This window comes from Strix uralensis, chromosome 23 (genome assembly GCF_047716275.1).
Source record: "Strix uralensis isolate ZFMK-TIS-50842 chromosome 23, bStrUra1, whole genome shotgun sequence".
In the NCBI taxonomy this organism is placed as follows: Eukaryota; Metazoa; Chordata; class Aves; order Strigiformes; family Strigidae; genus Strix; species Strix uralensis.
In genome coordinates, this window is record NC_133994.1 from 2917071 (window position 1) to 2988237 (window position 71167).

Genomic DNA, 71167 nt, shown 5'->3' on the forward strand with positions numbered 1-71167 from the left:
GCGCTACACCGGAGGGGCCTAAAAGCTGTCACACATGGAGCACTTAGCACTTCAGCACCGAGGAGTCACGCTCCAGAGCTTCTGGTCCCTTGCAGCGTACCACTGCGGGCTGGCTCTTCCACCAAGCACAGAAAAGATAAGAGGCAGCAGCCAGGCAATAGCAGGTGTAGCCACATCACAAGGAAAGTCCCAATGCATATCAGCCAACCCAGTGCACAGCTGTAGTTTCTCCTCAGGTTAACCGGGTGCAGCTGTGAACCACACCAAATACACCTCTGTAACACAAAGTCTACCCTGAGTCTGTGACAAGGTGACAACAAGAGCAAGGAGTGGTGCCAGAGAGGTGAGCAAGGAGGTATGTCATGCACAGGATCTGTGGAAAAAAAGATGAGAAGTACCTCTGTGGGAGCATAAACCCTACAAAGTTAAATATATGGGAGTAGCAGGCTTGGACAGGCCCTGGGTTCCCAGAGGCCCGTGTCACTGGGACACCCCAGAACAGCGTCAAATGGCTGAAAAGGATTTGGAGTTTGGGCCTCTCCAGCAGGACAGGCCATACAGACTAACACAGTCAACGGTATTTCAGCAAGGGGGTCCTTTAATACAGTTGCTTCTGCCTTATTTAAAACATTTCGTTTTCTGGTGCACTTTAAAAACATGAAATCAAAGGCAGACTGAGGCAGTACCCCCTCCCTTGCACCAATGGACACATTTCTCTCAACACAATTCCACCAAACATTTGCCCAAAAGACCCTCCCAGCTTTCTCCCACACCCGCTTCCCCACATGCTGGTCTGAAGCCTGCAGACTTCTCACACTGCTGTTCCTTTGGGGAAAGGCAGGAGGGGGTTTCTGCCAGTCCCTTTGCTTGCTTCAGCACCCTCCGTTTTCAGCCACTCCATCTTCTGTTTGTGTTGCTGCACAGCATCAGCTACCCGGGCATCGATCATGGCCTCTGTAAGAACACCGTCTTCTGACGCATAAGCTGCAGCCTGGAGAGGCAAAGGCAGAGGAGACAGAAGTTAGTGATGACAATTCCTGGGATCAGCGAAGATCTGAGACTGGGCCCTCTCTTTTGTTTTCTTCTCCACGCATGTTTGCCCCCACACTACCTAGCACAACATCTAGTCTTGTTCTAAGCCAGCGGCGGTACCCAGAACAATCTGGAGTATCGCTGTTGGAAAGGTTTTCCTTGAGGACTGAAATACATCAACTGCCCAAGCACAGAGAAACGTTCACAGCTACACTAAAGTCTTTGTCTCTGAGCTACTTTGCCTACCTGCCCCTGGATTTCCTGGGAGGCAAGATCTCTGCATTCGGAAGAGCCAAGGCCACAGGTTCCTAACGCTGAACATAGCCAGTATGGTTAGGCTGCAGTCACACTGGGCTTGTTTAAATTTCCTCTCCTGCTTTAAAAGCCCTGCACATATGAAGCCAATAAAGAGTAATAGGTGCACATGGTGATTGAATGACTCCATCCAAGACAACAGAAAATGTTTTAAACACTTACACAGGAGAACTAACATCAGTGCTACAGCGAATATGGGCAATGTGGCACCTCTAAAATGATGCTTAATGTGCACTAATCCTGTTTTCCTCGTGCGTTCTGCTAGGAATCTCCCCTGCATCGCTTCTGTGCTGTGTCAGCTCCCACCCCATACTCATCTGCCCGTGGGACCATCCCTCTCCTCTCCCTTTCATTCATATCCTGAATTCCTGTCTCCAATTCTGCTTGGTAAATTAACACTTGGTCCTGTTGCTACTTCAACAGGCAGTACAAATTTGATCACAGTTCCTTGCAGAAAGGGCTGAAAACTCCTGACATCCTTGCCAAACAGCCCACAGTATTTCCCGTGGCAGCTAAGGGGAAAGAGGACTGTGTGCTATTTCTCTTCAGCTGCAGCACAGGGATTGTCACTTCTGTCCAGACATGCAGGACAGCTAGGGCTCCGCCGATGGACATTCTGCAGATGCCAACACAAGCAGCCGTACCCTCCAAGGAAGGGAAGGCTGCTTAGGCTGTTAGCTGTACCCATCTCCAAGGTAACAAAGCAACTCCAAGCTACAGATTTCTAAATCTGGTTACTCCCTCTGCAAGTGCTCCCGCAAGCGATCCAGTACAGCAGTTCCTTGCACAGCTACGCTAGCGAGGGAGCCTGACACTCACCAGGCTGGGGCCGCTCCCAGCTTCTCACATCCGTGCTGCCTGCCCCAAATAGCCCCAAACTTCTGTCCACACCTCTTTCCTTCCACAGAGCTATCACGTCATGGATTGACACATGCCAACCCTTCTGTCTCCAGGGCGTTCCCCAAGATCCCAGTTAGAAAGATAAACTCTGACTTTCATGACAGGCTGAAGCGTGTTTCTAAGGTATTACATACAGGCTCCGTAAGTCATTAACAGTGCAAAACACCAATTATATCAAGCAATGAGGTTTATTGCAAAAGCACCACAGAAAGAAATTATAGTGTGACCATCTTACGCACCCACTGTCCAGTGATGTAGATGGGAGAGAAGACAAACCCCAGTACAGTAGATTATACCTGCCTACTAGATTACTGCTGCCTCACTGCAGGAGGAATATTATTTCAAGAAATGAGCAAAAGGTTACCCAAGCCTCCCCTAGCCTACTTCCCAGCCCTCACTTGGTAGCCCTTTTTGGGGAACTGGTGAGATCACAAAAGGTCTCACTGCACAAACCTCATGGAACCACAGAGCTGGCAGGCGCTGGTTTTTACTGCAAGAAGCATCAAAACAGATCCTTCCCTGTGCAAAACCCTTGTAATCCTTCCTTAAGGCAGAAGCGACAAGTTTGGCTAATGCTCATACTTCAGGTTAGGAGTAAACACTGGCTGCAGGCAAGGAGTGCAGAGAAATAGAAGGTCTGCAAATAGAAAATTCACTTTGCATAAAGGCACTTGTCCTCTGTATTCAACGAGAGCAGGAGGCATCCCAGACACAGCGAGGCAGTCACCTCCCACAGGCACCACAAGAGCACCGCTTCCAGAACCCACCCGCTGCCACAAATATTTATACAACACGTATCACAACATGACCTGTCTTCTCTCCCCACTGTAACACGGGCATGGTGGAAATGTTCTGTTCAGCTGAAGTACCCTGACTCACCCCCATAACCCCTCTACCCCCCTTTTTATTTTTTTTAAATTTTTTTATTGCAGGACATGACTGGGGACTTAAAGCTAAAAGGAGCCAGCACCCTTTTGTCAATGCAGCCCTCCAGCCAGGAGGGTTTGGTGTTTTCAAATGGAGTAAGTGCTTTCCTGGGATGTGTGTTATATGCCTCCACAGAACAGAGAGGATGTCTTCCCTTCCTCCCTGCCACTGCATAGACCATAAACTCAACTGTGGAAACTCCTGCAAAGCTGTGCAGTTCACGCTCTGTTGATTTTCTCAATGACTTTCTATTTATAGAAAGCCTCAGGCCCTAGCTGTCAAGAAAGCAAATGGGAGAAGCAGCTGTCCCTTCTGGGAGTAGCTTGCACACACACAAAAATGGTACTGAGCTTCATTTGTATTCATACCTCTGCCTTCTGCATGGACAAATTTTAACCCATTTTCTCCAGTGCAACTATTCATTTTCTATAACTGAAATCCAATTATGATATAATCTGAAAACAAAGTATTTGGGGGAGAAGTAGAAGGATGGAGCACAGGTGACAAGTCCAGCCTAGATGACCTAATGTTTCATTTCAGCCAAGAAACATGGTTTATTTTAACTTGGCCAAACTAATCTGTATCCTTTGAATTACATTTATAACACAGCCTGCTCAAAAAAACCCCAAAACACAGCCACCACCATGCCTCCCCGCTTGCTTACAATGTCCTTCAGCTCAGACCACTACAGAAACATTAAATTCTTCCCATAACTTGGTCAGGCAGATGATTTTTTTTTTTTAATATAAACACGGTTCAGGGAGCAAAAAGGCATTTATATCAGTGGCACAAAAGCAAGAGAAATGATAGGAAGCTCACCTTTATCCTTAACACTGGGACATAAAGCTCCTAGGAATTCTCTTGAAGTGTTGCCAAACAATTTTCCAGGGATTATGGCTTGGAATAGCGAAAGGTTGCTTTTTTGACATTTTATCTAAAGCATACCAATAGGTTTAAGTACAGGGTGCAGAACTAGAAAGTCTGCACATTACTATAAACAGATCTGAAGGGAATTTTTAAGTGTACAAATGCATCTAATCCATGCTATAGTCATAAAGGATTAGATATGGGGAATGGAAAAGCACAAGGACAAAAGGGAATGCTCAGTCTTCTGCAGAAGAGATTAAAATGGATTTCTAGCATGCAGACTATTAGCTGTGCCAGACAGCAATATTTTTCCCAGCGCTAGAGGTTACACCCTCTGCTTTTCTGCATCTTATTTTTTCTGTTTGGTAAATTCAGGACAAACTGAGGCAGACTGAAACAACGGTGAACTAGAACTTCATGTAAATGACAGTCAACCGATTTCAAGTCCAGCTTATAGTGGAATTAAGCCTATGAAAGCTGCACCTATTGCTCAGGCTTGTAGTTTAACTGACATGTTTTTGTTAAAAGCAATATTGGCAGAGCACTCCAAAAACATCTTCATGGGAAACGACTGTGAGGCCACGGGACAGCAGTGGCCACATGCTGCCGTTCTAGGTTACTCTCCGTAAGAGCCGACAGATACAATTGTTTCTCCTCCTGCTGCTTCAGAACTTCACTCTTCCCCAAACCATCTCTCAGGTTCAGTCTGGCCATGAGAGATGACCCCAGGCAAGCTAAGTAGAGCTGATGAGGATTGCAGCACCTCAAAACTCCATCAAGTCCATGATAAATACCTTCCTGGGCTCCCCATCCATTTTCTCCAGCACTTCGGCAGACTCAGGAATGGAAGCAGGAGTAGCAATGCAGATTCCTCACTGCCTTCCCTAGTACTACCTGTGCTTCACGGGTGATTTGATTAGGTTTCATCACATAGAGGTTAGGATTAGAATTGCAAGCAACAAGGCTTCAGTCAGCTTGAGGTAGCAGGACAGACCCTGTGGAACAGAGCAACACCTCACCATCGATTAAGCCTGCCACTCTGCTCCCTCTGCATTTTTATCTGTTGTCTGAACTCTGGTTGAAGTTTTGTTCCAAGACATGTCTACAGAGGTATAATGCACACAGGCAGCAACACTGCAAATGAGTGCTCCGCTGAATTAAGTGACAGGCATGTTGCAATTAGGCCTACACTTTGAGGATTAGCTCCAAGTCACATCAGGGCACTATGTAAAACAGCTGAAAACAAAAGCTCCAGCATTCACAATGGGCAGTTTTCACTAGCGCTTTGTGCTATAATCTTCCCCAAAATGGGTCAATTGAATTTATTTATTAAACAGAGACCTTTGGCATATTGCATGTCAGCGGCTGTTGTGATGAGCCTATCTAGAAGAGAATTGGAAGCATAAATGTCTTGAGACAAAGTTGTTTCACATCTGCTTTGAGGACTTCTGACGAGCACTAGGCTCACGACATCCGCTGCTTACCAGCTCTGTAAGGTGTTCCTAAGATCAGAAGCAGAACTGTTAAGAGAAATACCTTGGTTTTCCCTTTTCCTGGCTCTTCCTGCCCTTCATCTTCTCAACTTGCACATCATCTCAAACTCTTCCTGCCTGTGCCGTTCACTTGACATAATGCTCAGATACACCAGGACAACAGCGTAGCTATGCAGTTAACTTGTCTTGCCAAGCTATTTTTAATTCTGATCAGCTCCCTGACCCAGTTCATAGCACAGCCACACAAGGAGGTGTACCAGCACAATGGAAAGGGTAGCAGAATGGCAGGAATACGAGGCAGGACCAACACTTCCAGAAATGCTTGTCAAAATGCAGCTGTAATCCTTCCCTGACAGGAGAGAGAACTGATTCAGGTACAGAGCTACCTATAACAAGGTTATAGGTAGGAAGATATTTGTTAGCACTGACCCAGGCCCCCAAATACTGATATAATTCAAGAGATAACTTGGTTAAGAGTATCTAAAACACCTGCTTACTGAGAGGCTTCTAACCACAGCCACTGGAGTGCCATACCCTTAATACTTTACATAGGCAAAACCAAAGGCAGGTGTTAACAAGTCCTGCCACGGTCAAAAGTCAGCGGGCCAAACCCAGCGTAAACGCAGCCTTCTGTAAAGCTCTACTCAAGCTCCAGTCAGTTCCAGCTCCAAATTCCTTGGCCCAGTGACTGAATGAGAACCCTGTGGTAGCTCTTAGGATCAGCAGCTCTGGCAGGCAGCTCCCAGGGCAGTGTTCAATATGGAAATCTTACCCCTTTTTGGATGCCCTCACAAACCCGCTAGTGGACAGGATCCACCCAGTCATCTCGTGAGGAAAAGAAGTCCTCACATCTAGCTACTAGCTGCAAAAAGCCTCTGCCATTTTAACACTGACCCCTGACACATCATACCGCCTTTCTTGATCAACAAGGGATAAGATATGAAGTCCCTTGTTCCAGAACACCAGCAACTTTGATTTTGACACAGGTGAAGCTTCTTGCAGCTTCTACATCAAAACAATTCATATCTTTCTGCCCACCCTCTCCTGCATTTTTTTTTTTTAAAGCCCTTTGACTGTTTTATGACAGCAGAGAGGAACATAACCTCCTCCTGCAATTTTACTTAGAACCCTGTTAATAGTTCTGGTGCTGTGAGGTACATTTTAAAAAGTGATCAGGGCCACAACTCTAAGGAATTGGTCACCCCCACCTTTCCCTTCCTTCATCACTTAAAGGATAAAGGATAAAACCTGAGGTCATTCCTGGGGAGTAATGACAAGCTAGGGGATAAGGGGTGATAAAAAGTGAAGCTGATAAAAAGCAAAGGATCATTTATCACAACATTTTATTACAGGAGATTCCGGGCAGCAAAGCCTTTTACATACATGGGTAAGGGGGTTCTCTTCTAAATGAAGAGAAATAAAGAAATTCTACAACAATTAGTAGTCTGCTTTCTCTCCTGCATCACTGTCATTCAGTTTAAGACAAACACCCTAGGTCGTTATCCTGGGTCTCAAAATCAGAAGCCCACTAAAAGCATAGCTGTACTTGGAAAAAGCGAAGCCATGACCTACAGGCTCTGTGAAAGGCAGAACGGCCTGAGATTCTTCTGGTCTTTCCTTCAACCTGTCAGTTCCCCAGAACGGTGTCTGAACGCACACTAATTGGACAGCATGCAGCCCACCTAGCACCCATCAATATGCACCACTTCTCTCAGAATCTCAAACACTTGTCGAGCATCTTGTTAAGCTTCTTGACTGAACTGGTAACAACACTAATCTGGTATGTTTTCAGGCAGTGAGAAACAAATTAAAAATATTTTTATATGTTTTCAGATGAGAGCACACATTTTAAAGTATGTTTCAATAATACAAAACTCACATAGTAAAAATTAACCAGCTGTGTGCTAACTCACGAGGAATAAAATAAGGACTAACAGCACTCAAATGGCTGCTTTGGACCTCAGCTCATGACTACTGCAGTTAAACAGATTAGAAAGGATAAATACTTTCTGTACCTTAAAAGATGGAAAAACAGTAGTAGGAGGAATGAAATGCACAAACTTTGTAAAATGTTTGTGAACTGCTAAACTAAATTTAAAGAAAACCTTTGTTTTTATAATACCTGAAAGGAAACTGACATTAGCATGTTCCATGACATAGTTTGAAACATATTCCTTAAACTGGTATTACAAGGTTAGTTTATAAAAATACACAATCCAGTAAAACTGGCAGCTGTGACAAAACAAGGTGAAAGCCTGATTAAAAAAAGTGCTTAAGGTTGTTGAGCATGTGAACAATTGCACTCAAAGTGACTGCATTTCTTACTTCTATATAGGTTCCACACATGTAGAAGTACCTAGTCTTTTCAGCTCCATTTTCCAGTTAGTTTTGTTCCTTCGATTACTTAAGTTGCACTAAAAATGTGTTTAGAACAACGCAGGGCAGGAGGATGTTTTAGCGTCCCAATGCTTTAGGCACCTATTCTGCTGAGCTTCTTGAGCTGGAACATGAGCAATAGCCAGCGTGATTTACCCAACCCGTGCCTAACTCACTTGCTTTACTTATATTCAGTAAGGGATTTCCCATCAGTGTTTATAAAAACTGTGCCTATTTATGAGATGAAAAATTATGCTGATATTCTGATACCCTCCCCAGAGACAGCAGCATTCTAGTACTACTGTATGGACATAATGAAACTTCCAAGGTGAGACAAGATCTGAGACTCCCATATCAAACACTCAAACCTTCCACAAAGGGAAAACAAAACAAGCAGCCCAGTGGTAAAAGCCCTACTTACCTGCCATGCCACAGCAAGCTGAGAGATCTCTCGGCCAGACATGCCCTCTGTCAACCTGGCAATCTCCGAGCACTTTTTCCCGTAGTCAAACTGGGCCAGCTTCAAACGTCTAAAAAGCAGAAGAACAAGGAGTAGTTTGCACGTAGTCACAGGACAGGACGGGAGGGTGAGGGAGTCAGAGGTAGGCTTTGTAAAGAGCAACACTTACAATGAAATCAAAGATCAGATCAATCTTTCTACAAAGATCCAGCCTGAGTACAGAAGTTGGTCTCCTGGGCCCAGAAAGCCCGATTTTGTGGCACAAAGAAACATGCGTACCTGGATTAAGACCAAAAAAGTGCAAGACTGCACAGCACACAAGGAAACGAGACGCTCGGTCCAATTTGTCTCTGCTAAGCCAAAGACAAGTGCTTGGATATGAGGAGTTCCAACAGTGTTCCTACTTGCATTATTGCCTCCACTGCAGTTACTGGTCTCCTAAATTTTAAGGGCACAACAAACCATGGCATGGAGTTCTAGGACGGCATCTCATCAGGATAGCAAGAGGCATCTCTCCAACTCTTTCTGTACTACTTGTTTAAAGTGGGTTTATAGATAGTGTGACAGAATACACAGCAAAGGAGATGACAAAAAACAACAAAAGAAAGGGAATCCTACAGGATGGGAGAGTTCTGCAGGGATACTCACTGTTTACCCTCTGTAGCTGGTTTCAAGACATGCCTATCAAAATACATTCTCACAAGCCGCTCCCGTTCTTCCAGCTGGGGCAGATCAAAGTTCACCATTTCATCTATTCGGTCATTGATAGCCCAATCAAATTGCTCAGGCTGGTTGCTTGCTAAAACAAGCATAAACCTGGAAGCATGAAGTGAGAGAGGAAAGACTGAAAACCCCATAAAAGTAAAAATTAATGAACCAGTCTGAACGTTGGGAACTGTCATGGCCAGTATCAAAGACATTTCATCACCTGACACGTCCGAAGATTCCTTAAAACCAGCTTTGTAACAGCATCTCAAGCAACATACTAAAACGCAGTGCAGTTTAAGCTATTTGGAACCAATATGAGCCTTCCCCAGTCTGCCTTTGCCATAGGAGCCTAATTTATCACCTTACCTGCAATCTCCCTCAAGTTAGGAATATCACAAACATTTATCCAGAGTAACAGCCTCCCAGGGACCTCTAAGTCTGAAACCTTGGAACAAGGCTGGACAACACGGAGCGATGTTCTCTGGCACGTACGTATCTCCAGTTTAAATCCCAGTTTGGGGAACTGACTTCAAGCTAACTGTGCAGCACCCTACAATCGTGAGGGGCTGTCTTAGTCCTGCTCTGAAGGGATGAACAGCTGCCAAACTGAAAGCCAACAGCACTACTGAAGCCTCAGCCAGCTCAGCGAGCTGCAGAATGGACTCATCCTGGCCTGAGGGGAGCGTACCACTGCTGGGTCTGTGTGTGGGCAGCTGGTAAAAGCTGACTTATTGCTTGAAGCAAGTCTGACAACACACTCCTGCTACCAAGTCCAATGCGTGCAGAGAGGCATTCACAATGGGTACCATAAAACAAAGGTGGTTTGGTTTTACCAAGCTTTGCTCCACAGTACAGATGTGCCAGCTTCCAGGTCCTGCTCTTTCCTCATGCATTTTGAAGCCAGAGGCCCTTTCTTTTGCTCTGTGATGATATTTCTTCCCCATGCCAATTCTACTTTAATGCTTTAATTGACGTTACCAGCTTAACAGTGCATTATAATTTGAAACGGGCTTTTAACCACAGCTATTGGAATATTGATGTTCTTGCAGTCTATTTAAATCTTAGTCTACAGGGGGCTGTGTTCTCTGCTGTCATTTCTGACGATAACTTCACCAACCCAAGAGCCACACAGGCATGAAACCTTTCCTTTTCTACCAACAAGGAGTTCCCCCAAGCCCCTGCAGAAACACAGCTTGGATAGAGGATTGACATGCAACCTGATATTCAGGCCCTGCTCATTTCTGTGGTGAAAGAGCAAGAGATGCAGGCACTGTCAGCTATTCAGCAAGGAGATGCGGGAAGTTCTTTCGGAAATTTAAGCCAGCAATTCACAATACTTAGTTACGCTGGTGACAAATCACTGGTAAAGTAACAATACTCCTCAGGGTCCCACCAAAACAGCTAGATTTACATGCACTATTAGACTTATTCAAGTGAACTCCCATTCATGGATACAGGACTCCTCGTTGCCCAAAGCAGCAATAAGGCTGTTCAGAAGTAAAAAGCAGCGCATGAATCACAAGGACATGTTCAGTCTCCTAGAATGGCTCACAGTTTATTGAATTCAACATCTGACAAAATGACAGCCCAACTGTTTTGAGCGGAGGCACAGCACCCACCAGCACCAAACAAGCACGCCCAGAGCTCTGCTAAGGCAATTCAACATCAGGAGAAAGAATTGTCCCCTTACCACCCCCTGCCAGTCACTGGCTTGCAGTGCAATTATAAATCTGGGCAAAAAGATCACTTTGCTGGATCCACAGCAATTAGACATCACAAGTCTGAAAAGGACTATTTCCTAGGAAAAGGGGGAACTATCTGAAGCTAAAACATACACACTACTATTCTTAAAAGTTCTGCAGTTCCATCTAAACATCTTTATCACCTCTGCAGGTACAGGGCAGAAGACATTTCTAGAGATCACCTAGGAGCTCAGGATATCTACAGTTTTCACCTTGGAAAACTGTGTTTCTATCTTAAGCACCATTTGCTCTTGGCCCCGTGGAACATACATATTTTGCCAATATATATTTATTACATTTTTTCTTGCAAACAGCAAGTACATTGTTTAATAATAATTACACTCAAGTCAGCATTTACAGAGCAATTCTATATATCATTTCAAAAGAGACACGCTATTCTCCCAGAGAAGAAACCAAGGATCTTGCAGAGTTCTTGCAGGCTCAACACCTTCCCTTCTAGCAATCTACTCATTTTGGAAAGGCACACCTTCCAAGGACCGCACTGTGACAGAGAAGGGTACAGAGGACCTACATACAAGCAACTATCAGTTAAAGCTGCATTGATTTTAACAAGTTCAAGAGACACCCCAAGGACAGAAAATGCCCTGCTGTTGTCCTGAAACAATGACCTTCTAAAATATTTATTTCAGTGTCAGGAGGTTACTATAACAGGTGTTTCACTACAACCTTACTAAGGGAGCAGTTCACTGAGAAACTCACCTTCCCACAGAGACAACTTTTCTTGTTGGTTCAATTTCTTTGTAAGAGAAGCTTAACAACTACATAAAGTTCACACACACAAAAAAAAAAAATTCACAAAGATTATTTGAAAAAGGTCAAGGAAAGATGATCTCTCATGACAGCCAGGAAATGGCTCTTGTTAAAGTAAGCAGTGCTCTGCAGGAAGTTAGCATTAATGTGACAAAGCGAGCATGGATGGATCAGCAATAAAATTCACACACATGCATACATCTGTTAAGTCAGCCCTGCAATCATCTGTGTTTAGCAAATCTATTAGCAGCCATGAAGGAAACCGCTCTGGGATTCCTACATTTATGTGCAACGCTGCACACAGGCATACTGAGCACACAGCTCAAGCAAAAGAACCGGGGTCAGATTTAAGCTCGTTTGCCTCGAAGTTTCAAGCCCACCCCTGGAGCACACACGTGCGTAGCATGGAAAGAGGCCACCAAAGCACTGGAGAGGAACAGCAGGTCAAAGAAGCACAAGCTGAAGCGTTTCTGGAGAGATTATGAAACATCCAGCCGGTATCAAACCCTGCATTCTCTTTTATGGTATTGATATTCCTGGGCTCAATACTGTCCTTGTTTAAACAGCAGGAACTGATCAAGAAAGAGAATGTACTCATTAAGACAATCAAGACGTTCAAATACCACCCCTGTTTCAGGAAAGGATTTCCCTGCAGTGTTGGGAGCCACACACAGTATGGACAACACACAAAAGGGAACTGCTCACCACTACATACCATATGCAGGGGAAGTGTTGCCCTGAAAGGCAGTTCAAAATCCCTTTTGCACATCTGGTACCCTCTTTTTTGTGCTGATCTCTACCCTGTGTACAGCCCTTCTGAGTTCTAATTTCCAAGTCCGAGGGATAAAGGAAGAGCAAGTTACATTCAGTATATAAGCTGAAAAGGGGATATTCTATGCAGATTTTCCCAAGTCCTTTGTAGCACAGATCATACGTCTCCAACTTTCATTTGCACACCACAGATTCTTTCCAGAATTTCATCAATTCAGGGAAATACAAACTGCTGTAAGTGCTGAAACTGGATACTTACTTGTTGCTGTGCTGCCCTGTTCTGTGCAGGAATGCATTTAAAGTTGCTCTGAGATCTTCACTGATTTTCTCCTGCAAAGATGAAATCCAAAGAAAGATCAACTGCCTGGGGACCCAAGACAGGTCACAGCTTTAAACAGCATTATTGACAAAGTGAGTTCTGTCATTGTCAGGATTTGCATTACAGTAGAATCCAAAGCACTGTAATACCTTAGAAAAAAAGGATCAATTTATATACCCAGGAAAAAGGTTAGGAGTTAAAGCTTCCAGCAGAGAGATTAAATATTTACCCACAGTCATTCAGTGATTCTCTTGACTTCAAACCCAAGGCTCTAATCATTGGCCCAGGTGCCTTTCCCCACTGAACACTATTTTAACTGGGAAGTCCAATAAGGTACTTACAGGAAAATAAGCCATTGCAAAGAATTCACTTACACATTCTAAGTAATCTTCTAGGGATAGCTCTTTTAAATAGACTGCTGGGGTTCAAGTAGCAGGTCCAGATTCATTGTACAATATGGTGACTTACTTTGAAAACATAAATCATTTGTGCAGGGGAAGATGCTAGTGTAGCTTTGTTAATGTAGGGAAAAGCAGTGCTGTTATGAAAACCTCCCAAGATAAATATCTGTTGGGACAAAACCCAAACTCTGCAGGGTACCAGCTCTGCAGTATGAATAATCTTCTCTTGTTTTCAAGATACACCTCTTCCTTTCCTACTGCCCAGTCACCTGCAAAACCCCCAAAAAGATGATGTCACCCATCTGTTGCAGAGAGGAATTCTCAAGTCAGTCTTCAGATGCACATTCCATTCAGCTGCCAGACACTAATTTCTTCTCTCTGCATCATTTAATTAGGTGAGTAGCAAGGCACCTGCCAGTTTTAATCTTTTGCCTGTTGAAGCTAGCTAATCAGGTTAAACAAGGCGGCTGTTGGCTGACTAACTCTGCAGCATCACAGATAACAGAGAAAGTACTTACTGTTGCCCTCTTCCGCAGAAACGCGTCCGCTTCATCCACAAATAGCAAGAGGCTGCAAAAGGAAAGCACTACACAGTAATAGGAGACAGGTAAGTGAGGCTCAAAAGGCTCCAGGATTCTCCTCTCCCACTACCAGGCACCCATAACTGACCAGCTGTAAGCCCAAGGGATTACACAAGCAAATTCACTTCTGAAGGCAACATTTCTCAGTGAAGCTACGGCAACATTTCCATTGCGTACGCTTGGCCCATCACAACAGTTAAGAAAGGAGCATTGGCTTAAGATGCCTTCGGCCACAAATCTGACTCCAGGCCTTGCGTTTTGTTTCCTACTGTTCAGAAGCAGACTGAACAGAAGAAATTCTAGGGCTCACAACCTTAACCTCCTGCAAATTTTTAAATATAGATGGGAGTTTTCATGGGCATGGTTTGGCAATGGGCTTGTAACTAGCAGTGCTGGTATGTTACTGCCACGTTGGAGTAGATCTTTGTTTTGAGTGCTTATTTCAGCATTCCCTCCTATTCAGAGAAAAGTGTGCAAGGGTACAAGACAGGTACACGAGCATACAAGAAACCCTGGGTGCCAATGGCATCTTCCTGCCATTTTTCTTCCTTATACCATTCTGAAAACCTGAAACCAGTCCTCCCCTACAACTTGCTTTGTTATTTTATGGACTTGTTCCTTTCCAAACCACACTAGCAATAATATAATGGTTTTACTACCTATGGAGAAGTGAATTAATAAAGTCAATGAATAATTCACAAAAATAAATTCACTTATAACCCAAGGGTAGTGCTCTTCCCAAGAGACAAAGTGCATAAAGATGTTTATCAATAACAGAGCCAAGCTGCTCATAAAGCTGTCACAGCTTGTATTACCTTCTTGCCTAGCTTCAAAACCAGCTTTCTTTCAAGGGATTTCAGGGCCTATTAACATCTTTTACTCCACTCCAGTTTTTCTGAAAATATTCTCAGCTACAGTCTCTGCAGAGGAGTGTCTTCTATCACAATGGCTTTCAGCTAACAACAGGCAAGACAATACTAACAGCTGCCATTGTTGGATATCCGGAATAAAATCTGCTTAAATACTTGAATGTTACAGGACACACGTAACCTTTGATCACAACTGTCAGAAGATGGCGTCTGAAGTGTATGAAGTTCAAATGCAGAGAAGTTTTTATCAGGACAGACAAACTCAGACCCAAGCCATTCTGTGAAAGAGAATTCTTTAGCAAAAGCATCCATCAGTCTTCATCCAGTTGAGTATCCTCACATCTCCTCCAAATTCTTTTCCTAATTTCACTTGAATTCTTACACCTTTCCTTTTATAGCTCCTCAGAGTAGGAGAAGCTTAAAGAGTTTACATCCTCAGGACATTTACTCTGCAAGTTTTGGGGTTTTTTTTAAGGGGAAATAGAAACATTTAGATGATGAATGCAGTAAGGATTAAAACAGACACTGGAAGATAATGTCCAGCTAAAGCAATCAGAGAACATATAAATCACTGGTTAGCCACATCTACGGAAGACCTGCAATCAAAGCAGCACAAAAACCCCCCTAAACTGACACCCACTGCAAGTTTTCTACTGAATTTTAATATCCTGGCTGGACAGGGAACTTCTTAGCTACCTCTGGACTGCAAAAATCCATTTACACTAGTATGAACAAATTAACTACATACTCTTACAAAATCAGGGAGTCAAGATTTAGCCTCGACATGAATGCTTTTCTGCAGATAAAAGTTTTCTTTCAAAGGTGACCAAAAAAGCACAGCAGCTTGTGACTTTTACACCTAACATCAATGCCTTTAGCATCTGCCTCCCCCTTATCCTCTTTTATTTCTTATAATTTGCTACTTCTGCTTGAGACTCAAAAGTAAATAAGAAGCCAGATCCAAACACTATCAGAGTCTAAAATCTGAGGAATTGCAGCAGGGAACGTAATATCCAGAGAGTGTAAACACCTGGTTACACCTCCATTTGTGCTAAGACTTCTAACTACTGTCAGGGAACTAAACCCTCTGAAAGACATGTGTCCCAGCCTTCAAGTGGGCAGTATCTTTCCACCTGCCTCGTGAGATCAGCAGATATGACTGATCTGGAAAATCTGAAGTAAACAAGAAGGGTTTGAGGGAGCAGAAGAGCAAAAGCTTTCAGCCTTTTAAATACTACTAAGCAGCAAAAATTCACTCATTCTAGGAAAACTTTAGGAGATGTTATACCTGGTCAGTGTTACCTCATCTGTGCAAGAGCAGCATTCAACAACAAAGCAGGATTAGGGGTCTGAACTACATCGCTGCAGTGAGTTTCTTTGAACAAGAAACCAAATTCACGATTCAGAGGAACCTCTACTTACCCTCTCCTACTGGTGTTTGCCCAGTCAAAGAGTTTATGCATGGCAGTAACTCCTTCCCGCCCCATGGGGGCAACATCGCCACCGGTCATGATGGCATAATCCATGCCTGAGTGCACAGCTAATTTCTGGAAGGGAACAAAACCAGTGAGTTAAGCACTCTCCTTCACTGCAAGTCCATGGAAGATGAGGAGGGAAATAAAAGTAGTTTAGTCCTATCAGCATGCTTATTCGCAGAGGGTAAGCATGCTCTTAGAGAAGAGAGTACTACTTTAGTCACTTAGGGGCAGCTTTTAGCATTGCTCTGAATGGGAATGAAAGATTAGTCTTATGTCAACGCACAAAATTTTAATGCTAGAAGGCACTGCTGAGAGTTCTTAGACCTCCATCTTTACCTTGTGCATTGTTTATTTCTTCATGGTCTAGTTTATAACTTCCTCTGTGCAGCAGAACAGGATTCTGTTCTCTACTAGATGCTTAACTGATACAACTCAAATAAAATTTTAGCCATTTAAAAAAATTTAAAAGCCTGGAATTAAATGGTCAGTGAACCCAACAAGTATTTAGGCAAAATAACAGAATTTTCCCTTGGGTTTTAAAGCCTGACAGAACTCATTGTTCTGGTGGCTACTAAGTAAAGGGTTTTGATATCTCCCTTAAGCCTGCAGGTAAAAAAAAAAAATCCTCTGATTTTTTGCTAGGACAGAAAATGCAAGTCTATCCATGAAACAAGTTTGACAGGATGGAGCCAACATTAACCAAGCACATCAGAAGAGCCTATGGCTTGCACTGACCAAAGCTTGCTTAGGCTGTCACGTCACTGCAGGGCAGAATTACAGCCATGGCAAAGCCTCCCTCTCCTTCAGCCCAGACAGGTCTACCAAGAGCTATGTGACACTGTAACTAAGCTCCAGCTTAAACCTGCTCTCCATCTCACTGCAACATCTCAGTGGTGAATTAGCCCACAAATGCCTGTGTCTGAAAGAACAGACTTCCCTAGGATTTGAAGACAGTAAATGGGAAGATCTCTCCCTCCCCTCCATTTCAGAAAGCAGTTCACAAAGCAGCCCCCAGTCGAGACCTGCCAGGGTGACAGACAGCAGGCTGAGTTAACACACCATGAGCTGACCCAGACCTGGCTACCCAGTTCTGCTGAGTCAAGGAAAGTCATCTGAAGGTTAAAATGAACAAGTCAACCCAAGTACATCAGCAACAGCCCCAGCAAAAACATGCTTAGCTGAATCCAACCAATTATCTGCTGTGCAGCAGGAGGCTGGGCAAAAAAAAAAAAAAAAGCTTTGCTCTGCCCATTAAAATCACCCAGCTCCTGCTATTAACGTTTAGTATTTTGTATCAGTCCAAAGCTGGAAGCTTTGACAGTTGCATTGAAGTGTGTTTACATCTGTCTCAAGAATCCTGTCACACAGCATTACTACTTACCACCACAGACCCACACATGTCTTTGCCCTGCAGGAGTCAGAGAAGGCCAGCACACTACGACACGCTGTTATTGCTGTTCCAAAAAGGCAACAATCTCTATTGTCACTGACATTAACCCAAGTGCAAAAGTCACAGCTCAGGAAACAGTCAGCTTCCCAGCACTGTATTCTCTCCTCTCTAGAGCACAGAGGTCTCACTCTTACATCCATCTTCCTTCTGATCAACTCCAATCTTTTTACAGCTACCACCACCACCCCCTTGCAGTTTCTATGCTATTGGGGAAAAGTGTTAAGAATAAACTACTACTTCATCCACTGCCAATCTCTTCTCAGCTCTTACACTTCTCCCTTCCTCTCCTTACGCTGCTGCTGCCATTTCCTAGACCTGTCCCTCTCTATTGGCTTTAGAAATCTGAACTAGGTGGCATACTGTCAGAGCAGGCAGCAAAAAACTACTGGGATATGGGTTTAACGTATTGACAGAGAAAAAAATTCAACTTGCATCAGCACGTCAAATCTGCCACTGTTAAACAAGTACATGAAACCTCAGATCTAGTGGACAAGCACTGAAGAGCAAGTCAAAAATCAAATCCTGACTCAAATCCGTGCAAAAACCATGCTGGTAGCACATATACAGAGTGAAGCCATACCTATCTCTGCTCTGGGATTGGTAAGCGACAACAGGAAAGACCCTATTTAGACAAGTACACAAAATTAACAGAGGTGGAAACGAGACAGCAGGCTGGTGTTGTGATTTCACAAGTCACAGTTGCCAAGTGCATTTTCCAGATGGAAGGGCTCTTCTGCCTACGCTTAGCACTAGAAAACAAGTGACTGTACTAATTTAGAGTTGGAGCAGGCTGGATGCCCTTTCCTCTCTTCCCAACAGAGACACAAGAACCCAATGTTTATGCAATACTACAGCAATAGATTTCAGACAAGGGAAGGTGCTTAGATCCTGAAGTTTTCAGAGCATCCGGCAACATGCAGGTTGTGAGCAGCTTGGCAGAGTTTTACCTTGGCAAAGAGCGTCTTTCCAGTGCCAGGGGGACCATACATAAGAATATTCCTGTATAGGCTTTTGTTCTTTTTCGTATTTCTTGTTGCTATGGCAATGTCTCTCACACGTGCTTCTAACTGTGGCTGCAAGAAAAGGGTTAAACTTAAGGAACAGAAAGTACCAAGAGACCTGCATCTATCAGCTTCACAGAATAGTACCAGCAAGAAGTAGGCAGCACTCCTACAGTCTCAAGCTTTTAAGCCTTAACTTCAGCTGCTTATTACTCAGGACCCAGGTCTCTTCCCCTTCTATGTCAGGATTTACTCAATTTAATGTTCTGTCCACTTGGCTACAAGTCTTTTATAAGAAAAAGCAGCAGTGCAGGAAGCACGCGGTAACTACTGTAAGAACTGATAACACCTAAGTATTAACTTCCTATTGGGTGCTCTGGGAGGGGTATGTCAAAACATAAGCAACTCTCTGCAGCACTAATTCTTTCATGTAAGTCATAAACATGTTCATACTTATTACCGTGTTTGTAGAGATGCTGGGAGAAAGCTACTCCTGCAGGAGCATTTTCTCTCAGCAGCTTCAAGCAGCACTTAAATTTGCCTGATACCCAGGAATCACATTCAGAAGCAAATATACAGAAGCAGCCCTAATTAGCAAGTTAATCATTCACAAGATGGGCAAATGCACACGCTTCTTCGGCTTTTTGGTCTACAAGCAGATCTAGGTTCAGTAATTCTTAACAGATTAGATGAGACAAGTAGAACTCTGCATATTAACATGCTGACTACAGAGAAAAACTGCAGCAGGGCAAGGACTGAACTGAGACTTCCAACTGCTTTGCACAGAGGAAAAAAGGTTAACAGAGTGCTTAATGCCTGTCACACTGAACACAGGAGCTTATTTACGGTCTCAGTGCCCCAAGGGTGCTATGTCTCCAGAATTACTGGAATTACAGCTTTTGAAGTGAGTGGAAGGAAACAGCCGTTCTTATTTAGATTCCAAAATCATCCTTCACAGACCAAGACAGCAAAATAGAGTACTCACGCTGAGAACAACTCCTTCAAGGGCATCCTGAGCCTTGCTGGTAAGACGCTTACCAACCTAGAGAGGGCAAATTCAATTACTGACGTGTAGAAATCAACCGCAGTTTTCACAACTCACCTGGACAAAAAGGTCACGTGAAATGACAATTGAGCTCAGCCCCCCCTACGCCATCTCGAACAGTACATTTATTCACAAACCCATTGACAGCTCCCTGCCTGACACAAAGAGCTGCAAAAGGAGTTCTGTATCCTCATGGCTGAGTGCAACACAAAAACAAAGCTAAACTTTACCTTGATCGGATGCTTCAGTGCCTCCAGCACCGTAATGCGTGAGGTTTCTCTCACCAGGGAAGGTTTGCCCAAACGTGCTTCTATGTATCGCCCTGCTACTGCCGTGGCGTTCTTGGCAGAGTAAACACCCACTGCCAGCAGGGTTAGGCCGGCCACCTGCAAGGAAAAGGAGGAAGGATTAGGAAAAACACTTGGCAAGGCAGTGTTATTTTGTATGTAGCATGCCCTGTGGTGGGGAATTAAGATTCAGGACAAATTTTGACCAAGAGGAATTTATTTGTGGTGAGATGTTTTATCCCTGTTCAAACAGTCAAGGCCTCACACTCCCTATTCATAAGGCATTTAGGGCTCTTACACCTCACAGTGTGAAAGGCAGAGGAAGCACAAGTAATGCATATAGTCATGTATCCAGAAGTATGTACTCCCTGCTCAAAACGTGGGTGGCTTTTCAGACTATGTATTAAGACAAATAGTCACAAGGCTTTGCTACAAACCAGAGGTATAAACCTCCTGTGAGAAAACACCATCTCCCATAACGCTGAAGCTTTAAGCTTCTGGTGTTATGAACAAAAGTGCATAGGGAAAGTGGTGTGGTTTGGGTTTTTTTCCAGGTACTCTGTGCAGGCAGTTAAGAAATGATCCATGTCAACCAGGTGCTGTCTGACAGAGTACCCCCCATCACCATACAAGAAGACATATGCCGAATTAAAGATGCCAAGCCAAACATCTGAACTGTGGCTGCCACCAAGGCAGTATGCAGTAGGGAACAGAAAGGACTAGCCAGGGCACACTTGCTAAAGGTGATCAGTCATGCCAGACCCAACACAACAGGAAAATAAGTACTCAAGAGGAGCTTCAAAGGCAAAACCACCATGGGAATTACCCTCACCGCATTAGAGACTGTTCTTTCAGAAATCCCAGAACACAAAACATTCCCATCAATTTGCCAGTGAAGCAGAAAGACTCCAGATTTCTGTGGTTTATGGCTGCTGCTCGGCTCAGCACTGCGTTGGCTCATATTAAACCAAGAGCCCTGCAGGCAGCTTCTTCCACCATAGCTAGCTGTCACAGTGGACAACGAGCTGTGCTGACAGTGCTAAAGACACTCCAGGAGGCTGCTAAGAATAAAATTTCAGGACAGGATTTGAAATCAAGACTTTACAGAAATCTTTAGCATGTATAGGATTGTTTTCATAATTCTCAGCAACTGATAGCACAGATAATTTTTGTAAAAGTTTTATAAAAATTTACTTAAGGTGCACAAACATAAGTCTCTCGTTCCATCTGTTTGTATGTATGCAAGCGAGTCAGTTGATTTAACAGAAGTCCTATTCACCTGAAAATACGAGGGAACAAAGGGCACTACCTTTAAACTGAGAGGTGTTTGGGAAGAGGCCAACTGTTCCACGCAGCCCTGAGTGCAAGTAACCAGTTGTGTTCAGCTTACAGCTAGATGCCAATAATCCACATCAGAGCAAGATCAGATAGACAAAAGAGCAAGCTGCAGCAACAGCTTGTAAAGCAAGCAGACTTTTACTACAAGTGCAGAACAAGGTCAAAAGCCTCAAGGCCAACAAGGATGTCATTGTTCAAGAAGCCACGAGACACCATCTGTTCCGTTTCACTCCGTTTACATTTATGACATCACCTTTGCTTTGGATGGAAACATGAACGGTCCAGAACTGTGAGTTCCAAGATGCAAAGAGTAAGATGACCTGATTCATCTCAGTTTACAGGGACTTAAGAACACAAAAGAGATTTCACCTTTTTAGCAGCCTCCCTCTAAAAACAAGGTACCATGACAAAATGACCTCACGCACTCTCACACCACCTGCTTTAGCAACAGCCGGTACTAAGCAAAGTTACAGGTTGATACATCAGATCCATACAGGCAGAGAAATATTTCAGGCTTTTGGACTTCACTGACATTCATGTTACAAGACAGAGCAATACAGCTTTAAGACTGACAGCTGTGTATCAAAACGGGAGAATTACTCCAGCCTCACATTCACAGAACCCCATTACTATGCCAACTCCACAAATCAGTCTGATTATAGTGCCTATCTGTTTATCATGAAGTAGCTGGCAACTGAATGAATCTCTGACTGAAAAGCAAAGTGAATTCCACTAAAAAACCCAACAAACCCCCCAAAAAAACTTTGAGCAGAACCTTTGGGGTTCTGTTTGAATAGGAAGAGGTAGAAAAAGAGCAGCCTTTACAGTAGGCAGGAAGAGCTGAAAGTCCAGGGCTGATTTAGAGGAACCCTAAAATAACTGGCTAATTCTTACCTTATAGTCATTTTTCAAAGCAACAGAAAATATGAGTTCCAGCTGTGTTATTTCCTTTCCAAAAATACTTTTTTTTTTTTAAAGCTAAATGTCCCAAATTCACAAGACAAGAGCTTGTCAGAAGCAAAAATGACCATAATGCAGGAAAACAGTATCTGGGTCAAGAGAATATGCAGCTAAAAGCACCAAGGACTAATCTGTAAAAGGCTCTGAATACTGCAGGCATTCCAGGCAGAGCCTACAGATCACAAAAGGATCCACTAAAAGCATGTCTTGTTCTCCCCAGGGCACTCAGGCAAAGTGTCTTTTGTATCAGGCTGTGTGTATGAAACCAGAGGGTGGAGCAGGTGGTGGTGACTGACTTAAAGCAAAATGTCCATTTTAACAAGCCATGCTCCTAAAAATATATTTTCACTGTAAAGTTTTTTTTATAAGTAGTACACTGAGAAACAACTTTATGTCCATAAGAAGTCACTGCCAGTCCTGTGAAAAACATTGGTCCAGCTTTAGCACGTGTAACAGTTCTCCAAGTGCTTTCTAGGCTACATCAAAATTAGATAAAGTTGTGAGATAAGTGGCAAAATGACTTTTAGATAATGTCCTGCAAGGTCTTGAAGTTCCACAGACTAGGAGTGCTCCTTTAAAGATGAAAATGGTACCCTCAGACTCCCTGATCGCAGAGAGTTGACCGTCTGCTGTCCACCTGGGATGAGAGTAGCAGGCGAGATCTTGGCAGCTGACTTGGTGGGAAGAAATTGCAGCTCAGAAACAGAATGCACGGAAAAGGGGAACACTGAAGGATTTCTCTCTGCGGCCTTAAAATGATGTACCTTAATATTATAATTTAAAAACAAAACAAGCTTTCACAATGCATCTCTTACTATTTTCTGGGGAAGTGTTCTCAGAAATTTTTTTACTGTTAAGGGGTACATGATCAAAAAAATATTTGAAACCACTGGTTTAGAGGGAATAAACCCCTTTTGTGTCCCCCAGATCAACTATTACACATCTCCAATACTTTCCCTAATACTCCTAAAAAGACATTCCCAGTTTGTAGTTTAATTGCCAACACATAAAACACACTGGGGGTGGAGGGAAACGGGGATTAGATCCCTGTTCCCAAAAACCACCCCTGGCAAAGAAATCCTGTAACAGCAGTGTTAAACATTTCAGAATTCTCTGTTCACCTATAAACACCTATAGATGTTCTTGCATCATGAAAGGACAATGAACATCAATCATTAAAAAGCTGAATGAAAACTTGTCAGCTTGGAGCCTAGTCAAACACAAAAATTGCATTCAAGGTCTCAGAGAAAAAAAATCTGCAGTTATCTTTAATTGGCTATTAGATAAAACCCCTACTCCCCTACATACATAAGAGACAGCAAATTCTAGAACAATCTGTGAAAAAAAATCTGTGAAAGAGACTCATCTACTTTTGTCACAGAATCTGCACCTATTACTGGTAATAGCTGGCAAACTTTCAGGTTTGTAAAGGTGACGGTGCCTCCAAAGACAAGACAATTATACGCTGTTGATCAAAGCCAGAACTTTTGTGACCAATTAAAATGAATTATCTATACAGAGAAGACAAGAAATAATTTGAATAAAAATCTGAAGCACAGTATCTCCTAAACAAGGACTGCAGAGAGCACTAAGTGAGCAGCAAATTCCCACCATGGTTTACAGTTTATGAACATATCAGAGCAAAGAGTTAGTTTAACACACATTTACAGACAGACTTTTCTGGAAGTTATTGATACGTGTCACAATCTTACCGTGGCTGTAACTTTATCCCAGTCTGTTACAAAAGCACGGAATCCCTCCCCAAAGAGCATCCCAGCTGTCCTGTGGCAAGCAAACAGAAAGGCAAGCAGAAGAGAAAAGTATGTCAAAGGCTGAATCGAAACAATTTACATGACAACTTTATAATGATCACCTTTGGAACCAGGCAAAGCTAACTGAGGGCTCACCTGGGAACTGAAACGTGAACAAGCATGGCAAATACATTTCTAATCACCTGATGTCTACAGCTGATCTGGGGTTAAATCCAGAAAAGTGTCTGGCATTAAGATGATATCAATTTCTTTAATACATTATTGGTGCTGAACTGTAATAAAAGGTATTTAATTCTAAAGCTTTTTTTATTCAAAATCTCAGAGGATCTAAGATTAACAAATTACAAACCTAAATGCCCACCCCTTTGAAGATAGACTGCTTTATACACTTTTATGGCATATGTTCAGAAACTGAAAGAACTCAGAGTTTTCAGAGTAATTGAGTCCCAATATTAGCAAATAAGGCTTGAAGTAATCCGTTAGAAAAATTGTGTAAAATTCACAACTCTATAGTCTCTTTGGTTCACATTCAGATGACAATGTAGCAAGACAAGTGAAAGAGGGTGCTCTTCAATGTAGTTCCTATTGTTCAGAGTACAAGAGCGTACAACCTAATTCCTGATATTCCTCAGAGTTTAGAGGAATAAACAGCAAGGTTTGCTACATGATGGGAGAAATCTGCAAAAGCAGCAAGGCAACCCACTTCTCCTGGCTTGCACATACTTGAGGGACTCCAACACTGTTTGGCGATGTTCAGCAGCTTTTAAGCGGATCTGCTCCCGAATGATGTCTGCGTTCTCCCGCTCAGCCTTGGCACGGGCTCTTGCCTCTGCCTCAACACGCAGCATTTCATTCTTATGCCGCAGCTCCATCTCTCGCTCTACAGTAGCTTTACAAAAAAAAAAAAAAAAAATGTAGAGAAGAGGACAATCTTTTGGGCTGCCTTAATCCCAGGTAGCAGGCAGGTGAAATTGCTTCATCCTGGCTTCACAACAGCTGCGTGCGGTCCCATAGCAGCAGACTTGAAGATCGTAATTCCCTCACACCCTCCCCCAAAAGGCAGCCAACCACTACAGTATTACAGAAGACAAACAAGGAATTTTCCTTCTGTGCTCAAAAGGATCACACACACCAAATAGGTGGCCTTCTCCAGATGGCACGCTGCAAGAAAATAATCATGCTTCAGTTCTGGAAGTTCACTACCAGAAAAATTGTTCAGGGGAAACTTCAGAGATGAGCTAGACAATAAGGGATAAAGCAACAGAGAGGGAAAAATCACAGTGCTAGGCACTGCTGCTGCTCATCAACATCGTTTGAGAGGAAGGGTGACAGCTACAGACAGTGAAGGACCACCCTGGGCCAGTAACTAAACACAGTGTAACGTACACTGCTTGTAAGGAAGAGAAGCAAAACGGAGTGGCCTGTAAAATGTTGCCCCAAACAGGATTTCGGGAGCTCAGTTACTTCAGACACACAGAACTGTGACACACACATTAAGACTGATGTGAATGGAGAATGAATGAGAAACCTAAGAACAACCCAGGAGATGAGGGGAGGACTTCATAGCCAGCACCCTCTATCTTCAGCATCACTGCAAGAAATCCTGACTGGACCACCCAGTTACTTGATACCTGAATGCTGGACAGGTTACCTTGACATTCCTGTCTTGGTGCCTATGAGTAGGTGGATACTACAAGAGTAAAATCACCCTCTCCTACAGGGTTTCTCCATTGGGCTTTGTTATATGGTTGCTACAACACTTCCCTCAAAGCTACCGACAACCACAGAGTACACTAGATGGCAGCAAGGAACGGACAATAAAGCATTCCAGTGCTGTGTGAGGAGCAAACCAGCCCTTCCGAGCCCATCTGGTCATACACAAACTGCCTTATGCTTCTAAGGCTTGTGCCTAGTGGAGTCCCACTGGAGTTCTGCAAATCCAGTGATTCCAGTAACTCCACTACAATGAAAAGAAACACAGCAAGTTTCAGACTCAAACTTTCATTACTCAGTTTTTCTTTTCTACTGGAAACAGTGAATGGAGACTGAGTGACACAGATTCAACCACTCCTCCCAGGAGCTATTTTGTTTCTCTTCCTTCCTCAAAACTAGTTCTATTTTAGATTGTTCAAGTATAAAATCAGAATTTCAGCTGCTATATCAGGAGATGCTGACAGTTCATTGGGAAATCCAAGTACCACAGGGCAGATGTTCAGGAGTGCAGCCACTTCAGAAACTAATCTTGGAAGCAATCGGTAGTTCTAGTACTACTGGGATTTACCCATTACTTGCCAATATGACAGTAACACATGACTCTAATGGAGCATCAACCAACATGGACATGAAATCAAAGATCAGCACAGAGAACTCATATGCTCACCACTCTGTCACTAACTGAAGAAAAGTTACTGGCTTACCACGCCTCATGGCTTCCTGCTTCTGTACAGATTCTTCCTGCTTCCTCAGATTCTCTTCATTAGCAAGTTGCTACAGGCAGAGGACAGGAGAATATGTGTTAAAGTCATAAGAACTCAGTCAAGTAGGTATTTGTGTAAGCTTAAGTGCTACAAATGTCTTCAAGCAGCTAGTGCTCAGGTTGAAGTGCATTCTTCCTCTCCCCATCTCCCAGATCCATACTCCTAACCCCATGCTCCCAGCCACTTTGTCCTAATTCCTGACTTTTGATTTGCCTGGCCAGCACTGTCGTTGCCAAGCAAGATGAAAGCAACCGTGCCTAGCATCAGCCCTCTGGCCAGCATGAGGGAGCACAGTTCCAGATCACTGCTTTGACTTAAGAAAGCCACTACACAGTTGCCACTTGGGCTAGAGAAGGAAGCTATCATACCTGCTGTCGCATCTGTTCATCATAGCGCTGCCTTGCCAATTTGTCCTGGTATTGGGCTCGCTTCAAAAAGAAAAAAAGAGTATTCAGAATATAAAGATTAGGCATTTAAGAGAAGCTAGTCCTGAGGGCAATGAGGTTTGGAACATGCAGGGGGAAAAACAAAACAAAAAACGCCACATGAAACAAAAATAATCCTGGGTTTGAATATGAACAGGGGAAAGTTTGGGGCAAAACATCCTCAGCCAGCACCAAAAACTCCTCTATGCTGAGAAATCTATATAGTCTGACTTCATTTTAAGGTATCACAGATACATAAACAAAGACAAGCATCCCTTGGCCCAGAAAAGGAGACTTTCTTTATGGGGAAAAACATGTTTTTCATGTTTTAAAACACATTAACTGGACTGGCGACTGCAAGCAATAGAATATCAAGACATGCTGCCTGTCAGATGAGCTCTTTCTGATTGATTTTTCTTGTTCCTCATTAATTTCTCTCATCGATTTTCCACTGCAACTGGCCAATAAATCCCTGTCATCTGCACTCAAATGAAAGTGGTCTGAGGGCCCATACCCTTCAGCAAGGAGGACTCTGTATGAGGGATGATATTATTCTCTATTCCAAGTACACAGACAGCAGAACAGCTTGCAAGTTTTCTCCTCAACAGCTGTAAAGCATGGCACTTCAGAAGTAAATCTTGATCAAGTTTGCTTTCACTTCAAATGATGCCCTGTGAACTGCAAAAGTTCAAGAGCTAACTCATGAACAGAGCAGGTAACTGTGAAGCTGCTTCCTGAGCCAGCCCCGTTCAAAGTCCAAACTCTGATAGGATAAAAAGCAACATGTGCCAAATAAGTAGTTTTAGCTACCCTCCCAAACTAGATAATCAATTAGAATTAATCAATCCTCTACTTCCTGTGTCTCAAAGTAAAAAGTCACCATATGTGAGCTATTAGCACAAAAGCTAGCTTACATTTCCCTGATTTCAGTATTATGGCTAAAACATACCAGAAAGCACCAACATTGCCCACAACACAGCCTATGGTAACTCTCAGATTTGCATGACTTCTCCTCTTAAGTTTTCCTGCCTAAAAGATCAAATTTGGAAGAAACAGGGTTGAAAGCTACTTAAGACTGAAATCCAAATAACTTGAGACATTTCACTGTCCAGGCTAACACATACACTTGATAAGCCAGTAGTCTTCAAGCTTTTAACATCATCAGCCGTTAGACACAAACAAGCGCATCTCAGCATGTTCAACAGCACTTCCCTGAAAGTTTCTTTAGGAAAATTTCAAAGAGCACACAATAAAGACTATTACCACCGTTACTACTATTCTACTTATTCTACTATTACTACTGTTACTACCGGTTCCTTTGGATGTTCAAGAATTTGGTAACAGAAGTTCAAGACAACAGTTGCATGTACCTATAAACCAAGTTTAATGTTACAAAGCCAAGGTAGAAGATAGGCTCAGTCTATGAATTGCCTCACATCTATGGCTGCCCGTGACACCCTTTCCCCCACCCCCCAAAAGAGGCAATTAATGCATTGTTGCCTTTTTCATAAAGGAGGACACAAACAAGGTCTCCCATCACTTGGCTTCCCCCTCATTCCCTTACTGCTTGATGCTGTTTTGTTTCTTCACTGAGTGTTTTTCGTCTCTCTTCTGCCTGTACCCGTATCTGCTCATTCTTCAGTTGTTCTATGGCAGCTTCGTACTCCTATCGAGATAAAGAAATAATCATCACAAATGATCTCAATACGCCATCCTACAGAGAAATTCTAGTGACAATTATACTCTAAGAAATCCATCTGCAATCAGAGTAGTACACTGCAAAGCTGGCAAGACCATAAGAAAACTCATAATTAGCCATTTCAGGATTAGATAGAATTTATTTAAAAAAAACCAAACCAACCAACACTCAAACAATCCCCAAATTTCTTTATAAAATGAAGAGATGCCTGTTCTCCACCCAGCTACTTTACAGTTCCCTGCAGAAACCCTTTATCATTCCCTAAAAACGGTGGTGATAGTCTAGGATGCTCAGCATGTGCAAATTATAAGCAAAACCATAAAATACCTCTGAAAATAGGCCAAATCAGCTTACACTTCATCTTCCAGAATTGCTTTTTTTTTTTTTAAACGCAAATAGCTATTATTTGCTGAAGTTGAGCAGCGACAAGAAAAACTCAGCACCCTCTGCAGATTGCTAGAAAACAAAACTTCGACTTATGCCCCCCCCGAGCTGGCGGTTGCCTGACACGGGCTGGCTCTACAACACATGACAAATTCCAGCATACCTTAAGTTTTGTTTGCTGTTCCAGCTGCAGGGTCTGCTCCTGCATCTGGGCAAGACTAAGAGCATCTTTCGCATGGCCTGCAATTGACAGCGGGAAGAGGTTATCGACAGCACGAAGGCCTTTTCTCAAGTAAGAAAACGCTCAGCCTATTCAATCCAAGCCGGCACTAGCTGAGCCTGCCCAGCGGGCGGCTCTGAAGCCGTCCGTTCGGCCCTCCCTGCCCACAGACGGTCAGAACTCTTTGCGGCACACGCATGACCTGAAGTCCACAGGTTCACCCCCCTAGGAAGGTGCTCCAGCACCTTTCCCTCCCTTCCCAGGCCCCAGAGGAGGCGCTCAGAGGAAGCCGCCGGCCTGGAGGGTCGCCCTCGGGGCCCTACAGGCCCCTGGCAAGGGGCAGCGGCGCCAGGCGAGCCCTGCAAGAGCCCACGCTCCGAAAAGGCGGGAGCTGACAGGACGCGAGGTACCGACTACCTGTGGACCGCGACCCCCGTCCCGGCCCCTCACTCACGGGACGCGTCAAGCTCCCGCGCCGCCTTGGCCGCCCGCTCCAGGCCCGTGGGGTCGAAGTTGCTCCATTTGTCCTTGGGGGGTTGGCGGTCCCCGGCACCGCCCCCCGCCGCGCCGCCGCCGCTGCCGCCCCCCGGGACCGGCGGGAGGGAGAGACCGGTCGCGCCCGGCGCCGCGTCCCCACCACCCGCGGGAGCCGCGCCGCGGTTCAGCCCGAAGAGCCAAGACATGACGCCGCCGGCAGCACGCGCACACGCACTCACGCACCCGCGCACGCAGCCACGCACGCACGCGGAGGACGCGCCGCTCCCCCTGCGCATGCGCGAGGCCGTGGGAGGCGGCCTCCCATTGGACCGGGGGCGGGCGCGCGAAGTGCGTCACCCGCCGGGCGGCCCCGCCCCTGGCACGCGGCGCGGGCCCAGTCTTCTGATTGACGGAACGAGGCGACGGGTTTGGCCAGGGAGTGGAACGCGATTGGCTGTGGAGGAGGCGAGTGGGCGGGACCGCCGGGCTGGGGACGGGGAGCGCAGAGGGACAAATTAGAGCAGGCGGCGCTTCTCCATAGCAACGGGAGTGTGGTGGCGTTGCTAAGGGGAGTGCTGGGAAAAATAAATGTGTTTGTGCTTGGTGCGGAGGGGTATTTCACTGGCAGATCTGCTCCTAATCAAAGGGCTTGTAATGCGAAAGACAGCATGAAAGCACTTAGAAAAGGGGAGTAGAGGAAAAAAAGGAAAATAGCTGTGAAAGTCAGAAACGCCTCTAAAGCTCCCATGTAAAATCCTGCAGCCTGAAATGCTGTAAAATGTAGAATAGAGCCTGGACAAACTTCAGCATTCAGAAGCACGCCGGGGGCAGGCATTCAGGTTTGTTTTGTTTTTATTTAAATGTTCATGTTTCTTCACAAACTCACACTTAAGTCTCTCAAAAAGTTCCTGCAGAATGCTCGATTTTTCTATCAATTCATCTCGCTTATTTTTTTACTGTTGGTGGTTCATTGCTCGTTCTAAAAATCAGTGTTGCCTCTGCTGAGTGATTCCATAGCGCCATGCATTTTGGAAAACCAATACAGTGGCAAATGTCTGTTACAGGGTAATATCCCAAGCACTCCAGCCCCACTATTCCTCAAAATAATTAAACATATTCTATCTGCAGTTTTATAATTTACATTTTTAATTTTTCATCTTGGGTCAAAGAATATATATTGAATGTTTAATAAAGGTTTGATTGCAGTACTGCTTAGTACAAAAGAAGAAAGACAAGCACTAAACAAACATCTATAATTGCACTTGTAGGGTATTTTCTAAGCACGTCGTGTGTAGGACGGAGACTCCCCACTCAGCTTGTACAATCAGCACCAGTTTTGTATTGGGTGGAATATTTTCCTTCGTCTTGGCAGTGGTAAAAACATTCTCTGAACCATCATATCTTTGAGGTGTATGCTGGCTTGTATTTCTTAGCGAAGCTGTCGAAGTTAAGCCTATTTGTACCAGGCAGTCATCTACTACAGTAAATTAAATGCCCTTCTGGCTGACAGTAGCCAAGTGCAGATATAACCTCCATATTGCTTTGAGAAATTAGCTAGTGCATCCTAATTATAGCTGTACTTTGACATCTTAGTGAGCCTGGGATTATACAGGGGAAGGCTGCAAGAACTACACACTTAAGAGCAAGTTCCTTCCAAGTGAACACAAACATTCTAGCTAAATTCTGGAACTGGGGAAGTATGCTGTTTTTCTTCAGAAAGCCATTACATCTAGATAACAGATCGGCTGCGTGGGATAACCACGCCAGTCCCTGACAGATCAGCACCTTCCTGGAAGGTTGTGTTCAGAAAAACCATGGTGTCTTATTAAGGGATAGTAGGCATCTTTGTATTAGTGAAGAACATGGGAACTCTCTCAGCTGGTCACACTAGCAACTCCAAGTTAAATCTTTAATAATAGCCAACGCCACATGCATCAGAAGGTGCAAGGACCTTAAAGAAAACCTGAGAGCAGCTCATCTACAAATGAAGCTCTTTATAGTCCATACACACAGAACTTAGTTCCTACTGGGAGCCCTGATGGTTTGTGCTCTCATCCTACATCGTTGTCTGGGTGTCATACCCATCATATCAGTACAGATGGGATGCTTAAATAGCCCTAGAAATCAATAGGCTTTAGTTAAAAAACAGTTTAGTTTAACTTACCTGTCCGACTTAGAATTTTCATGTTTATGAATACTACCATTTCTGTCAAGATTTCAGGGAAATTTACTTTTTGGCTCCTTGTAAAACAATTCTTACTGAAGCTGAGACATTATTGAGACTGATATATTTCTGCTTGTATATTTCTGACACATTTTTGGGAGGATTAGGGGTAAAGTTTCATGTAAACCAGACTATGAAGTCAGGGGTGAAAACTGAGATGAATACCAGCTTTTCAACCCATACCTCTCATTAGAACAAAAGCTATACTTAACAGAATTGCCCTTATTGCCATCAGGAATGAAGTAATCATCCAGTAGCTCTTGTATTGTACATTTAATTGTCTTTAAAAGGATACGTTACAACTGGGGGGGATGACACGTTAATGTATTAGTAAACTATGCAGGGAGTTGTGCAAAATTAATTTCTGTTCTACAGCAAGAATTAAGAAGATTATCTTATTGCATGAGAGATTCCAGAGGCTTTATCTTCCCCTCAGCACAGAGTCTCCATTAAGATTAATCAGTCACAAACACACATTCCAAAGGAGAACACAAATCATATGAAATCATCTTATCAAGTTAATGAATGACTCACCTCCCTCCTATCCCTTCCTCCTGTACAGGAAGACAGCCCAAGGCAAATGCACCATAAACCTAAACATGACAAATTCAGCACTCAGGAGACAAGGTCAGTGACAACGTTCCTCCTGGCTCTGAAAGGAGCTGTTTTAAGGACTCCATAAGCAGAACTAACGGAGGGTTTGTGGGACGAACGACACTGCACAGGGGCTCTCCAACATACAGTACAGCTTTAAAAAAAGTTCCACATGTAGGACAAATAAGCAATAAATTTAAAATAGAACAAGCATTACTGAGGGAAGGTGTTCCCACTGATGCTGGTTTTTGTTAGCAGACAAGTATATACATTTTTTTTCAGCCCTAAGCCCTGAATTTTGGAACCATGCTTCTCCAATGGCTTTGTCGCTAGGTATTAAAATTGCCGCCTTTTTTTTTTTTTTTTCCAGCTCCCCTTACCAAAGAGTAGCTTAGTGACAGTAAGTTCAAGCCTAGGGCCAAAGGGAAGGAATCAGATTTACTCTTCTCCCCTAAAAACCTGATTTTTAAGTGTAGCTGAAGCTTAGGGCTGGGTGAAAGCCCAGGACAAGACACTAAAGATGTGCTATATGTCTCCAGAGGGTAGAGCCTGGAATGACAGTGCTGAAGACTTACTGTCTGTAATTAGTCACAGAACAGGTTAATTAATCTCCATATAGCAGCTCTGATAGCAGGACTCACATCCAATTTAGTGGAACTGATTGCGGGTGTGCCACAGTAAGGTCAAGATTGAGGCAGCACTGCACTGTTGTTTGGAGGTGTGTATTTGAGTAAGAAAAATAACTGGTTTAGATGGTCTTGCTGTCTGACTTTTCTTGACTCACTGCTGCTCCTTGAGCTCAACTGAGGGCTGAGAGCTCTAGAGTAGAGTAACCTGCTGGGGAAGCAAATTCCTACGTTTTTGAGTTTCCTGCTCTCTCAGACTGATACCAAATACCAAGGCAAATGACTTGGGGGAACTGAGCCCTTCAAAGTCCATCTGGGATCTGTATGTCATTGCAGCAGATGAATTTAATACCAGTGCCAGAGGGACAGTGGAATAGTGTTGATGAGACTCAAGAATTCAGCAGGCAGACAGTGAGAAAACTTTCCTGCTAGAGCACTCTGACAGTGCCCATCAGCCCTGGCCTGGCATGGCCCTATCGTTCCATTTCTCAGAGTTCACTGGCCAAGCTCTGCCATAAACCAAAGACCATCTGGGAACACTAAATTGTCACTGCACTTTATAAAAGGCAGGACATCTTTTAATGAAGTGTCTCCATGTCCTGGTCAAAGGCCAAGTGGGTTAACAACCTCTTTTCTTCCTTTTCTCAGAAATCCTGGTGGCTTTGACCCGATCTCCTCTGCATACTGTACATTTCTGTATTATGTTATTCTTCTTTCTCCTAATGCTTTTCCCTTCCATCCCTGAGATGCTATACTTTTGGGATGCCTAATTTGAGCTACCTGTTGAGTACACTGGATGAGTTGGAGGAAAGCTGCTCTTTGTCAAGTGTGTCAGCTCCAATGGCTGTTGACAGCAGGAATGGATTTAGCCACGTGTAATCTTTCTCTGAGTGCAGGTGCCCAGAATGAAAGGCCAGGGCAGTGAACAGCTGAGTCTTGAACATGCTCATAAGCTGCAAAAATAAAACTGTATCAACATTTAATAAATAGAGAACAGGCGGTAAGCAAGCAAGAGTGAGGATTCATCACTTTGCCTTTTGTTTGTTATTTGTCAGGCATATTTATATAAAAGAGGGTAGAGACTTGGGATCTACTAGTTGGATTGGTTGTTCCAGCCAGCCAAGCCAAACCTTTAAGCTTTGGGAGCACTTGGCTGAGGACAGGCTTTAGGCTGGACAACCAGGACACCTCAACGGACAGTGCAGGCTGGGAGATGATCTGTGAACTTTCCGGTTTCCTCCCCTGACCTCTCCTTTTTGTCCAAGTCTTTGTCCAAGCAAGATTCCTTGCTCTGCCAGGAATCAGTTCACTCCAGAGTCTGTCACGCTCTCTGTCTGTGCTTATATCCTTGGGCCTCTGTAGCTGGGAAGAACACAAAAAGTACAATGTCAGCTTTATCCACCCATTCTCCAAATTTGACTAAGTCAGAGATCTCATCCCTGTGGTCATCTTCACTATCACTCCAGCCTCTTGCTGGGAAAAAGGCTGTTCTTCTGCACACTCACACAGCTTTTTTTTAGCTCTTGCTTCACTTCAGCCTGTCAAGAATCCCTTTGTGTTTCATGACAGTAAGTGGCTTCTGGGTAGTGGAAGGAGGAAAGCAGATGTGTTGTACCTTAGTAGCTGTGTTTAATAGTTAGCTTGTCCCTGCCACGTTGAAAAGTGAAGGGTGGCCAAGAGTTTAAATTACTTTTAAATAGTGCTTCCAATGCCCATGCCAGCTTTTAGCAGTCTTCCCGCCCTTGTTATCCCAAAGTAGTTGCAGGACTGTCTCCACTGCACACTTTTTCTTCCGCCTGCAAACATAACGCCACTAGGAGGAGCATTGCTCTTAAAAATGGGGGGGAAAGCCCATCTTTGGACAGTACCTTTTGGGCTGCTAGCTGTGATGAAGCCCTGTTGGCAAGCTAGCTGATGAGCACAGAGAATTTCAGCCATGAGGGCTCCCCTGTGTTGGATCTCCAGCACCTCAGTGCCCTTCAGGACGCTTTCCCTTGGCTGAAGTACCCCAGGGTTCTGCCTTGCACCCCAGCTCACCTGGCTGCATGTGCACCATGCGGCACAGCCCTTTGCCTGCCTGGTTCTTGTACATGGGCTTCACACACACTTTGTTGGTGGTGCCTGAAGCCAGGTCTGTGAGCAGCACGCTGTGGATCTGCGGCGAAACGCTGAGCACAGACGAAGGGCCAGTTTGCCGCCGGCATCTGACTCTGTAACCGAGGACTTTCCCATCGGCAGGGTCCCAAGAGGCTTTCAGGGTGTTGGGGCCCATGTCTTCAAAGCGAAGGTGCCTCACTTTGGAGCCCTCTAGAGAAAGAAGACTCATGTTACTGTGGGCCGTTTATATGGAGTGGTCCTTACCGCCTAGCTCCTTGTTCCTCCTGAGGGGATTTTGAGAAGGGGTTGCCAGCCAGCCTGGTCTTTCTCTGTTGTAGAGATGCAATAGCCTCTCACTCTGCATCTCTGCACTGGAGGAGCTCAGCCTAATTAGTCCTTAACGTTGTCCTGGTACCAGCACAAAATACTTTTGTTGGCACTGTTAGGCACTGTTGGCCACCTCCCACACCCTCAGCTTCTGTCATTCCCTGAGCTCCTCACTCTTGAGTCTAAGAACTAGATTTTGCCTCCTGCAGTATCTTTACAGGTACCTGTTCAGAGCAGAATCTTCTGCCGATGAAATTCCCACCCCTCTGACGCTAAATCACACCAAAGAACAGACACTGAGGAGATAGGAGGGAAAGGCAGTTTTCTTTCTTCTTCAGGGAGATTCAGGGATCTCCAAGTCTGTTCTGCTTGTGACTGCACCAGCAGCTTGGCAGTACACACCCTGTAATAGCAGTCATATAGTGCACGTCTGATTTTCTTTCAGTCCTACGCCTTACACATCTGCTACATCCTAATAACATATCATCTGCTGTTCATCAGAAGCTGCAGCCTTCCCCTTCTCTCATCCCTCCCCAGTTACTGGGCTGAGTTCTCTGGCTTCACCCAGAGGCAGATGACCTATACAAAGGAACAGGCATGCTTCAGACTGTGGCTCACTCACCTTCCTGAGTGCATGCTTTAGCTGACAGGGATTTCTCCTTTCCCGATTTGTAGACTGCAGTCACTGTCACTAGGTAGGTTGTATTGGGTGCCAGATTCTCCACCACAGTGCTATTGCTCTTGCCATCCACCTCCAGCAGCTTCACGGAGTTCCCGGGGAGCGGTCCATACAGGATCTGGTAGCTGATCACACTGTCCAGTGTCGGAGCCCAACTAACATGGAAGCTGTGTGGTGCAGACTCTGAGATGAGAACCTGAGCTGGGCTTATTTCCTCTGAAAGGAACGTAAAAAGATGTGAGTATGTAATCCAAGGTAGAAGAATGCTGTCAGAGGAGCATAATAGACTTGCACCATACTTGGCTTCCAGGTGGAAGAAAATCCATCCAACAAGTGGATGTTGATAGTCATCCAAGTCAGCACAACCCAGCTCAGCCCTAAGAAAATGGTTTCTTTACCTGTGCGTTATAGAGCAGGTAAAACTACTCTGCTCTAACTGTTCCTGCAAGCAGAAAGTTAATATTGGATGCAATTTCATCTTGACCTTGTCACCCCTGCTCAGATTTTCCGTGTGCCAACTTTTTGCATGTTGCTGTCCAGCATAAATCTGAGTTACTCTTCTGACCCAAATGACTAGTCTGCACAGAGGGGCTAGCTTCTGCTCCGAGTGCTCCCTGCTCCTTCCCTCTTACACAAGGGTTCCCCACCAGTGAGTACACCTGCCTGGAGAGGCAGCATGGACCTGCTTAAGAGTCCACTCTCCCCTAACTGCATCTGCAGCCCCAGGTAGGAGACAGGGATCGCCTTGTTCCCATAGCAGCTGCTCAAGCTATGAAGTCCAAAATAGCCTTCATTTTAAAAAAAATTACCCTTTGGCAGTAACCCACACAAGGCAGCACTGCTTCTGCTTGACCAGCATACTGGGATAGTGGGTAAGCATGTGCAGCAGCCCGGGCTTTATCCCCCTGCTTGGGCTCTACACCTCAGCCCTGTTAAATACTTGCAAGCTTCAGCTCCTGCCACATTCTCCCAGAGCAGTGGGTTCTGCTTTCCTCCAGATTCATAGATTTTTTTAAGGTTGGAAGGGCATCTTATGACCATCAGACCTGATCCCCTGTTCTGGGTGGTCTAGACCATCTCTTTAAGGAAAGAGCTGCCAGCTGAGTGCCAGAATAAGGAAACTCATTATGTTCTGTCCTGACCACAACCATCTGACTCCTCCAATCAGACCACGAGGCTGTGGGATGCAGACCAAGGGCTCTCCTGTTTGCTTTATATATGTGAGGCTCAGCACAGTGGAGACTTCCCCCTTGGTCACGATTGTGCACATTTTACCTGCCAGTGTGGTAACCCTTGTTGTCTGGGGAGGGAAGTAGTGGACGTTGGATTCAGGAATGAGTGCCACCTCGTAAGTAGTTTCTGGTGCAAGGTTGCTTAGCAGGAGGCTAGTGTGAGCCCCAGACACTTGCTTTGTCCTCTTCCTTGCTAGATCATCTATCGGGGCATACTCTAGGGTGTAGTAGCCGGTTTCTTGGGAGAGGAGTTTGGGCCACGTCAGACGGAAGCTGCTTGAGGTGATATCTACTGCATGGAGCCGATTTGCTTGGATGACATCTGGAAGAGAAACAGGAGTCAGAAATCACTACTGACTTTAATACACAGAACATGGCTAAAATACAGCCCCTTCTGGATGGGAGATGTAGCCTACAGCAACCCTGGATGACAGCTGAAGTCACCTTGGTGTAGCCAAGCCCCTTCCCAGCAACTCAAGTGAACCAGACCCTCTTTCAAAGGTTCAGGAGAACAAAACTAAATCCTTGAAGCCAAGCATAAAGCTAAAAAAAATGTAAAACACCTACCAACTGAGGGAACAATATTTGGGTTTTCACACCACTCCTACTCCTCCAGACAAGACTCTTTCACTGAACAGAGCTTGCAAAGGAAATACACGTCTCAACTGCCATGAGGTGGCATTTTGGCTAAAGCAATTGCTCACGTATGTCTGCACAACAGGCTTTGGCTCAAGAATACTACTGCACCTTGCCTCCTAGGCATCTCCAGCTACAAAACAGTTTGCCACAAGCCTCCAAATTGCTCTATAAAGCCTCAGCTTTCCCTCTCCATTCTCTCTGCCTTGTCCTCTGTGCTAAGGCCAAACAGTGCTGGTGACAGAGAGACCTAGAACAGCAGGAACCATGCCCCTGCCCATCCAAGCCTGTCTTGCACCACCAAGAATGAATCTGGAGTGGTCCAGCAAGTTCTGGACAGCTGCTATTCCTGACAGATGTGTGGGACCTACTGTGCCTGATCAAACAGGCAGCTTCCCACGCTCAGCAAGGCATTACCACATACCCAACATGGCAAGCAGCACAGGCACTGCCTGTGACAAAGCTGGAGACAGAATTCAGGCATCGAGGTTAGAAAACTCCCACGGTTGGTTCATCCCAAGCTCCCTGTGGAAATCACCTATTAGTGAAACCAAACCACTAAATTTTGTCATGTATCTGAAGCAGACCAGAGTGTGGAGAAATAACATTTCTCCCTGCTCTCTGCCTGTAGCCAGTGGCCAGAAAGAAGGGGTAGCAACTGGGGACTGTCCAGCATTTGCTGAGCCGGCTGCATTCATCCCAGCTGAAGTCACTCCCTGCAGTGTTTCACAGAGCTCCATTGTTTTGTGACATTCAACATTCAGAGCCACTCTTGTGCTATCTCGCCTCTGTCTCCCCCTGCACAGAGGCTTCTCTTCAAGGCTTGTGCTACCTTTGAGTTCTAGACCCCAAATGCCAGACACGAATACCTCTTCTGATGCTTGCAGTTCCCCCAGCCTCCTCAGCTACTCGACCCTTCTGACACACATGGCCTCCTGAGCCCATCTGGGGCAGAATCCCACTGTTCTCTGGTCTTCCAGAAAGATGGAAACACACAGGACTTTGTTTCTAGCTCCAGGGAAGTGGCATATGAAGACATAAAGATGCTCCTTCTTTTGTTTTAAAAGCACCCTAAGCCTTAAAGAAGTGCATTTGCTCTGCACAGTGTTACTCCTGAACCCTTATGATGGTACTCTCCAGCTCAAACTTAAACACTTCACAGAGTACCGTAAGTAGCTCCCACTGGCTGCCCTTTATGCAGAAGTAAAGGGAGGCACAAAAGTCTGCCCAGACCTGCAAGAGAATAGGAGGTAGCCTTGCACTCTCAGACTTGTCCCTTGACTGGGAGAAGATCAGCTCTTCTCCTCCAAGCTACTCCGAGTCCCTGCCAACTTCCCCGTACCAAATAAAGCAGCCTCAGTTTTTCCTCTGAGCTGTTCTTTGGCCCTTCCAGACAGGCAGGGACATTTCCCTTCCGTGCCCTGCCCGCGCCCATCCACACACGCTGCCAGCCAGCAGCACTCCACCGCTCGGAGCTTGGAGGAGGCAGAGGGTGGGAGGCAGCACCACGGGGCCTGGGGCACTGCACCCTTCAGTGAGCCCCGCAGCTACCAGTGGCCAAACCACAAAGGAACAGGGAACAGAGGAAAGGCCTCAGCGCCAAAAGTCCTGCCAAAAGCTCAGGGAATGGAAATAAGTGAGCTTGGAGGCAGGGCCCAGGGCCACTGTGAATAAATCAGGCAGATTAAAGGGACAGGGTGCAACACCTGAGGGACATGCTGCAGGAAGCCCACAGCAAATAGCTCTGCCCCTTGTTGCCAGATTAAAGATGCCTTGAGTGTATAAAGAGGGCAATAAGCCCCAGAAAATAGATGCCCATGGGATGCTTCACAGCACCTCCTTGTTCCCAGAGGGAAGTAGCAAGTTAATCTCTTGTATTAGACCCGGGCAGCGCCTTCCTAGCAACACTCAGAGACAGTTTGTGACGCACTTGCCTTCCACCTCCCACCTCTCAGTGACTTGAAACACTATTTTGCAGCCACAAGTTTGCTGGCATCCTGTGAATGCTGTTGAGGTCAAGATTAGACTCCCAGGAATGCTGCTACTTTCATGATGTGTGTAAGAAATGCAGCCAGGCAGCAGATGAGCCTGTTCTAGGCCTGGATACATGTTCCCCTCTCTGCAGAAGCTTCAGCTAGGACTTGGGACAAATTACTTCTTCTCTGTGCCTCTATTTCCCTACTTTGATATGGATGGTTCTGATTCTGGTAGGGGGGAACACAATTCTCCATTACCAAGGTGGACATTCAAGGTCTGAGATCACTCCCTCTGGTCACCTGCTTATATTCAGCACTGAGTGAGAATGTCAGAGGACCCCAGGCTCAAAGCCTTTTCTGCAGCAGAAGTTATCCAGAACCTTCTTTCAGATCAGAAGTGTGTTGCTCTGAATGTGCACGGGAAGCGGCTGATGTTTTGTGACTGCTGGGCAGGTGGGCTCCTGCAGAGCTTGGCACAGGAGATGGTGCCAAAGGATGAAACAAGTCAGCAACTCCCAGTTCAACTGGCTGAGGGGAGAGCAAGTGGGTGCTAGCACAGAACCTGATGTCATGTCAGAGGAATGTCTTGGTTTCACAATATTTGAAGGTTCTTCCCCAGAAGGAGAGCACCAAATGCCATATATTGGGTACATAATATAGAAGATGCAATGGAAGAAGCCTGAGCTAGAGTCCTCTTTCCTTCACACTAGGAGAGGCAGAGGTACTTGCCAGGGGCCGGCGGTGGCTGTGGGAACTGTAGCCTGCTGCATTCTGCAGACTCGTGTTGGGGCCATGTGCCAAGGAAAAAGAGGGGGAGTGATCATACACATCCATCCACAGTCCCTGTCTTGCACCCTTCTGGGTAGTAGCATTACTGGAACTATTTCAGGTCCACCATGTCTAAGAAGCAGCCGATCTTCTGTGCTCTGTGCCACAGCCAGGTTTTTCAAAAAGGGAACTGAGGCAGAGACATGGCATCCCTTGACCTCAGCAGAGCCTGTAGCAGGACAGAAATATAGTTTGGAAGAGTAAGGCACCTTCCTTTTGTCTCCTTGTCCAAGTAGCAGTTGTCTTGCTGTCTAGGACTGAAAACCCTTGCTGTGAACTCCAGACTCAGCCCTAACTGTTCATGATATTATTTGTCTGTTCAGATCTCTGTTCAAATTTCTGAAGGCAAAAAAAATGCTTCCTAACTGAGCAACCCTCACATAAAGGTGTCTACCTTTGTATGGTGAGGTACAGCTGCAGAGACTGAACTGTTCCATGGAGGGATCTCAGCCTACCTGAGGCAATAGCAACTTGGTAGCCAGGGACCATTGTGCTGGGATATCTATGGAGCAGGCATGAAACACCCCGTTCCTGGATAGGAGGTGGAGGGAGGAGAGCAATTCTTGACAAAGCTTGTTTGTGCATCTACAAAAGGCTTTTAAAACACAGTAGCAAGAGATGAAGATAAGATAGCAGTGATAATAAAACCAGTCTGGGCCATTCCAGAGTTGGAAAGGCCTAATTTCTGCCTGCCAAGGATGCTGTCTGCCCCTGCTATCCCGGGGGCCAGAAGCAGGAAAGGTGGTGATGAGGGCTGCCTCCTCCAGGCAGGGAAGAGTGGACCTATGTGGTTTTATTAAGGCTAACTTAGGTGATGTTACCAGTGTCTGGTAATTTGCTTAAAGAATCAGCCCCTGGATTCATGTGGGAATCTCACTTTCCATTAAAATCCCAGACTAGTAACTTTTAGACCTGGTGAATGCACAGAATACGGCCCTCAGGCACAGCAGAGTATTTATTACCTTTGCAGATTTTATGACCTTCAAGACAGCTTTGTGCTGCAAGGATATGCAGGCAGGTTCTCATTTTGGGATGCTATTTTATACCATCTGGATTCAGGATGCACTAGAAGCTGAAACAGCCACTTGAAATGAAACATCTGGGGGACTGTGTGGCGTCTGGTACAGTAAGACTGCTGGTACAGCCCCATACTCATACAGAGAAGTGGATGACTGGAGGAGAATGTAGTTGCTGTGTGTTAAGTGATCATGGTTGGAAATAAGAAAAAATTGCTTCATACAGAGGATGCTGTGGAAAGGGTTACTTGGACACTCCAAAGCCAGCGCTAACCAACTCACATAGCAGAAGCCAAATGAGGAATTAAAATAGGATTTCCAATGGAGAGAGAACCTCCAAAAAATGAATGGAAAGTCTGCAAAGTCATAGTAACTCACTCAGCTTTCCAAACAAATCCAGAGGTATCTGGGAGGCTGAGGCAAAACCCCTGCTTTGCAATCACAGGCACTCCCACCCTGAGCTGCAAAAAGAACACGTATTGTGCGGTGCAGCATGCAGATTAGCATGAGATATTCCTCTTGGCTTCCAAATGCCTGTCTTCTGGCCCAGATTATGGCTTTGGGTCTCCTCAGACCCTTTCCTGGATGCTTTGAAAAACAGGACTGCTGAAAATTCAAATCTGCTGTCTGTTCCTGCTCTCTGCACAGCAACCACCACAACCACGCTAGCAACGAAGAGGCAGCAGTTGGCCTGCTAAGCCTAACAAGTTAGGGCTGGGATTTCCTTCCAAGGGCTGGGCTAGCCAAGTTGGGCTATAGATCTGGCGGATGTGGAACACGTTACAACAGGGGATTTATGGAACAAAAACATTCCTCTCCTACAGTCTTAATGCTGATAGCAAGCACCATCCTTAATTGCTCTTAAGAGAACAACAACTGCCAGCCACTTGTAGGCAGGAGTTATCTCAGTGTGTGCCAGCCACTGTGCCTGAACATGGTGGATGGTAAATATAGGAAGTCAGATCTACCCTAGACAAGAGTTTGAGGGGGCTGACAGGACTAAATCCTTCCCAGGCATACACGTCCCATTTTGCGTATGCAATGTGTTCAACACATTTGTGTCCTCCGCCTCCATCAGACGGCACATAGCCAGACAGCATTTTAGAGAAAAAAAATTCACCCTGAATGTGAAAATCAAGTTCAAGGGGCTTAGGCACCTCGATCCCACAGTCAGCAGCCTCTTACCGTAGTTAAATCATTGCCTGTTCAGGAAGCATTTGGTTAACAATTAACCTGTGCAGGTGGGGGCATTTTCATGATGCACTTGAATTGTATGGGTGTCTGTGACCTGCATGATTCATTTCAAAGTCTTGTCATTTTTTAAGGAAGCCTGAGCCTCCTTCCTTCATTAACAACTGAACAACTCATTACAAACACAAGTTCATCTCACTAACAGGTCTGCAGAAGACAATTTGTCCCAGTCAGTCATGGGCCCTTCCAAGGGGAACAGGGATATTTGTCCCAGACCTCCTAAAAGCTTTGGTTTATACTTGGACCTATAGCATTGTGGACAAAGCATCTCAGTTTGCAAGGACAGCAGCTGGTTTTGGGGGATTCTCCCGCTGTCTGCCCTGCAGAACCAGGCATTAACTCATACTCAGCCCTGTTGCAAACTCCCAGTGAGCACAACCCAACCCCACTGTACCTAGGATAGCATCTCGAAGTTCCTTTGTGATGATGGGTAGGTCATCAACATCCACAAAGTGCAGGTGCTTCTCAGGAGGCTGGCTGGCAGCAGCAGAGAGTTCCAGGTAATTCCCCCGTCCAGTGCTGACAATGAAGACTGTTACTCCCATGTCCTTCAGGAGCTGCATGGGTTCAGAGATGTCATCAGTGGAGAAACCATCCGTCACCCAAACCAGTACCTTGGGCACATCTGGCCGGGCACCAGCTTCATCACTGAAGAGCTTCTCCTTGGCATAGGAGAGCGCTTTGCCTGTGTTCGTGTCGCCCATGAGCTGTTGAGTGTCCCGGATGGCTTGTTGCAAAGTCCCACTGGACAGGTACCGGTCAAACGGGAACTCCATGGTGGGTGTAGTGCTGATGTGGATGATGCTGGTCTGGACATCTTTGGGGCCAAAGGTGAAAGGGTGTACAAGGTCCCACATGAATTCCTTGACCCTGGAAAACTCATAGTAGGAGACGCTGCCAGAGCTGTCCAGCAAGAAGAGGAGGTCCCCCTCTGAATTGGAAATAGACGGCTGGGGACCTAGCAGGGGAAGAGAAAGGGAGCTGTGTTAGTGCAATGCTGTGAACCCATACCTGCACAAGCATCTGCTAGCAAAGCTTGGTTTTCTTGTGCCAAATCTCAGAATTCAGTGAGAATTTTGCTGGGTAGAGACCTCAGAATTTGCCCCTTTTTATTATCTGCATCTAGTGTGAGGGCCCCAGGGTTTTATTTCCAGTCCAGCTGTCAACTGTTCAGGAACTTCTCACCCCATCTCCCTAGCACCTCATCTTCCCTCATTGGACAGCTTTGCTTAGACTCATCTGATCACAACTGTTCTTCGGAACACTTTGAGATGCTCACACTGAAGTGTTAGCCAGAGGTTTGCCTGTGATTGCTCAGAAACTAAGTTCTCTTAGCACCTTTTAAAGTACATCATGGCCAAAAAAGCTTTTTCTTGATTGTTCAGAAACCAAGTTCTCTTAGCACCATTTGTTTTAAAGTACATATTGCCAAAAAAGCTCTTTCTGTTGTGAACAGAAAACTGGTGCCTAAGTCTTCTTAGGTCCAACCACCTGAATTGGTTATAAGATCACAAAGAGCAAGAGGAAAAAAGTTCATGAGATACCCCCCCTCCGCCCCCTCACTGAATAGCAGGATTGTGGCCTGTGTTGGACTATTTGTCTCCCACTGCTTTCTTTGGGTTCAGCCTCACTTTGAGAGGTCACAGCCTGATGTAGGCCCTGCCCAAGAGGGTCACAGCGAGGAGAGGTCAGAGCACTGCGGTGGAGCTGGAAAGACCTCTTGGAGGCACTGCAGGACAGCAGCCTAGCGCCGATCTGCCTGCCCATGGGACCCTCTCAGCAGCAGACATCAAACACACCACCTGCCCCACACGTTGGCCAAGAGGGTAAGAGATGCAAAGGAAAAGTTGGAGCACCTCATCAATAGAGCAGCAGCAGCCCTGAGCACTGGTGGTGTGCTTGGTCCTTCGCTGTGAACAACAGCACAATATCCAAGCACACAAGTGTTGCAGCTGCTGTACTCCACGTGTTTCGGTCGACTGAGACAGACAGCAGAGACTCACAGCAATCAGTCAGCCATCTCAGCCCCACTGCGTGCAGCTTGCCCTCTGGCTCCTGGCAAAGGCCAACGCTGTGGAGAGGTTTGGCCTTTTGGAGCTCACTCTTTTTACATGTTCTGCGCCTCAGCTACATCAATCACCATTCAACAGAAGTAAGGCTGGAGATGCATCCCACCTGGCTGCTGTGGTGAGCTCTCCAGGAGCAGGGAGAGGAGCTTTTAAAGTCATGGTTTACACATTTGCAAAGATCAAGACAGCAAGGAGGAGCAATAGTTACTTTTTTTTTCCTCCTTTCTATTCACATGCATGATCCCTGCTGTTCAAGGAGCTACTTAGATGGCCAGAAGAGACCCTGTGTCTCTCAGAGGAAAAAGGCCAGTCATGGGAGAGGAGAAGCAGGCCAAAAGACTGAAAAACTGGAACGAAATATGCCTCAATTCAGCCTAGTGCCTGACCCCTGAGAAAATACAGCTCCTCATGGAATGAGGGCAGGATGAATGCCTGATATTCTCCTGGTCCAAATTCCATCAAGATGCATGGGAGGGAGCAGAAAATGTCATTGCAGCAGTGGAGGGAAGTAATTTCCCAGGACGCTAATCTCACCTCCTTATTCTTAGTCCTGCACAAGGACAGGGGGCTGGAACAGAGCAGGGAGCCAACACAGGCAGGGTAGAGGAGATGCTCTGGACCTGACACTGCAGAAACGACGGGAGCTCTGGCTCCTGAGCACACCTCGCACTTCCACACCGCACTCAGGGAGGGTCTGCAAGCACTGCGCACACTTACAAAACCTCATGACAATCTTTCCAGGCACGTTATTAACCCATTACAGATAAACTGAAAGGCCAGGGCAGTAGAAAGAGGCAGGAGCTCAGGCACAGAAATCTGGGTAGAGCTAAAAGTACAACCACAAGTCCTGGATCCTGCTCTCACTGCTGCGGAAAAAAACATCTCTGAGCTACATCAGCTTGCACTCACACCTCTTGTTACACAACACCAGGCTGATCCTGAGTACTTTCTCCTCCAAATTGGAGGTGGACATGTTCCAGGAGCTGGGAACATTCCTCACCAGCCTGAGCCAGCGGGTCAGTCATGCCCCGTGCCAGGGAGTAGCCTCTGCCATGCAGAGCTGCTGCTCTGGGCTAATCTGCAGCAGTCCCAGGAAAAGAAGCAAACTGGTGATCGCAAGACCAAGAGCAACTGCCAAGGTCAGGAGCAACTTTTGGGCCTAAAACAACTTAGAGGTTTATCCTATCTTATGACGATGGCAGTGTCTGGAAGAAAAATGAGCTGTATTTGGAAAAGAATGAAATGATAAAGGAACTTGATGAGAAAAACTGCTGGCTCTGCTCTCCCAGGAGATGTGGCTCATTGTCAGAACAGGCTGCCTCTCAGTTCAAAGGCTACGGGTCCACACAAGACTGGCAGAAAGCTCCCTGATTTAGACCACTGTTGGCAGGAAACTCTGGAGTGGAGGGACTCCACCCTAGCTCACTTTATAAAAACTAGGCTAATTTGATGTTTTCTTGCTCTTCTGAATACATATTGACCTCCTTTCCCAGATAGTCTTAGGAGCAGCACCTCAAAGGGTCTCTGGGGCAAGATGTCTGGGAAAGGGCTGCACAGACCCATTTGTGCAAAAGAATGCAATATGTCAGGAAGAACATGCTTCTGAGGGTGTGGCCTAGGGTCCCACTCCATTTGACTCATTTTCTTACCATCTCAGTTAAAGAACTCTGTGGGATGCACAAACACATAGGGCACTCCTCTTCCACTCTTAGAACTTGGGAGATTTACAATAGCTGGAATATCAGTAATGAATTTGGAATTCTTTTAACCACCACTCTGCTTTCTGACAGCTTTTGAGGTGCAAGAAGGGAGAAAAAGCCTTGGACCAGAGATTCCTGCCTGCCCGTTTGGACTCCTTTATCAGTGAAGGGACCAGGAATGTGGGGTGGCCAAGACACGTGGGCTCTGGAGCACGGATGGACTTGGTGCAACACGCAGTGGTTGAGTGCTGGAGCCGTGTGTGGGAGCCAAAACCACAAGGCAGTAGACAACTGAATGGAAAAGCTCCTGTAAAGTTAATTGCTCCGAGGAGACAGCTCATGCAAACAGTTCTCCCCCTGCAAAAAACCGTGTCAAGGCAGGCCTGGAGACAGCAAAGAGCCTGGCAGGGGTGAGCAGGGGGTTGCTGAGCCCCCACTGGGCACTACTGCAAGAGGCAGATATGAGATGGCAAAAATCAAGAGGAGGGAAAGGGCGGGGGAACAGTGAGTGTGTACAAGGGGTCTATTCCATGTCCTGACAGTGAAACCTAACGACCTGAGCACAGAAAAAATCATGAACCAGCAAGGCCGCAGCCATTCAGGGTACAGCACAGGGGGCTCAAGGGGGAAACAGAAGGCAGAGAAGTGGTTCAGGCTTGAGCCACAGGGGACCTGATCCTCTTTGCCCAGTTCTCATTTGGACAGCATTTACCCTGCTATTTACTTCCCTCACTGGGTACCACTCAGATGCCTGCCTGTGGGATTAGGGCATGAGTGCCTGGGTCTGTCCCACGGCAGGAGCGTTCCTGGCTGTGTGCTCAGGAATGTCAGGGGCAGGTACAGTGGAGAAAGGACCAGGAGTGCTGGGAATGCCCACAGGATGGGGGACAGAAGTGTGTGAGTCAGGAGCACACTTAACGGCCTGTGTTACAGTACAGGCATGCCCTGGAAGAAAGCCAGGGTGCTTGCACACATGGTCTGTAAACATGCAAATAAATATGCTGTGCTGCTGCAGAGGCCAAGACAGCACAGGAACCATGGAGTAGGTGCTGGCTGAGACGGCAGACGCATACCAGATCTCCTGAAACAACAGGAGAAATCAGATGGAGCCTTAGGAAATGGAGAAGATTAAAGTTACCTGGTGGTGACTAAGCAAGAGATCCAAGGAGGCAGGAGTGGGACCTGCAATCTGTGTGGATTACAGCCAATTCTGCGGGACCCAGCACAGCTCAGCCCTGTGTTGCAGACACACACACCCAGTAATTTGGCATTCAGAACTGAGCAGAAAATAAAAGTGAAGCCCAGCAAGCTTTCCAGCTTGCCCATAGCAACATGCGAACACAGTAGAGCTCAACCTGTGACCTACAGGTCCCTGCCACTGGTTCCTAGAGCTCCCTACCTCCTGATGGCATTTCAGCAGGGCAGAGTAACAAGGGCTTTGTTTAGAGCTTCTGGCTGCATGAAGCAAGCCAAACCCATGTAGCCATGGCTCTGTGCTTTCGCCTCCATTGGAACGAGTATGAGCCACTTACTTGGCTGGCAAGCCATAGCGAGAGGTCACAGCAACATGATTGCCACCTCCCAGGAGGAAATCACTGTTTCTCTCCTCTGCTCCTCACCAGTTTGAGGAGTGTCACTGGTTTCCCAAATGTTGCAACAAACAGCTGTGAAAGTTTCTGACCCTGGCAGGGCAGGGATCAATGGCCAAAGGACATGGCTCACGAGTGATAAACAAGACCACATGCACTAGCACTCTGGGAGGGGAATTCAGAATTCCCCACGAGCGAGCAGATGCGAGCAAATCCCACTGCTGCCAGAACCACCTGCATCGGGAAACACAGGGGTGAAAACCAGCATGGAACACCTGCTCAAAGGAGAAGAACATCAGAGGAGAGTCAAGAGCCATGCCCCTGTCAAATCACACTCTTGGCTGTACCCTGCAGCTCTGGGGCACCAAGAGAGCTGGGCATAGTGTTAGTGTCCTTTAAACACTGGTTTCACCCATCATACTGGGAATAGCTGTGTTAATTAGGAGGCTCTCCAGGAAGAGCTTGATACCCTATGTTCTTCCTGGAGGGTAGAAAGCACTGGTTAACAACAACTGGTTAACAATTGGTTAACAAAAGCAACAGTTACACTGGTGGGCAGGTATATATTTTGGAGCTAAAGGGATTGTCTGTGGGTGGAGCAGAAGGCTAATCCTTCATACAGGCAAATACCATTACAGTTACCTCTACTTAGCAGAGCCCTGCATAAAATGGAAACAAATTCCTCCCATTTAGATTTTGTCAGCAGAAAGGATCCATAAGAAAATCTAGACAGAGGATCTCACTACATCAGGAGCGTGGCAATGCTTATACTTTTATGACTGGACACTCCATCATCCTTCAGGTTTAGGTTTTCGATTCCCTCATCTTTTGTCCTGTCTTTGTCCTTCATCCAACATAAACATGCCATCTGTGCCAGAGGTGGGGCTGTGGAGATTTGTTACCAGTAAATCCCCTGCATTACGCAAGCAGCTGCTGTTTTCAAGCAGTTTCCTTGCTTTACAGCAAAAGAAGCTCGGCTGTTTGGCAAGATGCCAGGTGAAGATTTCTCACTTCAGTGGGATTCTCAGAGAAGGGGCATCCATTAGCACCTTCCTGCCTCCTGAACTGTCAGGCCTTTGCTTCTGAAGAGCTGAGGAATAACTCTGCAGACCTTGTATCACTGCTGCTCCCATGCTCTCCTTAAGTCTGGGGGACAACAGAGAACAGATGGCAGTACCCTGATACATGGTCAATAGACACAGATCAGTCATGCAAAGAAGTGTTTGGAAGGGATGGATATAGGAACAAAATGTCACCATGGAGTCAGTGCTGCCTATTTAAACGCTTGGCTTTTCCAGGAGAAAACCAGCTGGTCAGACTTCCCTGTTCTACACCAAGATGCTGACAGGAGGCATCCGCTTCAAGAGTTCCCTGCACTCTCAGCTGGGACCTGAACACGAGCCACATCCCTGATTTACTTGGAACTTGTAGAGCATAAAGGATTTAACAGCCAAAAAAGATCATGTCCTGTCTTGGTTAACTATATTTGAAATTCCATGTTTGTCTTCCCTTCTCACTATTTGGCCATGCAAGGAAAAAAGTTCTGCGATGAGTGGGGCCAGGTTTGGAGGCTGAAGAACGCAGTCGGTGCTTCCCTGTGGCCCCTTGGGGTCACAGTGAGAGGCAGGAGGAGAAAGGCACCGCCTCTCCCCGAAAGAGAGGTATCCCACCAAGCCAGCCAGGAGGTGTTTTACCCTTAAAACCCTGTCAGAGAGAGGCCTGTGCCATGGCAGATGGGTAGATCACCTGCCTGTTTAAGGAGCTGAGCCCCACCAAGCAAAATATACTTGTGTGACTAAAAGCCCAAACTGCTTATGCAGGTTCCAGCTCGTCTATGCCACAGATTAGAGGCTGTAGGTTGAGAAATGGCCCTTCAGACAAATTCCTCTGGCAGGAAGGAAGCTGGGTTGCCATCTTTTACGATCTTTTCAGGAGTTTCACTATCTCTGCTGTTTTTATTTAGAGCCTCAAGAGTCATGGAATCATGTAATTATGCCAGGTACTGAGCTGTGCTTCAGAGATCAGTAAGTGCAGAGCCCTCTACAAAGTGTGTATGGATGGGCTGGGTCTTTATTTTTCACTTGTTACGCCCACAGGGACAGCAACATCCCCATCATTTTCTGCTGATGCTAGTCCAGAGCAGCCAGGTAATGCCAACCTAAGTTTCATTTATCAAAGCCCAAACTGTCAAATGGTTGGACTTTACACTGATGCAACAGAGATCTGAATTTGGACCCAAAGAGGAAAGTGGTGGAACTGGTCATGCAATGCTCTGCCTTGACTTTGTGCCTTGGTGCACTAAGCCAGTAGCCATTGTCCTGAAAAAGCTAATAATTCCTGAGCATGTGGAAGCACCACTGGCCACCCAGTAGCTTCCCCACTTTGTTCACTGCAGCTGAGAATAAAGCCACGATCATTCACACTCAAATCCCCAGGAACCAGAGTTATGAACATGCATCCCTACCTCCCAAACAGTTCCCCTCACTGTGGGATCATGGCATACCACCACGGCACCTCCGGATGAGAGCTAGCCCATGCCCAGGAGCCCTGCCAGACTGGCTGTTTGCTCCAGGTTGCTTTAGGGAGCACCTGGGAGGAGGCTCGGAGGTCCCCACATCAAAGCTGCTGGGGCATGGGCACCTTGCCGACGAGCAGGTTCATTTCCTCTAAGGGTGCCTGGCAGCGTGCGAGCCAAAGTCAGCACATCAGTAACACAACACGCACAACTTTGCCTCTGGAGCAAGCCACAATCCTTCTGGAAAGCCACGGCTTACTTTTTCACATACTCTGAAGGTCTTGAGCATTTTTAGCCTGGGCTGGGGAACTGTCACATACACTCCCACAGCAGCAGAAACACATGACAATAGGAATAACTGCTGCCTGCGTGGACATCGGGGTTGTGACAATGCCAGAGGCAGCAATCCCGTTCCTGAACCCGCCTGTGTCACTGAGGGACAGCATCCAGTCCCACAGACACAGTCTGCGTACCAGAAGCAGAATCAGATCCCAGCAGTCTGGGCTGCTGCCCGAGTCTGAGGACCTCCTGTCCGGATAGACAAGAGGTTCACGTCTCCTTTCACACTGCCCAGGTGCAGTGAAAACCAGACGCAGCCAGCAGTAGCCCTGCAGTCAAAGAACAGAATCTTTTTCTACTTGCAAACACAAGGCAGAACAAAAGAAATTGCATCAGCTTAGCCATCACGATGGGGGCTAAGTCTGCCCAGCACTACAGTGCAGGAACCAGAAATGAGACATTCATCTCCTCCACATCCCTCTCCCTGCTGTCAGTTCTGCGAGACTGACCCGTAATCATTTTCACCAAACAGTACCCAAGAGAAAGCATTTTAAAGAGGAAATATAATGATTGAATTACAGAGATTAGCAAGAGAACAAGACAGGTATGGTATCTAATCGCTTTTTACCTCTCTCAATTGATGTGCCTCAGTACATAGGTAACAGTGAGGAGTCAGGACTTTTTTCCATATGATTGCACTAAACTCTACAAGTTTCTGAAACAATTTCCTTTCTGCTGCTGGAAACAAGCAAGATAAAATTTCTTTCTAATATGGTAATTTTAGAAGGTTTTTTGTTTGTTTTGTCTTTGTGCCAGCAAAGTAACATACAAGTATAACTATACACCTAAAGCAGCAATATAACTTCAGCTTTTATTCTGAAAGAGGTTTATGAGAAGCTCTTAAGGACCGGGAGGTGTTAAATGGGGGAAAGTAGTAAGGGAACGCCTTGCCTTTCCAGGCACTCACCTCTCTCAGGTGCGTTCTGTCCCGCAGCAAACTGCAGCCACAGACCAAGAGAAAGCACCGTCTTGGCCAACATAGCAAAGTCTGGTCCTGGGCAAACTACCTTAAATCCAAAAGCTCGGCTCTGTGAAGGCAGATGAAAGGCTTAAGATCAGTCATATTACGTGCAAGGATCCACCAGATCCCAGGGTGCCACTTTTATGCTGCTCATGCCTTGAGATCCGACTGCTTCTTTATGTGTGCTTTGCTGAGCTGTGGTGTAAGCTCTGGCTCCTGGAGGCAATTTTCCTTCCCCCCCCCCCCACTCCTTTTAAAGTCATAAATCCATCTTGACAGGAATAGCTGGAGGAGAGGCACAAACAGCACCCCTGCTGCTGTTCCTCTCCCGAGTTAAACTTGCCCCAGGAGTGTGGATTCAATTGCAGGCAGTCTGCGTGCAGCTGGGCTGGTTTGAAAAATATATCCCTATAGATAAAACTTTGGCCCTGCAAGACGCTGGCAGCAGTCCAGCTACCAGGGGATAAAAAAAAAAAAAGCTCAGAGAAATCCAAAGCTGCTGTGCTCTGGAATGAACTAGAAGAAGGAAAAACACGTATATAGAGGAAAGAAAAAGTAGAAAGGCTGGGGAGCGTGCCCTGCCCTGGGAATATTGGCTAATCTTCTGGGAGGAGGCAGGCTGAGCATTCCCCCAGGTCCTAGCGCTGCCCAGCGTGTCCCTTCCCCAGTGCTGCCCCACGGCCGGGACCAAACACGAGTGGAACGAGCAAACACCATGCCTCACTCCTTTACCCGGGAGAAGAGCTGGTGCAGAAGTCACCAAGAACTGCGGAGCCTGCGGGAAGCAACCACCGCTGAGGTGGGGTGTCAGCCGTGTAGAAGAGGGCATGAAGCAATATTGTCTGGTGGAGCTGGTACGTGCAACAGTCTGCTACGTGCCCAGCGATTATCTCCCCTCAGCGTGGCGTTAAATACATTCTCAAGTCTGTGACTTCTGAGTCAAAGGGGACTCACACGCCTGAAGATAAATCTGTGACAAATGTCTTACTGGATGGAGGGGCAGAGCCTGGCAGAAGGCGTATACCAGAGACCCCGGCTTCAACCTTCATGGGCATGCAGCCTCTTTATTTCCCCTGTATGCAGGAGACTTTTGCCAGAGCAAAAACCAACCCTAGTTTCCCTTCCCATGGCTGTCCTGCTGTCCATGTATCTGCTTTTGGTTCCTACTCATCAGGTAGAGGTGACAATAGTCCCTTCCCTTTTTTCACTTTAGGTTTTAACATGTGCTACTTCAGGACAGATCCAAGACGTTACTAGCAGAGAAAAGCTGGAAAGTTACACCCAGTTATGAAGAGACCAATTAATCATCATCTCCCTTAACATGGGGAGTGATCAACAAGACAGGCTAAAAAGTAGTGAAGGAGAAACGTGGGATTTCTGAAGCTGGTGAGCAATATTTCCTCCAATTTGATTTTCTCTCTCCTGGGAACTGTAAAAAAGTGAACAGGAGTTAGGAGCCAACGAGCTGTGCAGGGTGGAAGAAAAGTTGTATCCAAACTTATCAACCAAATGGAAAGTCAGAACAGGCCCAAGAAATCAGATCCAAATGAGAAACCATGGATTCAGTCTGATAGTTAAACTTCCTGGGCATTTGTTTGTGTTGCCCTCCCAGGCTGGGACCCAGCTACCTCGCGAAGGAGCTTTGCAGTATCAGGTCGTACGATACCTCAATCCGATGTAGCCTAACCCCATACGAGTGACAGCCTCACCCACTGATTCATGCAGGCTGGAATAAACATTTTCCTGGGTTCTCAAGAGAATTAGATACCCCTGCACTCATACCAAGAGCATGTAACTTGGGAGATCCCCTCAAAGATGGCATCTGGATCCTGGTACAATAGCTGTGGTGACCAAATACTGTTGCTAGCTGGTTTCCCTGACACACAGAGCAGGGCGTCTTAGTGTTACAGCCCACTGAAGTAAGTCTGGCTATTAGCTGCTGAGTTATGTCTGGCTATAGGCACAGCGGGCTTGACCATTGACTCTTGAAATCAACAGCAGACTTTTTGCTCTGACTCCATGCAGTTTGGGCCTGCCCCTGTCAGAGTTGTGCACCCATGGGGAAGTCAGTAGGAAGTGCAGGTGCTCTAGCAGTGAAGCTGTCAGTCTGTAGACTCATTTCTCAAGCAAGCTTCCAGGGAAAAATTACACAGCAAAGCAAATCACAACATGGTCTAATTCACCAACCTGAGCAAATTCATCGATTTTCATTGCACAGATCACATTCAGTTCAGTTGCAGATGTATTGACCATGATGGCAGCCAAGAAGACAAAAGGCTTTCCAAGCCACTGTTGAGTGGTCTTATGAGGAGTGGCTGAGGGAACTGGGGGGGTTTAGTCTAGAGAAGAGGAGGCTGAGGGGAGACCTCATTACCCTCTACAACTCCCTGAAAGGAGGGTGCAGAGAGGGGGGGATGAGTCTCTTGAGCCAAGGAACAAGCGCCAGGACAAGAGGGAATGGCCTCAAGCTGCGCCAGGGCAGGGTCAGACTGGCTCTTAGGAAGTATTTCTTTGCAGAAGGGGTTGTTGGGCGTTGGAATGGGCTGCCCAGGGCAGGGGGGGAGTCCCCATCCCTGGAGGGGTTGAAGAGTCGGGTTGACCCAGCGCTGAGGGATCTGGTGGAGTTGGGAACGGTCAGTGTGAGGTTCATGGTTGGACTGGAGGATCTTCAAGGGCGTTTCCAACCGAGATGATTCTGTGAGTGCAGTACTTGTTCAGTCGTGCCCTTGTTCTCTGCTGGTGAACACATCCTACTTGCTGTTCCCACACTGGTTGTATTCTGAACCCAGGACATGGAAGGGCTGGGCTGGAGGAAGCAAGTGTTGCCCCATTGCAAACCATCTGCTTCTCATCAACTAACGTAGACGTCCCTCTGCTCCCGTCCTGTCCTCCTGCCCCACTGCCCAGTGACCTGCTCGGAGAAAATGATGGCAAAGACAGTAGTCTGGAAACGCTCCGGGTCTGGTTCCCAGGGCTCACAGATGCGTGTTCAGAGCCCCTTGACTAGGGCTGGTGGGTATATGGAGACGATTTCCTTCCATTACTCACTTCCCAAGGAAGTCTTTTCACAGAAGGGTTGCTCATCTTAGAATAATTCCCTTTTTTGTCAGTTTATCAATGTGAATGCCATTCAGCCTCACACCCTGCAGCCTGGAGAGATTTCAGCCTTTATCTCCCAAGTCCTGCTGGGATAGGTGGAAGCAGGAAAAAACAGCCTGGAAAATAATTAGATCTTACACAACTTTGTATTATTTTTAAACTTGACTGTAATTGACAGATCCTGTTTCCAGTAAGACTGGTGCATGCGCATGCTGATTCTTTCCTTGTCGCATCCTGCACTCCGAAGCCAGCAGTATCACTCCAGATTTGCTTCTGTTTAAATGTGATCAGAATCTGGCTGTGGATCTCAGCTCCCCATCTCTAAGCTCATGTTCTCCAGCTGTCATTGGCTTGACTAAAATTCACTCAAGATGATAGTCTTCTTACCAGGTTACAGAACAGCTCAGGAACAGTTAAGGATTGTAAAAAAACACCAAAAAACCAAATGAAAACCATCACCACCCAGTCTACCGTATTTGGATTGTGGTATTACTGAGACCCAGACGTGTACACACATATACTGTGCACAAACCCGCAGTGTTCTGCATGTGGGAAGGCTTTGGTGGCGTGCTGCAGCTTCTGTGACATTCTGGGGATGTAAACAATACGCAATTTCTGAAGAGATGCAATATCCTCTCTAAGACAAATTACTGTAGCTGGAACAAACAAGCTTTTGGGAACACAGCCTTATTTCAGCTCTACATAAAAGTTTTTGTTTGGAGGGGCTATCTATATATGGTAATTTGGAAATTCCCCATTTGGAAAGGAAGCAAAGCAGCTCTGCAGCACTGGAAGAACGATGCAGGTCAAAGCTTCCCCTTGAACTCCAGGGCTGGTTTGTGCAGCCCAGCGTGGGTGGGCAGTTACCCGAGGTGCCCCTAATGCAACTTGACCTGCATGCACCAGGGTCTTGGGCTGGAAGGCAGGAGCTCTGCCAGCTCACGCTGAGACATCGGCCCCATTCTGACGCGGAGGATGCGGATAGCGACTGAATCACCAACAATATGCACAGCCAGCTCCAGGTTTTCCTGCAAACGCTGACCACGCATGGTCCACCTGACTGCCCCACTATGTCACACTTAACTTTTAAACAGCTACAGGCGGCATGAACTTGAACTCCACTGACTCCAGAAATGCCATTCTGACTTACAGCAGCGAGGATCAGGCCCTGTGTTGCCCGTTCTCAGTTAACAGTGTGTCATGCAGTCTCCAGCCTCAAGTCAGCTCTTATTTTTGTTTGACTTGGAAGACAAACTACAAAAATAGACATGTTTACTCACTGCATTCACCAGCTTTATTTTTCTCAAAAGTTGCTCAGTGACTAGGAATGACTTCACAGTGAGGTAAGGTCTAGCTTATAGATGATCCCTTTCATCCCAAAACATCCTAAAAAGTCACCCAGCACAAAAATACAGCCACTTTCAGTGTGAAGTGCAGTAGCTTTTCAACTACTTGCAGCAGTATTACACTAAAGCTTAGGATACTTGAAAAAAATTTGCTGGACAGATCTACTCTGGAATAATACAGCCACTCAGAGTAGTGTCAGCATACTGGGAATGGCTGCTTCCCATCCTAGTGTCAGAGTTATCAGGACCCTCTTAAAAATAGCCCGGTAACATCTTCAGAAAATACTTCTTCAGAACCAGTGCCATGGGTGAGCACTCTCGCTGTTTCCCCTCCAGCATGGTGTCATGCCAGGACACAGCACCCTAGTTTTCTCTTGTACACTTTTGCAGCAGCCTGTTTCAAAATGAAGGAATTTATGGAAATAACACACAGGTGGACACAAGCATGTCAGATGTCTAATGCACAGAGAGGGATGAGGTTCCCTAAGCAACTGCCTGCTCATGTTTCAGTCCCCTCTGGCTCCCAAGCAGCATACAGTTTGCTCCCCAGGTTTACAGAAATCTGGACAATGTGTCTTTGGGTGAGCTCTGAAGGAGTCAACTTGTCACAAAGCATCAGCTCTCAGGCATTAAAGTGACTTAGAGCCCCCGGGATCCTTCTGAGCTGGGATGGGAGACCAACAGCCTCAGTTCCTCTTCAACTTCGCATCCTGGGCATCTCCTGGTCCCTCCACACAAATCTGCCTGGAGGAATTCCAGACAGTATCAGCACTAGACAAGGGGCAGTGGAAGCTGGACATCTGCCCAGAAAGGAAGAGAACCTAGTCCTTCTGAGAGGCCAAAGACAGCCTTCAGCTCCTTTGGACTCCAGCTTCCCAAAGGAGATCCTAGAGCAAACCAGCCCCAGCACACCATGCCTCTGTACCTGCCACCTCTTGTGATTTCAAACCTGCATTGAATCTGTGGGCAATTTTGTTGCAGGCAAATAATATCAGAGCAAAAGTAAATGGTAATTAATGCTGTTGCCAACTTATCCTGAGATTTAGCATCAGTTAGATAAACTAAGTGGGGAGGGAGCAGTTTGCTGCACAGAATGCCAGAGCTAGAGTTAGAATCCTGAGGTAAATAGTGTCTGTACCCTGCAGGTTATTAGTGCCAGGTTGCACCAGCTGTGACCTTGGCATCTCTCTTGGGACTGAATCCCATTTGTCTGGTCCCTTTTTACTTTCCTTGTGCACATTTTCATCTATGGTTTGGTTCTGCTAATATTCTAGACAACTGTAACAGCCCACTAGTTCTTTGCAATGGCATTTAGAAAGAGCATCCCAGAGTGACTGAAAAGGCACGCATTGGTTTGAGTCATACCACAGCATTTTGGGAGTGGAGGAACATTTATAAGTGAAATGCCTTTTCGTTTAAAAAGGGCCATTTTTTCCACTTTTCGGTGAGATGATGTAGTGGCTGTCAGTGCTGGAACATGTGAGCAAGCTGCTGACGAACATCTTGATGAAAAGAGCATCTTGACTGCGAGCAAGTTTTATAGCTAGGTGTGGGGGGGGTGACCCCAGCCAGCAGCAAGAAACTCATGGGTCAAAGTATGGACAGTTTAATAAGTGAAGCAAAGCCACATACACACGCAAAGCAAAATCAGGAACTTATGACTACTTCCAATCAGCAAACAGATGTTTAGCCACTCCTGGAAAGCAGGGCCTCCACACATGTAAAAGTTACTTGGGAAGACGAATGCTATAACCCCAGGAGTCCCCAATTCCCCATTTTCCCTGAGCTTTTCTTGCTGAGTACATCATATGTTAAGGAATATCCCTGTTGTCAATTCAGGCCAGCTGTCTCAGCTGCATCCCTCCCAACTTCTTGCACACTCCCAGCCTACTCAGTGGAGGGGCTAGCAGGCATAGATGGAAAAAGAAAGCCTCACCACTGTGCAAGCACAGCTCAGCAATAGCCAAAACATCGGTGCATTATCATGCTGTTTAAGTGACAGATCCAAAACACAGCACCATACAGGCTGCTGTGAAGAAAATTAACTCCATTCCAGGCAGACCCAGTAGACTAGGGCGAATCATGAGACTGCCAAGCGCAATAAAGAGCCTACGCAGGATGTTGAAGCAATGGAAGGTGACGCCTCTGCACCCTTTTCCTCACAGCATTCAGGAGCTGGGTTGGATTCCGAGGTGCCAGGCAGGAAGATCAGGACTTCAGATCCTATAACAGAGAAGTAGCTCAGCAAGAAAACGGTCTTCAAGGCAAGTCCAGTGTCCAGACAGACTGGGAATTGCTGGATTTGACCCTCCTCTGTCCATCCGTCACCTATCCAGGACCAGAATGCTCCAAGTGCTCTAGCAGCTTCAAAAATGGGCTTACAACAGCACTGGCAAGGCAGTCCCAGAAGGCAGGTTGTAAGTGCTACATGCAGAGTGAGCACTGTTCCTTTATCACTGTTTTTTTTTTTTTTTTTTGATCACATTCAGTGGATATGAGCAAGAACCAGAGGGAACAAAGTAGGACTGGAAGTGAGACACAGGGCCAGCTTCAGCTGGTAGGTCCTGGTGCTGCTGCATTGCTTCAGAGCTGATGCAGAGTTGTGACTCTGCAAACTCCACTGCCTGCTGAAACCATCCCAGCACAGCTTGTGGAGCAAAGCTGCTGATATCAGGCTGGCTTATCTACAAGCCAGCTCCCATCACCAGTCAGTAAAGTTGTCCCAGGCCTGAGAAAGTGTGCCCTAAATGAGCAGACCCCTCCAAAATTTAGCTTCATCTGATGCAATCCATACATCAGGGCAAGAGATCACATAACTATACAGTAGGGCACACAGGAGCCATGTTTTAATGATATAATGCTCCTATTGTCTTCAGGACAACTGGCCCAGAGCTAACAGCAGCTGCTGCTTCTTTCACATTTGTAAAGGCATTTACAGTCCTTTAAGTAAAAACTGCAGTGATGGACTGGTATGGGGCTTCACGCTTATTTTTGAGCCAGTCATGAAAACAGACTTGGCTGTTAAGAGCCAATACATACAGTTTCATTATGGGCTGAAAGGGATGATATTGGGAAAAACAGACCCCTGCATGCAGCAGCACTGAGTCAGACACGTTTATGATGGAGCTGTGCAGCAGCCTGACTTTCTGAACTGCAGCTGGGCCAGTTTTGTTTACAAGCTCACAAAACTGCACGGAGTTCAACCAGCTTCTTGCTTTCACCTTGCCTCTGGGTTCTAAAGTGTTTTAAATTTGTAGGAACAAATGAGATCATTTGCAGAGTTCCAGGAGCAGGTCAAAGAGCAACCTGATACAGAGGGGAAAAAACCAGGAGGGCTGGATGCCAGCAGTGCAAAGCAGAGCTCAAGCACTCCGGCCTGGCTAGTCTGCCACAGTCCAGGCTCACTTGCCCATCTGAATTCAGGGTACCTCAGGCCCAGAGGTTTCATTTGCTCCTTGCTCCTGCCTCTAACTGTTGTAATTCCTTTGACTTACCGTAAGTGCTCACAGCTAGGGTAGGCTACTCCACACAGATACGTAGTAGTGAAGGGGTAAAACAGGAGAAACAACAAAAGACAATGTAAGTGGCTCATTGCTCATTCAGAGGCTTCTGGATTTCTCCTTTTGTCAGGTAGGTCAGAAATAGCTGATGGCTCTGGCCCTGTCTCCCCCAGTTACTGTACAGGCTCCTCTTTTGTGCTCAGCAGGCTGAATTAGTAACTGATGGGTTGTCTAAACACATCCTCCACCCCACTGCCAGAGATGCTAGTGGCTGTCCACATGTATCATCTTCCCTGCCAAGGAAGAGCTGACAGAGAGAGCTCTTTGCTTCACTGCTTCAGTCCTGTGCTTTCCGCTCAGCCCAGGACTAGGAAGAACAGGATAGGAAAAACTAACCCTCCAGATAAATAGGCAGGACACAGGCTCAGCCATCCTTGTGTGTACAAAAACCACAGACTCCCCCAAAATACACACTGTGCAGTGATCACAATCCCAACATTGATACTGGGGGAGGAAGACACAGATGTGCAAAACCAGTTGACTTCTGGAGCCAGAGTCTTTACAAGAACTGTGTTCCCCATCCCTGCTTTGCAACAACAGCGTTGCCATAATTAAGTGGGTAGAAGTTACACATAAAGAGGTAACTCCACAGCACTGAGAATTGCGAAGTGAGGGTACAGACCTGGGTGGGCTCATGATAGTCCCTAGCAGAAGCCCACCAGGTCCTTAGGGCTAGAATCTCTTTCCAAAGACTGGAAAACTTGTTACAAGCTTCAGAGCTGCCCAGTCACACAGAAAGAGGGGCTGGTTCAGACCACAGAGATTCCTATATCCTTGCTGAACCAGCTTCTCCATGCAGCTCACGTGACTTCCATGGACTTCGCTGGGTGCGTGAGCTTAATGGCTCGGAAGAGGGGGGGAACTTTTAATGTTTATCTCTTAGAAAACATGAGCATTTACAAACAAAAAGGGGCAAGCTCCTGCGGGAGAAGTTACTGTATTCACTCCTGAGCTGCAGAGTCTGGCAGGAAGGTGCAATATCAGCCTAACACCAGGGTGGAGAGCAGCAGCCATGCTATAGCTTAACCAGAGCATGACACTGCAGCTCTGCAGTGAGCGTCAATCCCGCTGCAGGCCCTGCTCCGAAGCACTCCAACACCTGGCTTCAGCAGGGAGGAAAACACTCAAGGGTTTTCCCTGGAAGTGTCTTTCATTCCAGATCTGACATTTCCAGTAAGTGGTCCCTGGAGAACATAGCACCCTTCATATCAGTGCGAGATCTGTTCTTTTCCCGAAGCCGGGCTGCACTGCAGCCCTTTGGTCAAACCCAAACAGCATCCTTGCCTGTGGGACACACTGGACAGAGAAGTGCAAACAGGACTTGTGGCTGGTTGTACAGGACTTACCAGCATACTGGGTCAGACTCTGCTTTGCATGTGGAATCAGAACCTGGGAGTCTCTAGCAGAGATTCTCTAAGACTTCAGATTTCTGCCTCATTTCCTTCACAAGACAGGATTTTACTGCATTTTCCCAGCTGGACCCAGACTGTAGTCTCACTTTGCTTGCCAGGAACCAGAGTAGCTCTGAAAATTGGACCCACTTCTAAGCAGTACAAATGAGGTCTGGATGCAGTGGTCAATTTTTAACCAAAGGCTATTCTTTCGAGTGGATCGTTTTCCTTATTGCTTGACTTTTATCCCCTATCTCTATCCTGTTAGGAAAGCCCAGGCAATTGGGAAAAGCCAAATTTAAGACAGCCTCCTTAGAACCGGGTTTCCTGGGGAATTTCCAGCTACGCAATAAGCTGCTATTTCCCATTGGACAGCAAGTTCTCAGCCTCTCTCAACAACTGTAGTCTCTTAACATGTCAGTCCAGGAGAAAAGACAATTTGGAGCAGTCTGCAGGCACAGACACACACACACGAGAACAAGACATGGCAGAGAAAGCATTCTGCACGCGTGCAAAGGAGACTCGTGCATTTGAACAGTCTTCCTGGGCTTGTTTGTCTCAGGGTATCTAAGGGAGGAGCCAGTAAAGAAACAACCAAGCCAAAGGATATCAGCTTCCCTTCTCCAGGAGGCTGGATTGTCACCTATTTTGCTTGTTTCAGCTTCTGTACCCAATTTCTTTGAATCGCACAGTTGTACAGCCCAATACCCCATGCGGCTCTGCAGGCTCTGACAGGCTGCTGTGTGGTTTTTGAAGGTGTGAGTTAACTCTATCATGACTTATAGCAGCTTACTTGGACAACAGCACTGTTCCATCCATCTCTGGCTCACATCTTGCACAGTGGCAAGTAGTGGTTACATAAGGAGAGGCTATCAGGGCAGTAGTCCCCCATCAGAAGCTCATGCCCTGATGCTGCAACCCATTCATGAGGGGGGGGAACAGAGCAAAACGGCAGCACAGGATAGTTTCTGTTCCTATCAGCAGAGTGGCTGTATTTCAGGTGTGCTCTATTTTTAGAGGTTTGTCTAAATCTTGCCAGGCTCTGCTGAGTTCTTAGCTTGGGGGGGCAGCTGGGTGGGGGGGGAAGCAGGGAAAGACATTGATGAATGGGCCTCTGAGCACCCATCAGACCTGCATCCAGTCACAACAGGAAAGGGAAGCAGCGTGCGGTTTGTGCGTTCCTATCAGGAGAGACCGCCTGGCCCCCACTTCAAGCACAGCTGCGTGAGTGCTGGCCAAGCTATGCTTTCTGCTCCCAGCCTGGAATTCAGGAAAGGATGAGGCCGATTTTCCATCAGCCTCAATACTCAGGTGACAGAGCCTCTCCACTCCCAGTTCTGCAGGCCTCCTTCTCTGTTGGGGCAGGGGAGCAGAGGTACCAGTCTTCTTATTTGTACCTTCACACCAGCAGCCTTTGAAACTGGAGAAGTTTAGCTTCAGAATAAGGGCAGTCTGAGAACTGGCTTGCTGGGATGGGACAGGTTCAGCACGTGTGTGGCTACAGCAGAGGAGCACAAGTGGACCAGTCTGGGACAGGGATTTCCAGAGTCATGATGTTGAGGTCATTTCTCTGGTCCTGGCCTTCATGTTTCTGGAGGATCTGACCTTCAGTTTCATGGTTTAGAACTAAACTGCCTCTAAGGTAAGCTTTGCTGAGGGCTCACTTTCCATCTGAAGCTTTTCACCCCCTCTCAGTAATAAGGCAAAAACAACTGAACAGGAACAAGGCTTCAAGCACAAAAAACAATCACTCTTTTTGTCTGAACCCAGCGAGGCAGCTGGGGAGTGAGTGGGAGGAAAGGGAATGACTCCCTGCGCTGTCAGCAGGGTTCCTCCAGCCCAGCTGACCTTGGCTAGCTCGCTCTGTGCTCCTATAACACTTGGAAACTTGTCCCCCATGCTGGTTAGTGTCAGAGTGGGGATTTTCTTTCCAGTCTCCACACCAGCCCCCCAAAACCCTTGGTTTATGGCTGTTCTCCCCCCATATGCCCTGCCTCTCCTTTTCACAGGGCATAGCATGGGATGAGCTCTGAGTCAGATCTGAGTTTCTCCTTCAAGGCACTGATTCTTCATTTTCCATATGTTCAGCAAGTTCAGCAAGTTCTTCCTACCACCAGCAAGTTGCTGTTTACACTTGAAAGAAGGCAGGTGGGACATGGGGTCCTAGATTAGAAATCCTGTTGCACAAACAAGCCTGAAGGAAGCAAGGGGTTCTGCTGGGAGACTCTATGCCTGACAGTTATCCTGTTCTTATTGCAAGTCCTGCCAGCCTTACACTCCTCCCACATCAGACCAGGGAAATAGTTGCAATTCCAGTAGTCCATAAAGAAAGAGGTGACTTGATGCATGCAAAGCAATCAAAACAATTCCCATCTATTTTGGGGATAAAAGACTTTTGTTCTAGCGCTGGGTGCCGTAATGCCTGACCCAATGATGAAAGAACGACAAGAGCAAAAATATTCCCCCGCAAATAAGTGGTACTATTAGACAGAAATATCCTCTCTGCTCTTCACCCTTCCATGGAGGCACAGGCTCCCTCTGCAGAAATGAATTTGTTTCTTCAGTCAAGAAAGAAGAGGCAGGTGATGTGAATTCAGAGACCCATCCAGCCATCCACCCCTGGAAACATCGTACACTTTCTCTCTCAGCAAATACTCAACCAAAGCTTCTCTTGTTTAGCAGGCAGGCTGGCTCTTTCCTTAAAGTTTCAGATCTCACACCCAGGCCTGGTCCCTGCTCTTGGCTTCCCGCAGCAAAGACGCTCAGCACAGAGGGCTGCACCATGGGCTTTTCAGGGATACTCTCCATAAGCCACCAGTCCCGTACATAGGTCTATGCATGCTTAATTTAAGGGCAGAGGATAATTGTAATTGTTCACCAGTTTTCTTACAACTTTGGGAAGCTTGTAAACACTTGGGCATACATTATGCAAACACTTGGACATCCAGTGCATTGGAAGAACTAGAATTGGGATTGCAGTCCATGGCAGTGGAGTACTTTGCCAAGCTTACTGCTCTCAGATAACAACGCCAGTAATTTATTTACATTTCCAAGGCTTTCTAGTTTAGTTTCTCATATTGGTAAGATTATCCAGCCCTAGTGACATCCTTTACATCTATAATTAGATCTTGCATATAGTCAACTTTAACAGAGAGCGACCTAAAGTTCTGCCACTAGATAACACTCACTGTCTCCCATGCCTTGAAATTGGGACACGGAGAACTAGAAAAATGCTGCAGATATTTCTCACTAGATTAGTCAGTAAATATATGATCACAGCCACCCTAAACTACCCTGAAATAAGCGTACTTGTTTTAGCAGTCTGCCTGGGTGAGCACTGACTCACTCCTTTAACCTTTTCAAATAAATACACTCTGCCTTCTACCCCATTATCTGCTCAGTTTACCTGAGGACAGCCACTCTCAACATTCACAAGTTCTTACCCACATCTGCAGATGCATGAAGCACCATCAAGCAGCACTAAGTAACTCACTTCCCTACAGGAGAGGAAAGAGGAATCAATCAAATATGAAGCATTACTCAGATTGGAAAGGAATTGAAGTCCATTGTGGGGTTTCTAAACAGATTAGCCTTGGGGAAATCTGCCACTACAGCAAATTCCTAGAGAATGATCCTAGGAACTCCCCAAAACCATGACAGGTCACTGGGAATACTGCTAAACATTCAGAGAAATAGCATATCAGAAACAGCTAAACACCCACTAACACAGACCTGCATCTCTATACATGTTTATACTCAAATCCTGGTCTATACTGAAAATGTGAAATCCCAGCTATTCCTCCCCTTCCCAGCTCCAGTACTGAACCAAGAAAGAGACAAAATAACACTTACCATTTCCACAGTCATCTTCACTACTAGTTCTCACAAGATGAGGATAACCAAAGCTGCATATATATAGATGAGATACAGGGCAGAAAAAAGGGAGGAAGTAATCACCCTGCACATTCAGCTGGTAATCTCAGGTGGTGCTATTGCTGTTCAAGAGAAGCGGCTGGGAAGCTTTGTTCAAATTAGGCTGCTCTAAGTGTGGGGCCTGCCCTAATCCCTCATCCCGGCTGTAAATGTGGGGCCTGCCCTAATCCCTCGTCCTGCCTGCATGTCTATCATGCAGAGGAAGTCTGGGAGATCCTGTTTAGCAGAGTTCTCCCACACATGGGGCTTTTTCTGCCTCTGCACCACTTCCTGGCACCTGTTGAGGATATTGCTGTTCTGATACTTTCCCCATGAAAGGCACCCAGAAGTCAGTTAGAGCTTCTCTTTTCATATGCTCTATCTCTTTCCTCATCTCTGTGACTGACAAGTTCTTGAGAGGCCATTACAAATTTGTCAGGAATGGAGGTGATGCATGAAACATGATGGAGAGGTGTCACAGAGGGGTTAACAAGAAAACCAGATGAAGAATGGAACTGTGAAACTGAAAAAAAAAGGGCCTTTTGTTTAAAGTCTTCCCCTAAGGCTGTTTATGTTATTGCTTGCATGTTAAGCAGGTGCTACCAAGACCTTCTCTCCTTGCACAAAATTCCCCGCAAATCTCCAAAGCAGTGGTGAAGTTTTGGGAGTTCTTCACTCTTATCTCCTGGGCCTTCAGACTAGTCTATGGCTAGATGTAAGGAGATGCCCAGGTTTTCACCAGCCTTTGCTAGCTGGAGAACCCAGCAAAAATGTAGTCTTTTCACCCCTATGTGTTAGACCTCTGGCCCTAACTGGAATCAAACATTTTCCAGGATTTTAGATCACAAAGCAGACACTCAGTTTTAGTGCAGTGATTCCTGGATTCTTTCTTGTTACAGTTGTTCATTAATCAGTGATGACAAGACTTTCCTGTGTTGCAGTTTTGGAAGGAGCATGAAAGCTGGAGACTGAGCCCACATCATGTATGCTGCAGTAAGTATCCTAAATCCTTCTGTAGCAGATAACCATGGGGAAGAGGATGCCAGCAGGAATGTAAAGACAGATATGTCCTGTGGTAAGGCACCCTGCACCTGAGGGCTCTCAAGCCCAAACAGAAAGTTTTTAATTTCTGGTTGTGAATGATCTAGACAGTGGGAGGAACTCCAACAGTGACCTCATGAAAACGTCTTGTGCCAGAGAAACACTTGGCCAGGCTTTGGAGAGAATTTTTCTTGTCTCCAGAATGTTCATGGCGTTTTGTTGAACAGCCATATCCAGCAGGATTGACAGTGAGACGGTGCATCTGTTTGGAACAGCCGCTGCCCAACAGAGTTACACAGGAGAACAACCTCTATTGTCTGTGTGAGCCTCAGGCCAGATCACCTTCTTATATCCTTCTAGTCCTTCTTGGGACAAGAAAGGGGATGCGGATGTGCTGGTCTCTAGGTTTTCCTTCTTACCATTGTTTGTGGGAGTCTGGGAGTAACTGAGAAATGGTTCAGAACTTATCTTTGTTGCTCTAGAGAAGCATTTCCTTCTTCTGGAAAGGGAGTTGTTCTGTGCGTAATAGCCACTGAAGTGCCAGCATCCTTCCCAATTCTCATTCACAGTGGCAAGAGAACCTGCTGCTGTAGCACTCTGCATTTTGTGCTGAATGCAAAACACTCAGCATGCTGCAAAATACTGTGTACTGAGCCCAGACAAGATTGCAGTGTACAGTATCCTCCTGCTACCAACACCAACAGCCTATAAAGAGAGGCAGTTGGGGGCACCAATACTGTTACCTTGGGATTTTACCTTTATTTCAGCCTACAAATCCAATGTAAATAGTCCCTTTTTTGCACCAAACCCCTGTAGTGAAAAGCTGGCAGCTATGCTGGGATGAGGGTTACCTTTCCATCACTGACACCCATGACCCAAAGTACCCTTTCTGGTGGAAATGAGGGAATTCTGCTGCTACAACTTCTGTACTCCAGTAAATCTCAAACTGTATTTTTCCAGCATGTGTAATAATAAACCCTGTTCTTGGTCACTGCTATCTTGATGAGACAACCCCAAAGGTGCATCACACCCTTTGGCTACCACATTTATGTGGCTAAAATTATGGCAAGGAGCAACAAGAAGTTAAACGATCAAGGCAAGCACCAAAAAGCCCCATCAACAAAAGGCCCTTGATCAGAGAAACCAAGCAGTTGAGGTGAGTTCCACCCACAGTACCTCTGCAAATCCCAAGGAAACCTGATTTGCCAGGTGCTAACAGGAATGGTCTAGCCCATGGAGACAGGCAGGCACAGAGCCATGCCTAGCTACTGTGAACAGATGAGAAAAATAACACAGTTATCCACACCCTTATTCCACTGCATGATATCCTTAATTGCAACAAGGCAAAAGGGTTTTCTGTCTCACCCCTGCTCACTCTATTTATGTTGGATATGGAGTATTGCATTATTAATAAGAAGTAAATCAGAAGGCTGAACGAACTCTTTCCCTGTAACCTGAACTGAAAACCTCTTGTGATCTGAAGGAGTCTGACTGATTTATTTCCTCTCTATGCTTCTGGGGTTTTTTCCTCCGGATTTCCAAGGATCTGGAGTCCAGTTGTGACTAGAAAGCAAATGCCAGAAAATCACAAGCAGAGTGTTTGCCTGGTGCATTTGGCTCAGATGGAGTCAGGAATTAAACGGCAACTCTGTGTCCAGCAGCAGTGTGAAGTGCAGCTGGTGCCTGCAAGAAAACTGGTCTTTGTGAAATCATCTGCCCCTAAAAGCTGACAAAATTCCTCCCTCCCTGTCCATGGGTCAAGACCTCATGTGGGGAAAAGCAGTGTGAGAAAGGGAAGCCGTCTCCATGAAGAAATAAGAGGTATCCAAAAGCAGTTTGCAGAAAACTGGTTGGATCTCTTCCCCCTTCCCATGTACTGTTGTGGTAAAGCCTGAGCCTGGCAGGAAAGCCAGTCCCTGAACGTGCTGCCTGGCTGAGCTCATTTCAAGAGATAAGGACGTTTATTTTTCAGATGAACTCAGCTAACACTTGTTCTTTTGAAACAGTGAGTGCTGTGTGAGTGGAGGGGCTCTGTTTACATCTCAGCAGCAGGCATAGCTTTTGCAGATGATTTAGGAAAGCTAAAGGATCCAGCATGGATGAAAAGGTGGGACTCTGAACGTAAGGGCTGGTAGCCGACATGGGGCCATGGTCACCATGGCTAAAATAGAAACCAAAATGCCAAACTCTCTCTGCCACCACTGACCTCAAGGACAGGCTGGGTCACCGCGGTCTGAGGGCTTCCCAAAGCTATTGGTGTGGTGGGGCTGACCTGGGCCCCCATGTTCTTTTTCGTGGCAAGTGTTTCTCTATTTTTACCAGCACTCTCTCTAAGCTCAGCCACTGACCAGCTTCAGTGGCCTCGAGGAAGTTTCCTCTGGGTCCCCCATGATGCAGAGCTCTTACAATCCTTTGCTCCTCACATGTGCAGTAAAATACTGTTGCAGAACAGGAACTGTATTTATTACTGATAAACGAATGGGTCATATCAAATCCATATCCAGAAGAGTTAGTCATGCTGCTTGAATACCTCTCCCTCCACGTACATCCACACACAGATCCACATACAGCACAAGTGAGATATGCAGCCTTGGAGGAGCCCTGTTTAATGCTCGTGTGTGTGGCACCACATTTCTTTCAAACTGGACAACAAACACTTCTGTAACTCTGTTAATGTCTGTGGGAATGGGCTCTGAACAGTCTACTCTGGAACACTGGCTCAGCACGTCTTTCCAAAATATGCTAAGCAGACCCCCAGCCTCAGCATCACAACTGGTGCTGAAACAGCCTGGATCAGTGAGCGGAAGCTGGTGAAGGACTCAGGAGGACTTTTCAGGAACCAAGCAGATATTCTTGGCTTTCAGCAACAAGAGGCTTATGTCTGGGAGGAAGTCTGCTCCCCTGGTTTCTATTTTCTACTTTTGCTCATCTGTTTAGGGCCTAGGGCTTGGTTTCCTTAGCTCTATACTATGTATTTGGGAAACAATTAAAGCAGGCACAAGCGAAACGGGCGGCATCTGAAAGCAGAGAAGCAAACCAGACAGCACCACTGTTTTCCTGGCTCGTTTGTTTGGGATTTTTTTTGCCTTGCTTCTTATCTCTCCCTGAGGTTCACACAAACCATTGAAAAGCAGGTCCAGCCCTGCACATCCTGTCTACTTGATACCTGCTGGAGGATTGCCCACCGAGTCTCAGGGGGCAGAAGCACGCCAGTATCTTCTGGTTGGACCCAGCAGTCCTTCCCAGCATGGTTTGTTTGACCTTTATGATGCTGAGCCCACCAGTTGTGCCGACAGTGGAACAAATTGCTTCATGCAGAGATGTCCTGTCTGACAAAGTAGGCCCAGAGACAGGATGTCAAAACAATCTCCAGCACCTAAAAGGGCTGGGAATGACTTTTCAGCTCCCCCCTAAATATCCAGTAAAATAACCCGTGCCGGTAGATCTGGTCAAAGCCCCAGGTTTCCAGAGCCTGACACATATTGCTGAAACAACTCAAGAAAAGAAAAAGGACGACAACGTTTCCCCTTCCTCGTCCCCAAATGCCTGTCACAAAAAGTTACCTTCAGTGATACTAAAGGTGAGCCACAGCTGGTCTGTGCCTCTGGGAAATCCTCAGCAGCCTTTAATTGTATTCTGCTCAGTCTCACGCCCTGGAGATACGGGGATCTGCTAAGCAGCTCCCTAGCTGCAAGGCTTTTATGAGCATCAGATCCCAAGTGCAGATCACTTTCATAGTGACACCCGCCAGAGCCAACCGCGTTCCTGTGTTTTCTCCTGCAGACGAGGGACTCGGAGCCAGCTCCCTTCACGCTCTTGGCCACCTGCCCTTTCAGTTCCCAAGCAGGGCCAGTCCCTTTCTCTTTGCGGTTTTCACTGTGTTATCTAAAACCATCTTCCTTATGCAGGTTCTCATGTCTTTAGACTCACTGGGGAGAGACAAGATAGGTGCAGAGGCTGGGAAGTTGTGATTGTCCCCTTGCACTGATACTCACTTAGCTGCCAGCCTGCGCAGATGGGCACAACAGTCATAAACAATGTTATTGGGATTGCAACCCTTCACAAAGGCTTTAAGATACTTCAGCAGCCTCCTGCTTGGTGCCATGCAGATAAAAAAGTGTTGACAAAAGAGTGCTTTTAGCACGTTGGTTTATTAACCCTGCTGCTGGAGAGCAGGAGCAGAGCGGTGCTTTCAGGTGAGCAGGAGGAATCAGCCCACGTTCAGCGCCACGTCCCTGCTGCCACGGAGTTACAGGCAGAGCCAGCACCTTGGTAAGATGCACGCTGCCTGCACAGCTCCCTAAATGCTCACCAGCTGGCATGGCTCAACAGGCAGCTCAGAGTTAGGATGCTCTTTAAGGGCCAGTGCCTCAGTCGCTCTCAGTCATCTTACTGAATGCGGGGAATGTCCTGAGTAAACATCCTTTTATTCCTCCGTGCAGTTGGCTCAGGGAAGAGGAGTCCTTAGGCTGGGGTTCAGGGAAGGAATCCAAGGACAGGTCCCCTGGGCAGCGCTGCCAGCAAACCAGCATTCCTGGAGCACAGCTTTCAGTCGCACTTCCCTCCGTGTAACTGGTGTAGACGTTGAGTGTCCCTCGTCCTCCCCTCGGCGGT

General features: G+C 46.3%; 2 protein-coding genes across 3 annotated transcripts; both read right to left on the reverse strand.

The window, feature by feature from the left end:
* Positions 1-580: 580 nt before the first annotated feature.
* Positions 581-29788, reverse strand: LOC141953796 (ATPase family AAA domain-containing protein 3). Of its 2 annotated transcripts, XR_012632009.1 has the most exons (17): positions 29523-29788; positions 29012-29088; positions 28330-28431; positions 26709-26768; positions 26281-26350; positions 24587-24752; positions 23804-23873; positions 19737-19892; positions 19447-19503; positions 18408-18533; positions 15955-16079; positions 13601-13652; positions 12622-12692; positions 9019-9186; positions 8540-8649; positions 8332-8440; positions 972-991 (listed from the first exon to the last, which is right to left on the reverse strand). XR_012632009.1 is itself a non-coding variant. In XM_074892630.1 (16 exons), the coding sequence occupies exons 1-16, from the start codon at positions 29749-29751 to the stop codon at positions 812-814; spliced, it is 1818 nt and encodes a 605-aa protein (XP_074748731.1). In that variant the 5' UTR covers positions 29752-29785; the 3' UTR covers positions 581-811. The 2 variants fall into 2 exon arrangements, 1 of the variants encoding a protein (XP_074748731.1); XM_074892630.1 differs by lacking the exon at positions 8540-8649 and having other exon boundaries at positions 581-991; positions 29523-29785.
* Positions 29789-30668: 880 nt separating this feature from the next.
* VWA1 (von Willebrand factor A domain containing 1) lies at positions 30669-52693 on the reverse strand. Its single transcript, XM_074893070.1, has 6 exons — positions 52151-52693; positions 43426-43989; positions 37368-37646; positions 36036-36308; positions 35027-35296; positions 30669-34351 (listed from the first exon to the last, which is right to left on the reverse strand). Exons 1-6 carry the CDS (start codon positions 52221-52223, stop codon positions 34311-34313), a joined length of 1500 nt encoding a protein of 499 aa, XP_074749171.1. The 5' UTR covers positions 52224-52693; the 3' UTR covers positions 30669-34310.
* Positions 52694-71167: the final 18474 nt, after the last annotated feature.

Coding starts and splice junctions, on each gene's coding strand:
- LOC141953796 (XM_074892630.1), bottom strand. CDS start 29,751: ATGTCTTGGCTCTTCGGGCTGAACCGCGGCGCGGCTCCCGCGGGTGGT. Junction 16,080..18,407: donor GAAAGACGCTCTTTGCCAAG/GTAAAACTCTGC, acceptor GTTCCCTTCCAG/AAATTAGCTGTGCACTCAGG. Junction 9,187..12,621: donor ACAGGGCAGCACAGCAACAA/GTAAGTATCCAG, acceptor TCATGCTTCCAG/GTTTATGCTTGTTTTAGCAA.
- VWA1 (XM_074893070.1), bottom strand. CDS start 52,223: ATGTTGGCCAAGACGGTGCTTTCTCTTGGTCTGTGGCTGCAGTTTGCT. Junction 36,309..37,367: donor AAGGGTTACCACACTGGCAG/GTAAAATGTGCA, acceptor CGTTCCTTTCAG/AGGAAATAAGCCCAGCTCAG. Junction 34,352..35,026: donor CATGGTGCACATGCAGCCAG/GTGAGCTGGGGT, acceptor TGTTCTTCCCAG/CTACAGAGGCCCAAGGATAT.